General features: G+C 34.4%; 4 protein-coding genes and 1 long non-coding RNA gene across 7 annotated transcripts in view; 2 read left to right on the top strand and 3 right to left on the bottom strand.

Annotated features, from left to right (window-relative positions):
• Positions 1 to 12,006: 12,006 nt before the first annotated feature.
• Positions 12,007 to 14,947, bottom strand: LOC132066325 (protein trichome birefringence-like 33). Its single transcript, XM_059459655.1, has 5 exons — positions 14,658 to 14,947; positions 14,037 to 14,208; positions 13,330 to 13,529; positions 13,086 to 13,244; positions 12,007 to 12,346 (listed from the first exon to the last, which is right to left on the bottom strand). Exons 1-5 carry the CDS (start codon positions 14,945 to 14,947, stop codon positions 12,007 to 12,009), a joined length of 1,161 nt encoding a protein of 386 aa, XP_059315638.1.
• A 2,995-nt stretch (positions 14,948 to 17,942) lies between these two features.
• LOC132068390 (protein trichome birefringence-like 33) lies at positions 17,943 to 35,168 on the bottom strand. Of its 3 annotated transcripts, none has more exons than XM_059461961.1 (6): positions 34,627 to 35,168; positions 22,951 to 23,164; positions 22,340 to 22,511; positions 19,534 to 19,733; positions 19,003 to 19,161; positions 17,943 to 18,526 (listed from the first exon to the last, which is right to left on the bottom strand). In XM_059461961.1, exons 1-6 carry the CDS (start codon positions 34,799 to 34,801, stop codon positions 18,187 to 18,189), a joined length of 1,260 nt encoding a protein of 419 aa, XP_059317944.1. In that variant the 5' UTR covers positions 34,802 to 35,168; the 3' UTR covers positions 17,943 to 18,186. The 3 variants fall into 3 exon arrangements, with proteins under 3 accessions (XP_059317944.1, XP_059317945.1, XP_059317946.1); XM_059461962.1 differs by lacking the exon at positions 34,627 to 35,168 and adding an exon at positions 24,177 to 24,554; XM_059461963.1 differs by lacking the exons at positions 17,943 to 18,526; positions 19,003 to 19,161; positions 19,534 to 19,733; positions 22,340 to 22,511; positions 22,951 to 23,164 and adding exons at positions 25,696 to 26,091; positions 27,051 to 27,209; positions 27,600 to 27,799; positions 27,904 to 28,075; positions 28,473 to 28,683 and having other exon boundaries at positions 34,627 to 34,901.
• A 1,325-nt stretch (positions 35,169 to 36,493) lies between these two features.
• LOC132066324 (uncharacterized) lies at positions 36,494 to 53,759 on the bottom strand. Its single transcript, XM_059459654.1, has 11 exons — positions 53,578 to 53,759; positions 52,102 to 52,144; positions 51,689 to 51,742; positions 49,163 to 49,226; positions 41,291 to 41,347; positions 40,982 to 41,088; positions 40,847 to 40,885; positions 39,656 to 39,744; positions 39,492 to 39,570; positions 37,531 to 37,578; positions 36,494 to 37,043 (listed from the first exon to the last, which is right to left on the bottom strand). The coding sequence occupies exons 1-11, from the start codon at positions 53,757 to 53,759 to the stop codon at positions 36,963 to 36,965; spliced, it is 843 nt and encodes a 280-aa protein (XP_059315637.1). The 3' UTR covers positions 36,494 to 36,962.
• A 2,732-nt stretch (positions 53,760 to 56,491) lies between these two features.
• Positions 56,492 to 61,604, top strand: LOC132068389 (uncharacterized). The gene is made up of 6 exons (XR_009417390.1): positions 56,492 to 56,583; positions 57,411 to 57,493; positions 57,606 to 57,735; positions 59,610 to 59,879; positions 60,068 to 60,394; positions 61,284 to 61,604. It is a non-coding gene; the product is annotated as an uncharacterized LOC132068389 (long non-coding RNA).
• A 10,340-nt stretch (positions 61,605 to 71,944) lies between these two features.
• Positions 71,945 to 72,089, top strand: part of LOC132068388 (ferritin-2, chloroplastic-like) — a 2,846-nt gene continuing 2,701 nt past the window's right edge. Inside the window, exon 1 of the mRNA XM_059461960.1 lies at positions 71,945 to 72,089. This exon is cut by the window's right edge and continues 241 nt beyond it. Coding sequence (XP_059317943.1) covers positions 72,044 to 72,089 — 46 coding nt within the window. The 5' untranslated portion in view covers positions 71,945 to 72,043.

The following is a 72,089-nucleotide window of genomic DNA, read 5'->3' as shown; positions in this document are numbered from 1 at the left end:
TATTACCGGTTACAACTTTCCCTGAAACGACCCTTTATTTTTTATTAGTTTCCTTACTTACCACCAAATATGCCCAATAGTCTCTTTCCTCATTATTCCAATATATGTGCTTAAACATTCAAAAGCCGGTTAATTAAAGGTTCCCATTAATTACGACCGAAGAGCCGCATCAGTTACTAATCGGTGAGGCTAATATATGTGTAACTCTTTAATTTCCTTCTTATTTTGTTTAGACTTTATTCCCCTTCCTTCTTTTTTTTTCATATGCCATATTATAGACAAAGAATACACTTGGCCTTTTTCCGTTCATTTTCACTATTTATTGTGACAGTTAAAATCAGATCTTACAATTATAGCTTTTTAAATTGATGTCGATCTCTTCATTATTTTAAGAAATTCTTACATTTGTATAGGATAACATGATCATATTTTAAAGGTTCACTAGACAGAAATTTACAGCATGAATTTTGTGCAGATATTGGTCAGGTATAACTTTTTCTCCATTTGGTCAGGTTTAATAGAATTTCACTTTTGTTAAGACTTAGACATCTCCATATTTTTCCTCGGAACTCTCTAATTCACTAATTCTTACCTTGATGTTGATTTTTAGATGATCATTTGAATCATGCAAGATATTATTTTGAGAAAATTTATATCGTCATAGAAAGAGGAAAATTTTGTTAAGATCATTAACAATGAAGAGGATGAAAGTAGAGAAGAAGAAAGTACAATTGAGATGCACCAAGTATATATATACAATAAAAGTGTGTTTTTATATGGAATAGTGTTGTGTGCATATTTATTCATAATTTTGTTATATGAAGAAAGGAGAGTTTACCTTGGTGATGAGGAAGTAACAAGTTCGGGAAAAAGGAATAAAGCTTTTGGAATTTGCGGCTACTTCTTCTTTTTCCATTTTTAAAATTTCTTCCTTTTCCCTTATTCTTTTCTTTTGGCTTCAATTTTCATTCTCCATTTCTCACTTCGATATAAAAATACAGGATAATATTGATGTAGCTTATTTTTATGATCAAGAAACACATTTTTTCCCCTCACATTTTGCTAAAACAATGTCTAATTAATTATGTTCAATTTACTTCACCCAACCCCATCCCTCCTTAATTACTAGGATACTTGACCGCGCTTCGCGCGTTCACGAAAGAGCGTAATAATTTACGAAATGATCATTACTACTCTTTCCAGTTCAAAATAAGTGTACGCTTAGCCTTTTTATTTTGGTTCAAAATCAGTGTCCACCTACAAAATAAAAAAGGAGTTAACTTTGTTTTTTCGGATTTGCCCCTATTTATTCAAGACAATAAATGAGCAAGAGTCTTATTGATTAAGGGTAGTTTAGTCAAAATACCTATTTTTTTTCTTGGAGTTAGTGTTTTTCTTAAGGGGTGTGATAAAGGCTAAGTAGACACTTCTTTTGAATTAGAGGGAGTAACACCTAAATATTAATTAGATAACCAAAACATAGATTTTTGTAAAAACTAAAAGCTACTAAAAGAATTTCAGCCTTAATTAAATCAAATGATTATAACACCTCGACATGAAATTATGATTAAATGCGAGAACATAAGGTGATTAATATAGTTATATCTAAAATTAAACATTTGACTCACTACTTGTTGCAATATATCCACATAAAAGTTTTTCACAACAATTTGCAATAGAAAGAAATTACTCGTTACCTTTTTGAAGAATTAAAAGATAATAGTGTCTAACAAAGAAATAAAAACACAAATATTATACATATAAGAGAAATATTTCTATCTACCTTATTTCTTAATGAATCAATAGCATAAAAGTACATTTTTTGTGATTTCTAAACTGCCTATTTATCCTTGAAAGTAGAATTGTCTTCTCTTGCGAAAACCCACCGCATATTCGAGTAAATTTTTGCGTCCTTGTTACAAAAATGGACGTGAAAAAAGAAGAAGAATAATTAACCAAATGTAAGAAGAATAATTAACCAAATGTAAGATGTAAATCTTTGAATCAATTACTAATATTCTTTGCTTCTCTTCACCCCGTGGATGCAGATCTTTTGGGGCTTGAAGCCTTACAATTGTTTCTTGGTGTATTTTGCCGTTTAGATAAATGACATATGTGAACGAAAAGAATATGAAGAATTCGACAAACGAAGCACGAAAGAATGAAAGAAAATTTGAAGTTAGTCAAACAGTAAATGGTAAATGGGTACTGACTGAAGTGAGTATCCTTTCTTTTATAGCAAAACCAAGAGAGCTGCAAAATTACAAACGTAATACTCTAATGTCCCCTCAATTCTTCAAATTAAATACAAAGCTTAAAATTTATGGCCACATAACGGAGCAGTCGTTATCCTCTAGTAATGGAGTCACAATTATGCGGATAATTAATTAGGTGACATTTAGGTTTTTACAAAAAGATCATACAAATAAAATAAAATTAATAACAAAAGAGAAAGAAGAAATTTAAGCCACAGCAATGCAGAATTTTATGGATATGAGTTTTCTTCCAGATTTTCAACCAATCCAGTATTAGTAGGTAACATTAAAGTTTTAGTGTCCATGGTATTAATTATTATTTGTACAGGGAAGGAGAAGAGTTATAACGACAATGAGTTATATAGCTAATTAATTATTGTAAGACTTAAACACCGTTTCATATGTCTGATTCATCTTTGGAAGCAAAAAAAAAAAAAAAATATATATATATATATATATATATATATATATACACACTTAAGCACATCTAATATAATTAAGAGAATTAAATTATTGATTTTTGAGTTGTTTATTACTTAGCATTTAAATGAGAAAAATGGGGAAAATGTCAAAAAAAGGCAAAAAAAGATAATTGTATTTTTTGGCCAAAGAGAGGTGCCACATCACCTTTTCTATTCCTAGCTTTATTATATATATAGATTTCAAGACCCTTATTTAAGATCTTTAATATCTGACTATTAAGGATCTCGCCGAATGTGTTTGAAGATTTATTATTATGATTATGATGTAGTGGAAAGAAAATAAAGAAATAGCAAATTATTCCATAAATGAAAATTTGTGGCCGAAATTGGTTCTTACTTTCCTTCTTTGTGTTATTCCAAAATTTGAACTTTTAACTACCAAATGGAGTTAATACCGACTTTAAACAAAAAACAAGTCCAGGTAACCTATTAATATGTGAAATGAACTTTCTTGAAAAGTATTTTCTCTTCTTTAGTTTTTTAGAAAATCAAAGAAATTATAGAAATGTAATTTCATCCATACAGATTGTTAGATAAAAAACTGATAATTTTTTTAATTAAGTTTATTGTTTCTAATCGAGGAAAAGACAAAACATATCTAAACAAGAATACTAAGAAACTCGGCTTATAATATAACACATAAAAATAACAAGTGATTAAGATGAGCGACATGGTAAAAGAATATATGTGTCTAAAAGAAAAGTTTGGCTGAAAAAGCTAACTAACATAAAGTTCCTAGAAAAAATATTTAACGAAAATATTTTTCTACCCAATCATTACCTGAAATGTCGATACTTTGAGTGAAATGTGACAAACATTAAAATTGACTTCATATATACTCTCTTATGAGATTGTGCTTCAATGAGCAGTATAATAACAGGGATGGATAATAAAATTTTGATGCGATTCAGAGATTAACTGACTTATGATAGGCAAAAAGCTTCATAATTTTCTGACTATAATGAGAACACGATTTATTATGATGATTGGCAACAAAATTTTATTATATATATTTTTTATTTTTAATGTTTGTACTTTTACCCAAAAAATGTCTGTTACTAAATAGTTATATGTAAAGTTAGTAAGTATACTTCGTTGTAGTCTTAATATCGCTTTTGGTTTCCTTCAACTAATTCTTTGGTGAAACTGGTTGTACAAAGAGTGTTGGAGCTAACCAAATAATTAAAGTAACATTTATTACTATAATTTTTTAAAACTTTATAGAACTAAAATTATAAAGGATGTCTTCAAAAAATTCACTTATCTATTTTATAACCGCGCGAAGCGCGGCAAATTTACTAGTTTTACAATAAAAGTAGACAGTTTTTTTTTTATTGTTTACTTTTTTATATTTCTACAAACTACAATATTGTTTAAGCGAAGCTCAAATCATGAAATTGACAATTAATTAAAAAAATTGGAGCCTCAAATTTTTAGGGGCCTAAAGTGAAGGCTTCACTAGTCTCCCCCCTTGAGCCAGAAGCGAACAAATAAATAAGTCACTATAACGACAACGCAATTTAGAAAAATACAATTAAGGTGTTAAACTACAACTCTCCTTGATGAGCTTCTATTTTTTCAAACGTATCCGTGATAAAATCATTACAAATATTATTAAATACTTTTTTTTCACAAGTCACAAAATAACTACTCAGAAGCTCAACAAAGACAATAACTTATAAATCACTATAATTGATAACTCCATTAATGGAGATTTGAAGCTAACAAAATTGATAAGAATGAAGCTTGAAGAAGAAGGAAGAAAAGAGAGGGAAATGAGGAAGAAGAGAGAAACAGTTATAGAGAGAGAAATATTACATATTGTGTATTGACTAATGAATCAAGTGTGTGTATTATGTTTACCATACAAGTAAATATACATCACTCATTTAATCTACACATCACATGAAAAACTAACTCTAACAACTTGACTAACTAGAGTAGTTACACTTAACTAACTAACCATGGTAGCTTGTCTACTATGCTATTTATCAACACTCCTCCTCAAGCTCATGGTTGGTACAGGTTGATCACTCCTGGTTTGCTCAGCAGGTACTAATGTTGGGCTTTTCCTAGACCTTTTGTGAGCAAATATGCTAACAGATCTTTAGTGTTAACATACTCAGTTTTCAGCATTCCTTGACATATCCTTTCTCTAACAAAATGACAGTCAATATCTATGTGCTTAGTTCTTTCATGGAAGATTGGATTGGCTGCAATTTGGATAGCAGCCTTACTATCACATACCATGCTCACTGGTACATTTACTTGTGTTCCAAGTTCTTTGAACAGTCCCAGTAACCAAGTTATTTCAGCTACAAAAGTTGCCATGCTTCTAAACTCAGCTTCTGCTGAGCTTCTTGATCTTTGTCTCCTGTTTCTTAGACTTCCAAGACACTAAAGCTCCTCCAAATTTGACTAGGTAGCCTGTCACAGTTCTTCTAGTTTCTAAGCAGGCACCCCAGTCTGAGTCACAAAATGCTGAGAGTTGATCTGTACTTTCTGCTGGCATTAGCAACCCCAAACCTGGTGCTTCCTTGATGTACCTGACTACTCTTAGTGCTACTTCCATGTGTGACACTTTGGGACAATGCATGTATTGACTTAGTACTTGAACTGCAAACGACAAATCAGGTCTTGTCATGGTGACATACAATAGTCTTCCCACAAAACTCTGATAACTACTAGGATCAGGTAGAATCTGATCTTCCCTGATATTCTCTTGAGTGCTACTCTCTTTAGGAATGCACTGATCATACAAGGCTGAGGTTAACTTTTGATTTATCTCAAGTGGAGTACCAGTAGGCTTGGTTCATCCTAAACTAGATTCTGCTATTAACTCTAGAGCATACTTTTTTTGAGACAACACAATGCCTTTGCTTGACCTTGCACATTCAATTCCAAGAAAGAACTTGAGTTCCCTCAAGTCCTTCATTCTAAATTTCTTCTGCAAGTCCTTTCTAGTGTCACTTAACAACCTTGGATTATTTCCAGTTATCAGTAAATCATGAACATACACTAGTGTTATAACAATATCAGTGTTTGTCTTCTTGGTGAAGAGTGAGTAGTCATAATGACTTTGTTGGAACCCCATGCTTACCAAAGACTCAGTTAGTTTCAGGTTCCATTGTCTAGGTGCCTGTTTAAGGCCATATAATGACTTGTGGAGTTTGCAGACTTTACTTCTCTCCCCCTGTCTAGCAAATCCATCAGGAATCTGCATCTACACTTCTTCAAACAAGTCCCCATTAAGAAAGGCATTGTGGACATCCATTTGATAGTTGAAACAATGCTTGGCAGCAGCTAATGCCACAACTGATCTGGCAGTCCCCATTAAGAAAGGCTAAAGGTTTCACCATAATCAAGCCCCTCCTTCTGACTATACCCTTTGGCAACTAGTCTAGCTTTGAACCTCTCTACCTCACCACTAGATTTGTACTTTATCTTATAAATCCACCGACCAATAGGTTTCTTGCCAGGTGGTAGATCCACAATACTCCAAGTGCATAGCTTACCCCCATTGAGGGTCAAGTGAGGCATCTCTAAATAAAGTAGGTTCAGTATGAACAGAATAGGCAGAGTTGGCTTGGTTGTAAGATGGTGAAATGTGATTGACAGAGACAAAAGAGGACATGGGATATAGACATGGACCATCAACTACATAGTCATTCATCCATAGAGGTTGCTTGCTAGGTCTAGAGGATTTTTTGGAAGGAGCAGGATTTGATGAGGTTGTGGGAAGGTTAAGGTTAAGAGTATTAGAAATATGAGAAGTGGGGAAAGGAGGACTATCAGGACTAGAAGAACTAGGTGAAGTGTTAAGGATAGGTGCAGACTCATCAGGTAGTGTATCATGAAAGGAAGTTGGTGTAGGTATAGGTATAGGATCAGAGATGGAAGAATCGGGAGAACCATTGAGGTTTGACTGAGGCTCAGGATTAGGCTCAGATAGGTGCTCATGCACTGAAGGATTTAAAAAAGGAAAAATGGGGTAATTTGAGAGTTGCATATGTTGGAAGGGAAATATATCTTCATGAAATACAACATTTCTGTTGACAAACAGTGACTTAGAGTGAAGGTCATATAAAACATAGCCCTTCTGAGTGGAAGCATAGCCAAGTAAAACAGCAGGTATTGATCTAGAGGAAAACTTATCTAGGAGCTTAGGACAAGTGGCATAACACAGACACCCAAAGACTTTAAGATGGCTAAGAGATGGTTGATGAGAGTATAATATCTCAAATAGTGATTTGAACTTAAGTACCTTAGAGGGAAGTCTGTTGATAAGATAGACAGCAGTAACACATATTCACCCCAAAACTTCAAAGGAATAGAGGCCTGAAATCTTAGTGCCCTTCCCATCTCCAGGATAGTTCTATGTTTTCTTTCAGCAAGACTATTCTGCTGAGGTGTGTAGGCACAAGATGACTGATGAATTATACCATTTTCAACATTCAGAACTGAAGAATTCACCCCCATTATCTGTCCTAAGCACCTTGACAGAAGTGGAAAACACATTCTTAACCATTGCAATAAAATGTCTAAGTATCACAATAGTATCAAATTTCACAGTAACTAAGAAAATCCAGGTGTATCTGGAATAATCATCAACCAGAGTCACAAAGTATCTTTTATTGTTATGAGTAAGGACCCCAAACATCATAATGTACTAATTCAAACATATTCTGAGACATATGAGTGCTCATAGGAAAAGGCAGTTTAGTCTGCTTTGCTAAAGGACAGACAGTGCACTGTGAATGATCTGCAGATGAAAAATTTCTGAAGTACTCATGCTTCTTTATTATATCAATGGGAGCATGACCTAGTCTCTTATGCCATAATGAACTAGACTCAGACTCAGAAATACTAACTGAACTTGCAAATTTTGTGACTGATGTGTTAGAAACTTCTTGTACTGGCTGCACAAGTGATGATAGAGTTGATTTCTCTCTTAGTATGTATAGTCCACATTCGTCTCTACCAATCCCCCTGACCTGTCCAGTGAAGCGATCGTGGAAGATAAAGAAATCAGGGAAAAAATAGGCTGAGCATTTGAGTTCTTTGGTAATTAATTTGAGACACAGACAACATATTATATTTAAACTCTGGGAAAAACAACACATTAGTGATTGTTTGATCTTTAAAAATGCTTGATTCTCCAATATGTGATACTGGTACCACATTACTAGTTGGTAAATGCACTTTGTTTCTACTAGACTCTGGAACATATTTGTAATTATCTAATATACCAATTTTTGATGTCATGTGATTAGAAGCTCCAATATCAACTATCCACTCCTTATTCACATATTTTGACACCAAAGCAGATAGGATACTACTTGCTGCACCAACTTTGGCTGAATTTTCTGCTATTCCAGCTTCACATCCTTTAGACAGCATCTGCATAATTTGTTTGTACTGATCTTGTGTGAAGAGTGGAGTTGGAGCAGGAGCCAGTGCTTGAGGAGGCATTTGTGATATAGGCTGAGAAGCAACCTGATTAGCATAAGGTATATTTTTCTTCTTAGATTTCCAGTTAGGTGGATAACCAACCACCTTGAAGCATTGTTCCTTAATATGTCCCTTGTACCCACAAACTTCACAAATGATGTACTGCTTTTGAACTTTGTTGTAGTGACTACCATAGTGACCATGTCTCGATCCATTTCCACCTCATCCTGGTCCAGGACCACCAGTATGACCTCCACCAGCTCCATTTCCTTTGTGACTAAACATGGCTACATTTTCCATCAGACTAGAGCCTATGCTAGCATGAACAACACTAGCTAAATTCCTTTGACCTTCTTGATCAATCAGCAGAGAATAGGCTTTGTTTAAGTTGGGAGTTGGTGACATCATAAGAATTTGACCTCTGGCTTGTGAGTAGGACTCATTCAATCCCATGAGGAATTGCAGGAGCCTCTGATATTCAAAGTGTTCAGAAAATTTCCTTGACTCAGGACAAGGACAGCCAGGACAAGGCATAATTGCATCAAATTCATTCCATAGATCACTAAGTTTTGAAAAATAATCTGAGACAGACATAGTCCCTTGAGTACATGTATGAATCTCCTTGTGTAAGTGAAACACATGAGATCCATTGATCTTATCAAACCTTTCCTTCAATTCACACCAGACTTTGTGAGCATCACAAGCATATACTACACAACTAAGTAGACCAGGTCTAATAGCACTCATGATCCATGATAAGACTACAACATTCACTTTTTCCCACAAGTCATGCAAGTTTGATGAGAAGCTACTCTTCGGATACCTTCCATCAACAAAGCCTAATTTTCCTTTACCTAACAATCCAATCCTCATAGACCTACTCCATAAAGCATAATTCTCAGAGCCAGTTAACTGCAAAGAGATTAGTGAACTACTTGGAGTGTCTGTGGACTGAAGATACAGTGGATGTGTGTGATCTATGACTGAATTTGTTGCTCCAGTGTTCATTGTTCCATTGTTTCCAACTTGATTATTGTTGATTGGCAAATTTCCAGTGGCTGATGATTCAGATGTTTCTGCAGTTGTATTCATCTTATCAACTTGACTGTCTATGAATATCGAGTCCTAAACTTTGATTACACTTACTTGCGATTCACAGATTTTGTTGTGAACCTAAGTGTATTTTTTGAACTCGAAAGAACTACTCTAATCACTTGATATTTTGCCTACAATCGTGTGAGGCTCTGATACCATGATAACTCCATTAATGGAGATTTGAAGCTGACAGAATTGATAAGAATGAAGCTTGAAGAAGAAGGAAGAAAAGAGAGAGAACTGAGGAAGAAGAGAGAAACAATTATAGAGAGAGAAATATTACATATTGTGTATTGACTAATGAATCAAGTGTGTGTATTATGTTTATCATACAAGTAAACATACATCACTCATTTAATCTACACATCACATGAAAAACTAACTCTAACAACTTGACTAACTAGAGTAGTTACACTTGACTAACTAACCATGGTAGCTTGTCTACTATGCTATGTATCAACAATAATGACATCATAATTTAGAAAAACACAATTCAAGTATAAAATTACAACTCTCCTCGATGAGCTTCTATTTTTTAAACGTATCCATAATACACTTATTGAAGATATTACTAAATAATTTATTTTATAGACATAAAACAACAACTCGTAAGCTCATCAAAGACAATAACTTATTTTTGGCAGCAATATGAATTTGATGGATGTTGGTTTACTTGATTTAGAAACTTTATTTTTTGGATAGGCGTCAAATGATCAAGACCTGACTTCAGTAAATTTTCTGAACAATGCTAATTTTTTTTTTTTAAAAGTCATTAGGGCTGACCAGATTCGAATACTCGACCTCGATAGTAAAACTAAGGGCCTAAACCAGCGTGCGGACGAAAGCACTTTTATCGAGCAGCGTCACTTTATTTATATATAACCAATATATATTTTGATTCGCCAGATTATTTATGTATATATAAATAAAAAATAATTCCAGCCAAGCGATGTCGGGTGACACCGCTTGGCGTCATGAGCCTCCGCCCCTGTGTGGTATATAACTTATTAATTTGCTCAAGGATATGATTTTGTCATCATTGTTCTTAAGAATTGATACTTGATGCTGATCAACAGGTGATTTTTCTACTTTGTGATTGCAGGATTATCCTAAGAATCACTTATGATGTGATGCAAATTTACAGTATGGTCGGTTCACTTTTATTTTATTGCGTCAAAATCATAATACTATTATTTTTCGAATCACTGAAGTTTGACCTTTTTTTTTTTTTTTTTAATAAAGTTTCCCAAATTTTATAGGTAATGTTGAATTCATAAGCTGAAAATTCAGGAGTCAAGGACCTCAAAAGTTAAACTTACAATACAAGGATAAGTAGATTTTATCCTTCAAAAACAGGGGAAGGTGACCAAAAGCAGCCTAGCTAACCCCTGAATAAACAAAAAAATACTTTATTTTACAAACAAATTTGCATGACCATATCTTGTTCTAATGCTTGGCATTTACTGTCAATAAGTCTCCTCAACTTGTAGTTGTTTTATAGTGTCGTCTCTTAATATATTAGCAATCACCATTGAGTTCAACTCTAAAGTAAAAAAAGTCGGTCAATTTTTTCTAAGTATCATATAGAATGTTAAACCTTCCCGTCTCTGTGAGCTCTTGTAGAAAATCAACCTGTTATTCCTAGAGTACTTTTTATCTGTGGAGCAATGATCCTTTCACTTGGCACCGTCGTCATTTGTTCTCTCCTAATGACTTTCAGTGATACTTAGGTATAGTCGAATGAGTTTTTTGTTACCAGAAAAAGTTAGTTTAACGATTTATGTGATACTCGGCAAAATCGAGTAACTTTTCGTTACGAAAAATAATTTAATAAATTTTATATAAAAGAATAAAAATACCTTTGTTCCATAATCATCATGCTTGTTTTCTTTCTAGCATGCATGGGTGGAAAAATGATTTTCGTTAGAGGAAAACAATTTTAATAACCCTTTATAATTTGAAAAAAGAAATTGTCCCGCAATTTTTTTTTAATTTTTTTTTAAAAATCTTTATGTATGAAATAAAAATCTGGAAACTTAACATAGAACTAAAAAGAATCATAATGCGGAACAAAACTAAGTTTTTTTTTTCTTTTTCTTTTCAAAATCCATAACCAATTGACTCACAAGAAACTAGCTTGATGAACATCAACTGCCTAAAAGTAAATATGTTAGATCTGACGTTTATGTTCTGATTTTTGTAAATAATATGTAGAACAACAATATATTTTGTGCGTATGAGGCTTTTGATTATTAGAGAGGAAATGGTCTTCTATTACGATTTACAATTTGAATAAAAGAAAATAATGCTTCTAGCTAGATCTATTGTGTTTATTTTCAGATCTTTTATGTATAAAGTGAATAAAAGAAAATAATGCTTCTGGATTTCTTGTGTGTTATTTTCAGATCTTTTAGGTGTAAAATGATGATCTCTTGTAAAAAAAAACATAACACTAAAAATGATTTTGTAAAAGACTGCAAAACCAATACAATTGACCCTCAATTCGATTAAGAGATAAATAAATAATTGGGCATGGTTTCTTGCCTCAATTCTGGGCAAAAGCAGAACGACACAAAATATTTCCTGTTCGACAATTTTCAAAACTACCATCCAAAAGAATAAAAGGATACATACATATATATTTTCTATCCGACTATCGAAAAAGATAATTAACAAAATTATATAATATGATAAGACTTCAATTATATATCCATATAAAAATTTCAAGGATAAAAAAGCTTTGTGAATAAAAGCTCATTCCAAGTATCTTGAAGGCCAGGCAAGCACCAATGAACACAATCAGCATAGCTGAATGGATTAGCTAATTGTTGTGGGGTTAATTTATTCCATTGCTTCTTGTAAATTGTTGTATGTGCATCTTTTCTATAACTTGAGAGCTGTGTAATGTTGAGCAGTGAGATTGACACTTTTGATTTACTGAAAGTTACTCCAATCACTTGCATTATGCTTTTTCTACTATCTGATCCCCAGTAATTTGGATCCTCTATCATTTTTGTTTCATTGTAACAGTTCTGATTGGGTTCACCTCCCCACTCTTTGCTCCTAATAACAGGCAAAATAATAGTTTTGTCAGTAGTAATTACAAATCCAGAACTTAGATGACGTGATAGGTTCTTAACATGAGCGGCGGATCTACAATTGAAGTTATGAATTTGGCAGAAATAGGTAGCTTTGGCTTCATCTTGTATTTGTTAGAAATACATTTAGTATGTATAAATAATCAATCCAAAACCCAACAAGACTCCAGACTCCATATAACTCTGTTTGTTTATACTTTGGTTTCAAGAATTTGAAATATTTGAAAATTATATATTAAATAAGTGTTTGTTATCAAATTGATTCTTTATTTCAACTTCAACTATGAAATTTGAAAACAAACTTTAATGAGTTTTTCAATTTTTCACCCACATAATTTCAGTTGTGCTTTCATGTCCATACAAGTTCTAACTTCTGAATACTCTTTTGTCAACTTAATTTCAAATACTATTTTTTCAAATATCAAATGGCTCATATCCAAACACCTACTTATAAAAACCTAGATCTGCTTTTATGTTCGAGTAAATATCTAACTCTATCTATGTTCCTTTTTGCACATATATATGACGCGACCCAAAAGCACTAAATTATGTCGAACCAACGAACCTATGATTGGATCTACCGGCTAGTAGCAAGAGACAAATCAATTAAACTTCTCAATACTTAACTGGTCGGAGGTGACTTTATGAATTCCTTATAAATTTGGCTAATTTGGCATCAAAGTTTGTATACTAAGTTCACTTACCATGCATGAGAAGGTGACATGCTAGTAAAAAAGACCCTATGTCTTTTTGGATCCACATTCTGCTCTATCCATCTCAATAAATTCTCCATCCCCATACGATAAGCATTGTCAGTTGGCACATATGCTATGTCTTTTACACTATCATCAAATGTCCCATTCCTGAATAAAACATAAATTAAGTGTTAATTTAGAGGCCTATAAAAAAGAATGTTAATATGCGAAGAAATTGTTGTGTAAGATTTACAGAATCTTGAATGTACGGCCACTCATCCACCAAATATATGTATTGAACACCATAATATCGACTCCTTTCCAATGTTTTCCATGTGTATCTATCGAATCTTTTCGAACAATTCGATCAGATACCCTATGTTTACCAGGATGATCTGCGTTTGATTCTAGGAGGAATGGTGCCCAGTAGAATTCAATTGTTGCATTATAATCCTGGTATTGTGAATCCAATTAAATGTTAGTATAGTAGCTACAAGTTGAATCATGAATGCAATAGAATTGTAGTTTCCACATGATGACGGCGTAAAAAATATTTATACAATAATTTTTTATAACAAAACTAGTTGGTAACTTTGTAAATGTTTTATCAAATAAAAGTTCACTAATAGTATAAAAAGATTTCACACTTGTTATCGTGTACAACTTAATTAAATCCATATGAACTTATGTTTATGTACTGATGATGTAAAAAATTATTTACCCAATCAGGTCACTTAAAAGGTAGCTGCAGATAATTCTATGTATGACTAATTACAGTTTTGATCCCTCTGTAATCAATTAGTAAATTCTAATTTTCTCCTTATAATATTGAATTAACTACATGTAACCTTCAATTGTATTTTTGTCACTTTAGTATATTTATGATAATTAAGCTAATTTAACACGTTAAAATCCTTTAGTCGTGTAAACAAATTTATACCATCAATATATGTAACGTACCTTTGCTGTGAAGATGGTAAATGAATCTACTTTATGTAGGGATTTTGCCTCGTTTGGTATGACTTTATGGAGGAGACATACCATGGAATAGAATTGGCCTCTATTTAAGGAATCACCTACAAACATCATCCTCTTCCCTCGAAGACTTTCCAGCATCAGTGATGCATTGAATCTGCACAGCTATAATTCTCATATAAATTTAATTCATTAATTTTAAAGTAATTACATGTAAAATTATAATAACAGCCTGTTTTGCCAAGTTTCTCCAAGGTTAAAACGTTTTTTCTTTAAAGCTGAGCTGTTTGGCCTAGCTTTTAGGAGAAGAGAGAGTGTTTTTTAGTAGACGTAGAAGTTGTTTTTTAGAAGCTTAAAAATAGCTTCATCCCAAAAGTTTTTTTTTTTTTTTTTTTTTTAGAAAAATACACTTGAAGCACTTTTTAAAAATTTGTCCAAATGCTTATTGCTGTTCAAAAGTACTTTTCGGATTGATTAGCCAAGTTTGTCAGGCCAAGCATCAAATATCAGTTTATTTTTATAGTGTAGAGTTTAAATCTTGAATCCGTCTCTGATTAATACCATCGATAGGGAGTAAATTATTTGGTAAATCAAAGGGTTACAAACCTGGGAATAAGACAATTACTAGGTTGCCATCTCCAATAGAGATAGTCCTTGTCGGGCCTGCCTTGTTCTTGACAAGTCACCTGAGGAAGTAAATATGGACATTCTGATTCCTCATATAAAGGCCTACTTGACTCATCCCAAACCCATTTTCCACTGAATAAATTACAATCTTTTTCACCTTCTCCAATTGCAAATGGTGGCAACTTATCCTTGTTCTTCTCTAGCACAATAACAAAGTTAAACAACTCCGAATTAGATACAAGAAAGGGTTTGGTGATGGATAGGCTCATCCATTCTTAATCAGAGGTTTTAGCTTCAAGCACTAAGAATGGGGGAAAAAAAGTTAGCACTTCCAGCTCCTTCAATGGGCTTTAAGCGGCGTGAATTTAAATTAGTAGAGGGGCAAAAATAAGATACCGAACACCCAGGTGGGGAACCAACAAGAACTCAGGATTAAACATACATGATCAAGATCTTCAAGAAAATTAACATAATTTATGTACAATGATAAAGTAAGAATTACACTATCACTATAATTTAAAATGGTCGTAGCATGTCATTTGCCTTATTTTTCAGGATATAGATCTACTTATTGTTATAGGTTGTTACCTTATAGATAGTTATATTTAAAGTAACGAAATAGTGTAACCAAAAATTTACCCTAATTTTCAGAGCTGAACCGGAGAGCATGAAAGTCTCAATTGTAACATAGAATTAGATTGGAACCACATGAATATGCACGAAAAAACTCTTGTATAGCTTCTTCGGTTTGTCCGATAAAGAGTAATATGATCAGCAGTGATTCTAATGTGAAGAATATCATAGTACCAACAACAACAAAACAAAAAATGTGTTTGATCAAACTTACTTGCAACTTTTGGATTTGGCCAAATCAAAGTGGCCAAGGATGTGACTGATGGTGAAGAGGGAATAAGATAGGATGAGTAAGTTATCAAAAATACAACCAAACTTAGTAATAGGAAGAGATAATTATAAAAACGAGCTTTTCTGAAGAGGGGTAAGGAAGAAGGAGGCAATTCCATCTATTGAAATTCTTTTTGCACCATCCACAATATGTCTAAGTGACAAGAAATTGAAAGATTTGAAATGAAACATTAAGGATCATTTGCATTTATTTTTTTCTTGGCTTTATGTTTGAAGCCTCTATAGCACGATTAACACGTCGAAAGAATGAGAGTTGAATTAAATTCATTGTATTTAAGCTAGATCATCTACTTTCCAAAGTAGCCCATATTAATAATTGGTATATACCATGATATGCTAGCTTTATGTTCGTTGAATTTGGGACAAATATGCATTTACACTATTGTGCTATTACTGCTATTGATTTTAGGTAAGTAATTATCCTAGTTTCATGTATGTGGTATATACCTTATTAATTTGCTCAAGGATATGATCATGTCACACACTCACACAGAGAGAAAACCAGAATTTGAGCAAATAAAGAAAAAATAATATTTGTGAGTTATGATTCCTGAAGTGCGACTTGATATGAAAGATCAGATTGAAGAACCTGTTTCAGTGTGTAATGTTTTACAATCTTCAAGTATAGTATTGTGTATAAGGTTTGATTTATCAAGTAGTACCTTTCCAGCTTTCTTAGAAGCAAGTGTAATAGGTATAACAGTTTGTCAAATTCAGCTTCAAGTTGAGGACAACTTGAAGAGGGCTCAATAGTTTAGGGAGATCATTGAGATATGAATTAGAGTTAGTTCCTAGGTTGCTTAGCTGTAATCTGAATTCGCTGAGGCTCACAGTTGTAGTGGAGTTTTGAGACAAATTCTACAGAGGTGTAGGTCGTGGTTTTTTCACCCTTGTGAGCCGAGTGGTTTTCACATAAAAATACTTTGTCCTTACTATTAAGTTCTTTATTATTCGGCAATCGTAACTTGGAACAGATAAAGCAACTGGTCTATCCTCTAGGTGAAAATCAGGTGTAACGTATGATAGATATTTGGTCGTGCAAAATATCACATTATATTATTTTTCGAAATAAGAAAATCAATGAAATTTGAATTTTTTTTTTTGTTTTTTTTTTTTTTAAATAAAGTTTCCCAAATTCTATAGGTAGTGTTGTATTCATAAGTTGAAAATTCACGAGTGATGGACCTCAAAAGTTACAACACAAGGATAAGTAGATTTTATCCTTCAAAAACAGGGGAGATGACCAAAAGCAGCCTAACCCCTGAGTAAAGAAAAACCTACTTAATACTGACAAACAAATTTGCATTACCATATCTTGTTCTAATACTTGGTATTTACTGTCAATAAGTCTCCTCAACTTGTAGTTGTTTTATAGTATCGTCTCTTAATATATTAGCAACAACCATGGAGTTCAACTCTAAAGTAAAAAAAAGTCAAGTCAATTTTTTCTAAGTATCATACAGATGTTAAACCTTCCCGTCGATGTAACCTCTCGTGGAAGATAAGCCTATTATTCCTAGAATACTTTTTATCTGTTGAGCAACGATCCATTCACTTGGCACCGTCGTCGTTTGTTCTCTCCTAATGACTTTCAGTGATACTTAGGTAAAGTCGAATGAGTTTTTGATACAAAAGATAGTTTAACAATTTATGCGATACTCAGCAAAATTGAGTAACTTTTCGTTACGAAAAATAATTTAATAATTTTTCTATAAAAGAATAGAAATTAAATGATATTCCGTGAAATCAACCCTTTAAGTCTTTCCATCCTTCCGCTTCCTCCCTTTGTTCCGTTATCATCGTGCTTATTTTCTTTCTAGCGCGTATGGCTAGAAAGACAGTTTTGTAAAATGATTTTCGTTGGAGGAAAAACAGTTTTAATGGTGCTTTATAATTTGAAAAAAGAAAATGTCCTGCAATTTTTTTTTTAAATCTTTACGTGTAAAATAAAAGACCAGGACATTTAACATAGAACTAAAGAAATTATAACGAGCCACAAAACTAAGATTTTTTTTTTCAAAAGCCATAACCAATTGACTCACAAGAAACTAGCTTGATGAACATCAATTGCCTAAAAGTAAATATTTCTGGTCAGATGTGATGTTTATGTTCTGATTTTTGTAAATAATACGTAAAACAACAGTATACTTATATGCGTATGAAGCATTATATTATTAGAGAGGAAATGATCTTCTATGACGACTTACAATTTGATTAGAAGAAAATAATGCTTCTAAATCTCTTCTGTGTTATTTTCAGATCTTTTATATATAAAGTGATGATCTCTAGTAAAAAAAAAAAAAAGACATAACACTAAGAATGAATTTGTAAAAGACTGCAAAACCAATACAATTGACCCTCAATTCCATTAAGAGATAAATAAATAATTGGACACGGTTTCTTGTCTCATTTCTGGCCAAAAGCAGAACGACACAAAATATTTCCTGTTCGACAATTTTCAAAACTACTATCCAAAAGAATAAAAGGATACATACATTTATATTTTCTATCCAACTATCGAAAAAGATAATTAACAAAAATATATAATACGATAAGCCTTCAATTATATATCCATATAAAAATTTCAAGGATAAAAAAGCTTTGTGAATAAAAGCTCATTCCAAGTATCTTGAAGGCCAGGCAAGCACCAATGAACACAATCAGCATAGCTGAATGGATTTGCTAGTTGTTGTGGGGTTAATTTATGCCATTGCTTCTTGTAAATTGTTGTATGTGCATCTTTTCTATAACTTGAGAGCTGTGTAATGTTGAGCAATGAGATTGGCACTTTTGATTTGCCAAATTCTTCTCCAATCACTTGCATTATGCTTTTCCTACTACCTGATCCCCAGTAATTTGGATCCTCTATCACTTTTGTTTCATTGTAACAATTCTTGTCTGGTTCACCTCCCCATTCTAAGCTCCTGACAAACAAAGAGTGGATATGTTATTTCTCAATGGTAAAATGCAACCAAAATTTTCAAATGTTATTTGAAAATATTAATATCTGTAGGGGCTTTTGTTAACTCTCAAACTACGTGGGTGGAGGTGGGGTGGGCGAGGGTGGAGGGGGGGGGTGAGGGGTGGACAATCAGCAAATGCCACTTATGAAACTTATTTTTCTTACTTTCACAAGGGAAGCCATTTTTCTTGATTTTGAATGAACTTATTTTTCTAAAAAACCAACCAAATATGAGAAAATTGAAAAATATGTTTTGAAAATATTTTCTTCCATACCAAATACACTTCTAGTAGTTCAAGTGAAATAGATTATTTTCCTTTTGTTGGTATGATCTTTTTCCCTTTTTTGTTAAAAGCAAAAATCTATCATATAGCAAGGGAAGGAGATGGGAACATTTTTTAAGGTAAGGGAGGGATAAAAGGTTATAGTTTTACTCACTTTTCATGCGAAGGTGACATGCTAGTGAAGAAAACTCTGGTTTTCTTTGGATCCATATTCTTTTTAATCCATCCTAACATACTCTTCATTGCCATGCCATATGCTTCCTCTGTAGATACCTCCACTATATCTTTCACTTCATCATCAAATGACCCTTGCCTGCATTAATTAAGTAGCGGAAAATTCAGAATTTAGACGTTGTAGGTTCTAAAGTGAAAGAATGAGTTTTGAAATGTATAATATCTAAGCCTAGAAAGCTGGTATCCAATCCCTTGACCTTGTCCAAGGGCGGAGCTAAGGGGGCAACCGCACAAGGTGTTCATCCAAATCCCATTCACCAGAAAATTACCCTATACATTTAAGGTTAAACATTTTTATGTATATATAGTAGATGTTGAATCTCTTTAGTTTCTTTCTGCATTTACTTTTTATTTTTTCAATTCCCTCAGTGAAAAAATCACGACTACATCACTGACAAAAAGCAATAAATAAAGAAATAGATAAATAACACCAAAGAGGCAAGGAAATTACACGATATTAAAACGGGTGCCACTCCTCCACCAAAGGTAAGTATTGAAAACGATTATGTCAGCTCCTATCCAATTTTTTCCATGTGTGTTTATTGAACCTTTTCGAACAGCTCTTTCTTCGATCCTATGTTTGGCTGGATTATCAGAATTTGATTCCAGCAAAAATGGTGCCCAGTAGAACTCAATTGTTGCATTGTAATCCTGAAAAAAAATTACTCAACTATAAGAGAAGTTTATACATATTTGTATTAGGAAACCAATGTTACTAATAATAGAATTGTAATGTGGATATAATTAGCTTTAGTACGCATTTGACTACGTTCTATTTAGCCGAGGGTCTATCGGAAACAGCCTCTCTACCCTATGAAGGTAGAGGTAAGGTCTGCATACATCTTACCCTCCCCAGACCCCACTATGTGGGACTACACTGGGTATGTTGTTGTTGTTGTTGTTGTTGTATATAATTAGCTTTAGAAAAATCACTCTTAGTATCAAGTTCTATCAGAGCACGAAAGGGTGATAGCCTATCTTGCGCTTTCACTGGAGATGGCTATCAATTTCTATCAGAGCACGAAAGGGTGATAGACTATCTTGCGCTTTCACTGGAGATGGCTAGAGGACGGCCAAAGAAGGACGCACAACAAAGCTATAGATGTGGGGAAAAAGACTAATGTGACCAATAAAGGGCAAACAGAAGACATGCAAACCATTGTACAAGTCAATCAGTACTAAAAAACAGGAATTAGCCACGGATAGCTTACCCAAAAAGTCTGTAGCTACGAGCAAATTAGTCACGATGTTCGTGCCTAATTCCGTTTTTTTTTTTTTTTTTTTTTTTTTTTTGTTGTTGTAGTGAATGATGTTACTTAATCTCAGAAATCAGGAGCAATTGAATACAATGCAACAGTTGCAAAATTGGATTCAGCTGAAGTGACACAAGTGAAGGTTGAGCTCAAGAAGCTAGACAACAATGAATATATAGGGATATCTAATAAAGTTGAAGTAACAAAAGATATGCTCTCAGTACTACAAAGGCAAATAAGATATCTAGATAAGTGAGCACCAGAATCTATTTGAAAAAGAGAAGAGTTTAAGGAAGGATATTGAGAAATGAAAGTTGATTGAGGAGAGTGTGCCTCTAAAAAGAAGACAAAGATATAATAGTTGAAAGAAGGAGACTCAAATACTGCATTCTTCCATGCTTGTAAGAAGAATAGGATTGCCTAAAATCAAATTAGAAGTCGGACTACAGCAGAGGGTAAGATAGGTCATACTCCAGAAATAATAGAATCAGAAGTTACTGGTTTTGAGAAGCAGCTATTGGGATCAACTTCCTAGTATTAGAAGTAATGTTATGTTATTAGGCAAAGTACTAAACAGACAACAGCAGTTGAGTTTGATTGCACATGTTACTAGAATGGGGGTGGTAGAGGCATTGGAGGGGATTGATTATCAGAAGGCTCCGGGATGTGATGGATCAATGCTCTATTTTTCAAGAAAGCCTGGAGTATAGTGGCGGATCACATAATTGTTGCTATCTAAGATCATATAAAAAATTATCTATACAAGGTTAAGTGCAATCATAAGTGGACTAATTGATGGCACCCAAGCTATATTTGTATTTGGAAGACTCATATCTGATAACATTATCCTTAGCCATGAATTGATTAAACGCAACAGTAAGAGAGAAATCTCACCAATGTGTATGTGAAAGTTGATTTACAGAAGGCCTATTATTCATTAGAGTATATATATTTGGAACAAGTTCTAACTTGCTTGCACTTTCCAGACATATTTGTCAAATGGATATTGTGTTGCATTACCAATGTATCCTATTCCATTTCAATCAATGAGGTTCCAATTAAGCCATTTCCTGCTAAAAAAGGATTAAGATGGGGTGATCCAATATCACACCTACTTGTTTGTTATAGTAAGGAATACCTAAACAACAACAACAACATCCCCAGTATATTCCCACAAGTGGGGTCTAGGGAGGGTGGGGTGTACGCAGACCTTACCTCTACCTTTGTAGGGTAGAGAGGTTGTTTCCGAAGTGAATACCTAAATAGACTGGTGAAAATTAACTCTAAAGAATGAACCTGATTTCAAATATCACCCAAAGTATGATAAGTTGAAGATGGTCCAGTTGAGCCTTAAAAATGACCTGCTTTTATTTAGCAAAGGAGATATCAAATCTGTGCAGTTATTATTCAACAATTTCACACAGTTTTCTCAGGCTTTTTGGATTGGATGCAAATATCCAAAAAGCTTCATTTATTTTGGAGGGGTCAATCAGAGTATGGAACAAATTCAGTCTATGCTTTGGAATGCCTAAAGAAGAGTTGCCAATAAGGTATCTGTGTGTACCCTTACACTTTAAGAGACTAATTGATCCCATGCCAACCATTACTCAAGAAGATGCTAGGTAGAATTACATCCTGGACTTTAAGAATTTTATGTCCTATGCTGGAAGAGTACAACTACTGAAATCTGTATTACTCTCTATACAGATATACTGGTCACAACTTTTTCTATTATCTAAAAAGGATGTAATTTTGATTGAAAGGATATGCAGAACCTTCCTCTGGACAGGACGAATTGATCTTTCAAAAAAGGCATTACTTGCATGGGATAGACTCTGTCTATAGAAAGTTTGGTTGCTCTTACATACTGGGGCTGTCCAATATGCTTTCTTTCCCTTTGATTGTACTGTAAACTCTCATTTGATAATAAAGAAAATTTATTTACCAAAAAAAAAAAAAAAAGGATTGTAATGTGTAAGCTCAAAAATTGCTAGAGATGATCACCTTAATGGTGAAAGCGTCGAAACTACCAACAGTTTTCATGGATTTAGCTTCCTCAGGAATGATTCTATGGACAAGACAAACCATAGAAACAAATTGTCCTCTGTTCAAGGAATCACCCACGAATAACATCTTCTTCCCTCGAAGAGTTTCCAGCATTAGTGTCGCATTGAAACTGCCATATTATGAGAAAAAAGAAAGAAAGAATAGAGCTATAAAGTTTGGAGAAAAAACAAGCACAATAACAATATCTCTTATAACCAGTTATTAATTGATGCAGAGTACAGTGTAAACAGTCAAGCAAAATACTTTAAATACAAAGTATAATGCCTAACAACAGTAATCATTATAACGCGGGGTAATTGAATCTTTCTTATTGGTTCATTACTCAATAATTCTAACTCTAATAATATGCTCCTTCCGTCCCAGATTATGCGATACTGTTTGACTGGACACGAAATTTAAGAAAAACACTTATATTGAAAGAGAAGGAATAATAATTCTATTGGACCGTAGCTCAATAGTTACATCGTCCACTGGACTAATGGATTCCTAACACAATATGCATAGAATTTATTTAACTTATATTTACTGACAGTATAAAAGAATTTTACCTTGGAAGAGAACAACCATGAGGTTGCCATCTCCAATGTTGATAATCTTTATCTGGCCTTCCATGTTGTTGACAAGTCAATTGTGGTTGTATGTAAGGACACTCTGATTCTTCATACAAAGGCCTTTTCTCATCCCAAACCCATCTCCCATTGAACACATTGCATCCTTCTTTTGTCTCTCCTATGGCAAATGGTAAGTTCTCTTTGTTCTTCTCTACCAATAGAAATTCACAAGATACAGTTAATCAATGATGATGTTAGGAATTTTGCTAAAGGTGTTCAAGATTTATTGTAACATGTAACAATAAAAAAAATCCTTTTACTCATATGTAATTTTCTAACAAAAAATGTTCAACTGACCGCCCTTCGATCTGTGTAGATAAGCCACTACAGTCAATTTCACCCCCGCTTCATGCATACAAATCAAAAGGATGTGTGCACACAAAAAACAAAAAAAAAAACAAAAAATTGGATTAATTATTTTCGTTTTTTTCTTCTTTTTGTGAGTTTTTGGTTGATTAATCTTAAGAGAATTGGTTTTGGAATTTACACTAATTGTCCGCTAATAGTTGGCGGATTTAGGGTGGGTTCAGCTAAATGCTTTGCTTTCAACTCGAACTTTGTCAAAATATGAAAAAATGTATATTAAAAAAAAAAGACTCATGCATAATAAGACCATACTCATTTCTGACCTCATAGACTCTAGATCTTGGATTCAACTCTGACTTAGATAGTGGCGGAGCTATTCCGATCAAAGGGGTGTCATCATCGAAAATTGCACTATATAGATAGCCAATTTTGTATTTTAAAAAAAATGTATATATGTATTCCATATGTTGAATCTCTTCTTGAAAGGTTTAAATTATATTTTGACTTTCCTTAGTGAAAATTTTAGCTTTGCCACAGATCTCAGAAGGGATGAAATTAATAAGTTTATTGAAAGAACTGACTTTGTGTTTTTAAAATGTTACCTAAAGTCCAATCTCAAATCACTCTCCAACTTGGTTCATTGATATTTACTGGTAACTAAACCAAAGAGCCCGAAAGTCTCACTTGTATCATCAGAATTACATTTGGAACCATATGAATAGGTCCAAAAAAATGTCAGTATAGCTTCTTCAATTTCTCGATAAAAAAGCAATATGACTAAAAATATTTCGAATGTAAAGATAATATTTACATACCAAGAGAAAAAAAAAAAAAAAAAGGGTGTTGATCATACTTACTTGCAGATTTTGGATTTGGCCAAATAAAGTTGGCCAAGGATGTGACTGATGGAGAAGATGGAAGGAGATAGGATGAATAAGTGATCAAAAATACAACCAAACTTAGTAATATGAAGAGAAAATTATAAAAACGAGCTTTTCTAAAGATAGGTAAAGGAGGAGGCAATTCCATCTATTGAAGATTTTTTTTTTTTTAATGTTTCTGGCACCATGCAATATGCCTCGATACAAGATTACAAGTTTGATGTTAAAAAATCAAGTGTCATTTGTATTTATTTTTTTCTTAGCTTTATGTTGAAGCCTCTAAAGGAGAGTTGAATTAGATTCATTGTCTTTAAGCTAGATCATCTACTTTCCAAATTAGGCCATTAATTAACAATGGTGCGAACGATATCAATAATTCGTAATCCCATATGGGTAGTATGTTAGCTTTGTGTTCGTTGAATTTGGGACAAAATGCATTAACATTATTGTGCTTTTGATGAGATTAATTTTAGGTAAGTGGATGTCGCTAGTTTCATGTACTATGTCATCTTATAAGAAGTAATGAATTTGCTCGAGGATAATTTACTTTCCAAATTAGGCTAGCTTAATAATTAGTGTATGTATCCATAATTCCTCTTCCATATATGTGTAGTATGGTAGCTTTATGTTCGTTGCATTTGGGCCAAAATGCTTTTCCATTGTTGTGTTATTGCTGCTATTGATTTTAGGTAAATAATTGTCCCCTGTTTCATGTATGTGGTATAATATACCTTATAAATTTGCTCAAAGATATGATCTTGTCATTATTATTCGTCGAAATTGACAATGACTCTACTCCTTAACACTAGTGTACGTATATGGGCTCAGGGGCGGAGCTAGATTGCTAGAGTGGGTTTGGCAGAATCTAGTATTTTTGTCTAAATTTGTATGTCTTAAAAAATTAATTTAATATATACTTATTATTAATTTAGAACTCAATAATTTAAAAAACTAACATTCTGAACCCATAAACTTTAAATTCCGACTTCTCTCTTATTGGGTCTGGTCTTGTACTGTTCCAACTTCCAAGTAAATATTCACACGTTCACAAGAAAATTAGTTGAACTTAATAAAAATAAAATATAAAATAAAGAATCCAAAGATAAGTACATTTATGCATATGGGGCTTTGAATTGAATTAGATCAAGAGAGAAATAAATTGTATACAATTTCTGGTCCCAATTTTGGGTAAAAAAGATTAACACAAATTCTTTTCCTTGAATAGTCCTTCACCTATAGCAAGTACTTGTTACCGCCAAAGGATGTAGTGCCGTGGATGGAGCTGCTCCTCCCTTAACCATAGGTCTCGGGCTCGAACTCTTATGGAAAAATCCTTGGTTGGAGCGCTTTCCTCAAATGGGCCTACACGGCGCAAATTCGGATTTTAGTCGAGCTTCAATGCGCACAATCGGGTACGGACCTTTGGATGGGGAAAAAAAAATACTTGTCTCTCTTTAGTTATTTTCTTACACTATCCGACAATCGAAGATAACAATTGGAAAAAATATATAATATGATACTTAAATCTTCAATTATCCAAATACAAAAATATCAAGGATAAAACAGCTTTGTGAATAAAAGCTCATTCCAAGTATCTTGAAGACCAGGCAAGCACCAATGAACGCAATCAGCATAGCTGAATGGATTTGCTAGTTGTTGTGGGGTTAATTTATTCCATTGCTTCTTGTAAATTGTTGTGTGTGCATCTTTTCTATAACTTGAAAGTTGTGTGATGTTGAGAAATGAGATTGGCACTTTTGATTTGCTGAAAGTTTCTCCAATCACTTGCATTATGCTTTTTCTACTATCTGATCCCCAATAATTTGGATTTTCTATCACTTTTGTTTCATTGTAACAGTTCTGATTGGGTTCACTTCCCCACTCTATGCTCCTGCAAAAACAAAAAAATAAATTCTCCTATTACTAACCGGTAAAATGAAAAGCCTAAATTATCAAATGTTGTTCGAAAATATCAATTTGTTGCTACAAAATTATTAATCCTACTTGTGCATCACACATCATATAAATGGAACTTTGGAGGAGTTTTTTTTTCCATCAAGTCTATTTCAAAATACTTAAAAGACAAAATAGAGAGGGGAGTAAATAAGTAAAAGAAATATTTTCTTCTAAGTAATGGAACTTCTATTACAATTGTTGTTTGAACATATGACAACATATAGGATTTGGATTTTTCTTCCAAAGTTGAGTCACATAGACTTTTGAATCAGTAGTTTCTTTTTTAGATTTAAGTTATATGCACCGACGAAGTATTGAGTTCTGCACCATTAGTCACTTTTAACATGTTATAACAAGTTAATTACTTATCATTTATAAATACAGATTACTAATGGATATTATTAACTAGAGCTACTTGCAATTACCTTTAACTACCTTGATATTAAAAATATTTTTTACAAGATCAATGCGCTTAAACACTTCTTTTTAAAACAAGAAAAAATAGGTTAACTCTTCATGATCCAAATACAGTGCCCCAAAATTATGTATGTGGACCAAGTAAATCCTAACAGGTAAGTGCACTATCCCCATTTGGCCATAATAATATTTGAAGTATTTGAAATATTGAACCACTTATTTGAAGAATAGGTAATATGAAGTCTTCACTCATATATCTAGATCTTCAATCTTTCTTTTTGTTCCCAACATTGAAGTTGATGTTCATCCAAAGAAAAAAATTCAACTTCAGCTTCAAAATACTTTTATTTTATTTCAACCAAATATTGTCTAAACACCAATATTTTTTGCCTTTTGTTTGTCTAGTCTTTTTCCTTTAAAAAAAATAGCAAGGATAGGAGGGGAGAGAGAAAAGGATACTGTATAGTTTTTACTCACTTTTCATGAGTAGGTGACATGCTAGTGAAGAAGACTCTAGTTTTCTTTGGATCCATATTCTTTTTAATCCATCTCAACATACTCTTCATTGCCATGCGATATGCATCCTCTGTGGATACTTCCACTATATCTCTCACTTCATCATCAAAAGACCCTTGCCTGCATCATTCAAATCCCAAACAAACACAAGAATCAGTGGTTGATCCAAAATTTAAACTTATAAGTTCCGAGTTGAAAGAACGAATTTTGAAATATATCTAAAGACTCCAAAACATGGAACACTTCTGATCTTGTGACCCATGGTCGGATCCGTCAAGATAATTAGCCATCAAGGATTGTGATGGATGGATAGAATTTGTCCATCCTTAGTCAAAGGTGTTCGGTTCGAACTGGGAGAGCCCTGAAAATGTGGAAAAAATCCTTGTAGAGAGCATTTCCCCCTTTTAATGGGCTTTAAGCCGCGTGAATCCTGATTAGTGGATGCCCCAAAGTGGTAGCATTATTGGGTGGAAAACCAAAATAATATAAGCAAAGAGCTAAGGAAATTACATAATATTAAAATTGGGGCCCCTCATCCACCAAAGGTAAGTATTGAACACAACAATGTCAGCCCCTTTCCAATATTTCCCATGTACGTTTATTGAACCTTTTCGAACAACTCTTTTTTCGATCCTATGTTTGACTGCATCATCAGAATTTGATTCCAGCAGAAATGGTGCCCAGTAGAACTCAATTGTTGCATTGTAATCCTGAAAAAATTACTCAATATAAGCCAAAGTATCTTTGTACTATAAAATCAATGTGCTATTTAACTAATGCGTAGGCTCAAAAATTTGTTAGAAATGATGATCACCTTAATGGTGAAAATGTCGAAATTACCAACAGTTTTCATGGATTTAGCATTCTCGGGAATAAGTCTATGGACAAGACAAACCATGGAAACATATTGTCCTCTGTTCAAGGAATCGCCCACGAATAACATCCTCTTCCCTCGAAGTGTTTCCAGCATTAATGTTGCATTGAAGCTGCCATATTAAGTTATTGCAAACATTAGATGCCAATCTAATGTTTTGTTCATAAGGTTGAGCAATATATAAGTAAACATTAGACCCAGTCACAACTATTTAAAAAAGGACAAATCTAAATGATGACTTAAAAAATGGACATTAGCATAAGTCAGCCGTCAAAAAGCTCCAAAAAACTGACTAATGCAGAAGCGGATGAAGGATTTAAATTTGATGAGTTCGATTTTTCAATATTAGAGCAGAACTCACAGTAGCTTCAAATTTATGAATTCAGAATCGGTTGCACTAGTAGCTCAAAGGCTACATCTGCCACCGGACCAATGGATTCATAAGATAAATAATATGTCATGCGTAGAGTTCGTTAACTTATATTCACTGACAGTATCCAAAAACTTACCTAGGAAGCGAGCAACCATGAGGTTGCCATCTCCAATGCTGATAATCTTTATCTGGCCTGCCATGTTCTTGACAAGTCAATTGTGGCTGTATATAAGGACACTCTGATTCTTCATACAAAGGCCTTTTCTCATCCCAAACCCATCTCCCACTAAACAAATCACATCCTTCTTTTGTCTCTCCTATGGCAAATGGTAATTTCTTGTTCTTTTCTACAAACAAAATTCATAAGATACAGTCAATTAGTGGCAAAAATAAAAAATTTAATGTTCAAAGTAAATTTTGACTTATATATGCAATATTATTGTTTATAGTACAAGGTATTTTGCTGGCCCCATGGCTTTGTTCTAGTGGTAAGAACGGAGGGTGATGCGTAGATTATGCTTATGTCCGGTTCAAATTTTAGTGCAGACAAAAGTGTGATATTTAACTGGAGAAGTGTAAAGGGGCAGGCTCATTATCCAAAAGGAAAAACATTCTCAAAAAAAAAAATAAAAAAAAAAATCTTTCTCAAGATAATGATGAACTCCATCCCATTTGGTGGTAATTGGCATGTGCCAATTTAGTTGGCTACAAATTGAACTTGGAGCCAAAGGAAAATACTTGGAGCCAAAGAAAAATTCTTGGAGCCAAAGGCAAAAATTTGTGGATTACAAATTTTGGAGCTTTTTCTTTTTCTTCTTTTTGTGCTTGGAGGTCAAGTTTGGTCTCCTATAAATGGAGAGCCATTCTTCCATTTGTAAGACACACCAACAAAGAGAGAAAGAAGAGTGAGGCATTCACAGATAAGAAAATAGTTTGTGAGGAAAAATAGAGAGTGTGAGCGATATTGTAGTGAGGTGAAAAATCTTAAAAGAGGGTAATTTCTTTTGAGTGTGTAGTGGTCTTTGGAGTATTTTACTCAGACCTACAAAGTGTAAAATCCTTGCTATAGTGATATCAGTTGCTCCTCTCGGCCTGTGATTTTTCCCTTTTGGGTTTCCACGTAAAAATCTTGGTGTCATTATCGCTCTTTTTTATTCTTGTTGATTAACCATATCACGGTGCTACATTATTATTCCGCTGTAAATACCGTGAATATTATTTCTGTGGCGGGTTTATTCCCAACAACTGGTATCAGAGCACAGGTTCTGCTCATTTACAGAAATATTTTTTGCGGTGGGTAGTACTATACTCGGAGAAAAAAAAATTATGTTTGGAGTAAAGTACGAGGTAGCAAAATTCAACAGTGATAGCGGTTTCTCAACATGGCAGAGAAGGATGAGGGATCTGCTCATCCAACAAGGATTGCACAAGGCACTAGTGGAAAAATCCAAAAAGCCCGAATCCATGAAAGTTGAGGATTGGGAAGAAATGGATGAAAAGGCAGCTAGTGCAATCAGGTTGCACTTAACAGATGATGTGGTCAATAACATCATCGATGAAGAGAGCGCATGTGGTATTTGGACAAGGTTGGAAAACATATACATGTTCAAGACGTTGACAAAAAATTGTACCTAAAGAAACAGTTATACGCCCTGCATATGGGTGAAGGTACAAATTTTTTGTCACATTTAAATGTGCTTAATGGATTAATCACGCAGCTGGCCAACCTCGAAGTAAAGATCGAGGAGGAAGATAAAGCCATCGTGCTCCTGAACTCGTTGCCATCATCTTATGACAATTTGGCAACAACCATCTTGCATGGTAAGGACTCAATCGAGCTGAAGGATGTCACATCAGCTCTTCTACTCAATGAGAAGATGAGAAAGAAGCCTGAAAATCATGGTCAGGCTCTCATCACAGAAAGTAGAGGCAGGAGTTACCAAAGGGGTTCGAGCAACTATGGTAGATCTGGAGCTCGTGGGAAATCTAAGATTCGATCCAAGTCAAAAGCCAGAAATTGCTACAATTGCGATCAACCAGGTCACTACAAAAGAGATTGTCCAAATCTAAAAAGGGGCAAAGGTGAAAGCAGTGGCCAGAAGAATGACGACAACACAACTGCCACGGTGCAAAACAATGATAATGTTATTCTCTTCATAAATGAGGAAGAGGAATGCATGCACTTGGCAGGTTCAGAGTCGGAATGGGTGGTTGACACAGCAGCATCTTACCATGCCACACCGGTAAGAGATCTTTTTTACAGATATGTAGCAGGTGATTTCGGCACTGTGAAAATGGGTAACACAAGTTACTCAAAGATTGCGGGGATCGGAGACATTTGTATCAAGACAAATGTCGGATGCACATTGGTTCTGAAGGATGTGCGCCATGTACCTGATTTGCGGTTGAACTTGATCTCGGGAATTGCCTTGGACCGAGATGGATACGAGAACTATTTTGCAAATAAAAAATGGAGACTCACCAAGGGATCATTGGTGATTGCAAAAGGAGTTGCTCGTGGCACGTTGTACAGGACAAATGCAGAAATATGCCGAGGTGAATTGAACGCGGCTCAAGATGAGATTTCTGCAGATTTGTGGCATAGAAGAATGGGTCATATGAGCGAGAAAGGATTGCAAATTCTTGCCAAGAAATCACTCATTTCTTTTGCCAAAGGTACAACGATAAAACCATGTAACTACTATTTATTTGGTAAGCAACGTAGAGTCTCATTTCAGACATCGTCTGAAAGAACATTGAATATGCTTGATTTGGTATATTCTGATGTTTGTGGTCCAATGGAGATAGAATCGATGGGCGGTAACAAATACTTTGTTACTTTTATTGATGATGCTTCACGAAAATTGTGGGTTTATATCTTGAAAACCAAAGATCAGGTGTTTCAAGTTTTCCAGAAGTTTCATGCTCTGGTGGAGAGGCAGACAGGTCGAAAGCTAAAGCGTCTCCGCAGTGACAATGGAGGTGAGTACACTTCAAGGGAATTTGAAGGGTACTGTTCAAGCCATGGGATCAGACATGAAAAGACAGTTCCTAGAACCCCACAACACAATGGTGTAGCTGAGAGGATGAATCACACCATTGTTGAGAAGGTGAGAAGCATGCTCAGAATGGCTAAACTGCCTAAGTCATTCTGGGGTGAAGTAGTTCAGACGGCCTGTTACCTGATCAATAGGAGTCCATCAGTTCCATTGGATTTTGACATACTAGAAAGAGTTTGGACCAATAAAGAGGTGTCCTACTCGCATCTGAAGGTGTTCGGTTGCAGAGCTTTTGCACATGTACCGAAGGAGCAGAGAACAAAGCTGGATGATAAATCTGTTCCCTGCATATTCATCGGATATGGAGATGAAGAGTTCGGGTACAGACTGTGGGATCTTGTAAAGAAGAAGGTCATCAGAAGCAGAGACGTAGTCTTCCGAGAAAGTGAAGTTGGAACTGCAGATGATCTGTCAGAGAAGGCTAAGAATGGTATAGTCCCTAACATTGTTACCATTCCTTCTAACATTCCCAGAAGTGCAGAAAGTACGACCGATGAGGTTGCCGAGCAGGGGGAGCAAGCTGACGAGATTATTGAGCAGGGGGAGCAACTTGGTGAATATGCCGAGCAAGTGGAGTACCCTACTCAGGAAGAAGAAGAACAATCTCAACCTCTGAGGAGATCAGAAAGGCAAAGGGTAGAGTCATCCAAGTACCCTTCCTCAGAGTATGTCCTCATTAGTGATGAGGGGGAGCCAGAAAGTCTGAAGGAGGTGTTGTCCCATCCAGAAAAGAGCCAGTGGATGAAAGCCATGCAAGAAGAGATGGATTCTCTACAGAAAAATGGCACGTACAAGCTGGTTGAACTTCCAAAGGGTAAAAGACCACTCAAATGCAAGTGGGTCTTCAAACTCAAGAAAGATGGAAATGGCGAGCTGGTCAGATACAAAGCTCGATTGGTGGTAAAAGGCTTCGAACAGAAGAAAGGTATTGATTTTGACGAAATTTTCTCACTTGTTGTCAAAATGACTTCTATTCGAACCATTTTGAGCTTAGCAGCTAGCCTAGATCTTGAAGTGGAGTAGTTGGACGTGAAAACTGCATTTCTTCACGGAGATTTGGAAGAGAAGATTTATATGGAGCAGCCAGAAGGATTTGAAGTATCAGGAAAGAAACACATGGTGTGCAAATTGAATAAGAGTCTTTATGGGTTGAAGCAGGCACCAAGGCAGTGGTACAAGAAGTTTGACTCATTCATGAAAAGTCAAACTTACACAAAGACCTATTCTGATCCGTGTGTATACTTCAAAAGATTTTCTGACAACAACTTTATTATTTTGTTGTTGTATGTGGATGACATGTTAATTGTAGGACAAGACAAGGAGCTGATTGTCAAGTTGAAGGGAGATTTGTCCAAGTCATTTGACATGAAGGACTTGGGCCCAGCACAACAAATTCTGGGGATGAAGATTGTTCGAGAACGAACAAGCAGAAAGTTGTGGCTATCTCAGCAGAAGTACATTGAACGTGTATTAGAACTCTTCAACATGAAGAGTGCTAAACCCATTAGCACGCCTCTTCCTAGTCATCTGAAGTTGAGCAAGCAGATGTGTCCTACAACAAAGGAGGATAAAGAGGGGGTCAAAGTTCCTTATTCGTCAGCAGTCGGAAGCTTGATGTATGCAATGGTATGCACTAGACCTGATATTGCTCATGCAGTTGGTGTTGTTAGCAGATTTCTTGAAAATCCTGGAAAAGAACACTGGGAAGCAGTCAAGTGGATACTGAGGTATCTGAGAGGTACTACTGGAGACTATTTGTGTTTCGGAGGATCTGATCCAGTCTTGAAGGGTTACACAGATGCTGATATGGCAGGTGATCTTGATAATCGTAAATCTACTACTGGATACCTGTTCACATTTTCAGGGGGAGCTATATCATGGCAGTCGAAGTTGCAGAAGTGTGTCGCACTCTCTACAACTGAAGCAGAGTACATTGCCGCTACAGAAGCTGGCAAGGAGATGATATGGCTGAAACGGTTCCTTCAAGAGCTTGGATTGCATCAGGAGGAGTATGTCGTCTATTGTGACAGTCAAAGTGCAATAGACTTGAGCAAGAACTCCATGTACCATGCAAGGACGAAGCACATCGATGTGAGATATCACTGGATTCGGGAAAAGATAGAGGACGAATCTATGCAGGTCAAGAAGATCCCTACAAGTGAGAATCCTTCGGATATGCTGACCAAGGTGGTACCAAAAGACAAGTTCAAGCTATGCAAGGAACTTGTCGGCATGCACTCAAACTAGAAGCCAGGCGTTGCCTCCTTCAGGTGAATGGGACGGGAGGGAGATTGATGAAGTCCATCCCATTTGGTGGTAATTGGCATGTGCCAATTTAGTTGGCTACAAATTGAACTTGGAGCCAAAGGAAAATACTTGGAGCCAAAGAAAAATTCTTGGAGCCAAAGGCAAAAATTTGTGGATTACAAATTTTGGAGCTTTTTCTTTTTCTTCTTTTTGTGCTTGGAGGCCAAGTTTGGTCTCCTATAAATGGAGAGCCATTCTTCCATTTGTAAGACACACCAACAAAGAGAGAAAGAAGAGTGAGGCATTCACAGATAAGAAAATAGTCTGTGAGGAAAAATAGAGAGTGTGAGCGATATTGTAGTGAGGTGAAAAATCTTAAAAGAGGGTAATTTCTTTTGAGTGTGTAGTGGTCTTTGGAGTATTTTACTCAGACCTACAAAGTGTAAAATCCTTGCTATAGTGATATCAGTTGCTCCTCTCGGCTTGTGGTTTTTCCCTTTTGGGTTTCCACGTAAAAATCTTGGTGTCATTATCGCTCTTTTTTATTCTTGTTGATTAACCATATCATGGTGCTACATTATTATTCCGCTGTAAATACCGTGAATATTATTTTTGTGGCGGGTTTATTCCCAACAGATAACACAAAGTATAATTTTATGACAAAGAGTGTTCGACCGACCACCTTCAATCGATGTAGCTATACCACTGCAGTCATACTCATATTGAACTCGCTGATTCTAGATCCTGAATTCAACTCTTCCTCAGAATGGACATTAGTTTTAAAGTTTAGTGTGAGAGAAATTTATTTTGTGTTTTGATTTTGATTGGTTTGTTATGTTTTCATGTTTGGAGCAAACAGACAAAAATTGTACAAGAAAACAAAATTGTTAAGTCTTTTCTCTTGGACAAACATGCATGAAAATTCTTCCCAAAAATAAATAAACAAAGAGAAAGAAAAGGTGCAAATTAATTAGAATTACTCACTTATATTTCTTGAGATAGCATTTTGTTGTTGGCTAAAAATGCAGCTGAATTCTTCACTGTACAGAATAGTCACAAGAAAAATGAAGGATAATAATATCAAGATCAGAAAAGTAGAAAGACGAAGTTTTCTGAGAATTGAAGAGGAAAATGGAGAAGATGAGAGAGGTGGCTTCATTATTTTTCTTTGTTGAAGCCTTTGGTAGCTACTCTTCTTTTTCTGTTTTATTATTGTTTTTGGTTAGGTAGTGAAAGTCATCTACTCAGTGTTTAGTAGGCTAGAAAGAGTTGAAAGAAAATTAATTTATTTCCAGCTAATTGAATTATTAGCTGTTTTGGAATTATTTGCTTGCTATTCTAGTTATCACTGTCTTATAATTGTTGTTACACTAGGATTGAAGAAAACTAATTGATAATAGAAATGTTATTAATGGATAGCGGGACTTAGGCCCCATTTATTTCTTATTAGGATTAAGATGTTTGAATCTAAATATATAATTGAATTTTAAGATGTGTACTAAGATTACATCGTTTGAGAATTGAGATATGACAATAAGTTATGCCAAGAGTTTCATTTTACACGGAGGCGCCCGATGTATATGTTTTTCTCTAATAATATTTTGAAAAAGAAGTAAAATAACTAGTATAATATGTAAGCTTGTCATTGCCTCAAAGTAGTCGTTGTAGTACTATTTCTTATATGCAAGAAAACTAGTGGTCGTGAGTAAATTTATAGGTGGAATTTAACAGTTTGATTATATATGTGTGTTTCTTCAAAACAAAATAGTTTTCCTGATTTGATTATCTAAAATGATGGTCAAAAGTTTGTCAAGTTCGATTTACAGCTCATTGTTTGACGTAAAGTAGTTGTGATGATAGGACTCATAGGATGTCCAAGCACCAATGATTTCCCTTGGCTTCCAAGTCAAGGGTGGTCATGAAGGATCGATATAATTATTTTCACACTTTCTATCGATATAATTATTTTCACATTTTCTATTGTCAAGGATATACTTATATTCACGTTTAGGTGAGGATTATCGAAGACCATAAAACGAGACAATTAGTCATTCCACAATTAATGTGGGGCTTCTAACACCCCTCGCAGCGTGCAGGACCGCATCTAGACAGAGATAATATAACATTGGGACTCAACATCGGGTAAATAAAGATTTAGAATAGGTCCGACTTTAATACCATAATAATAAATGAATCTTGAGTTTAACTCAACTCAAAAGTTACAAAAAAAAATTCTACTATTAGATATAAGTGCATAAACTCTATTGTTTTTCTTTTTGTTTCTCACCCAAATGCGACTTCATTTTCGGGGCTTGACCCAAGACCTCTAATTAAAAGTGAAAAAATACTTACCATCTCGTACACTCTAATTGTTTACTGAAAGTTGTTGTGTCAAGATGTTAGGTAGATCCAGTACCAACTGTGACTTGTTTAAAGGGTTGATGAGTTGGAGTGTGATCTGAGATTCAGGTAACATTTCAACTTCATTTTTAGTTTACTCACTTGATACCAAACCCCCACCTGCCCCAATATGTAGCAGGTGATCTCCGTTGACACACCAAGATTTAGAATCTTCAAATATAAATGGACTAGAAAAAACATACATAATAATTTCAGTTTCGCTACTTAGTTATCGTAATTGTTCCCCCCCCCCCCCCCCCCCCCCCCCCCCCCCCCCAAAAAAAAAAAAAAAAAATTGAACTTTTTCCATCACAAACTGTCTTTCCCATCTGTTTTTTTTTTTTTTTTTGGCACAGAAATTTCATGGCTGTAAATATTTGTCACTCCCTGGAATACTTTGAGATATAGAATTGATGTTTTTGTCTTGACATCCATACGAGAGACGTTCGACTTTAAAGAATTCAATAACAAGAATCATCGTATTAGCACCATAGTATTTCAATGAAATCGCGACAAATTGTGAGACCTCTTGTGTCCAAAAAAAAAAAAAAACTAGTGGCACAATGAAGTACAGATCCAAATCCTGTTCATGGTAGAAGCACAATAGCCTAAAAAAATGTTGTTAACTAGAACACAATGATACTGGAAAAGAAAAAAGAGAAAAAGAAAGAAAAAGGAACTAGCACAAAATGACAGCCTAGAAAAAGGAACTAGCACAAAATGACAGCCTATTCAAAGAAATTACAAACAATTGAAAGGATGTCCATGAGAAAGAGAGAAGTTGTATGTCCAGTTTTAGTCTTACTGGAGAGGAACACGGGGATCTAATTTTCTTAAAGCAACAACTTGAAAGATTCAATTGTCGATCCACGTCCAAAAATTGATTCATCATATCATATGAGTAGTTAACATGTGATTGCTCAAAAATTGACAGGAGAATACGAGCTCCTGTGACCATGAGAAGGTCCTCTAAATCTCCGCACCAATGATATAAACGAACTCTGCAAAAAGAGAACATGAATGCGATAATAGTTTCAGATTCAATCAGCAACAAACACATCCTTCAATTAAAACAATATGTGCACGCCATTAAAAAAAGACTATCCTCAACCTTTTCTTTTCCTTTAGTGTGTTTAGGGCAAGGCAGACGACTATGGCTAGGTGCTATAATTGATTTCATGGCTAACACACCCATGTTGGGTGTTCTTTCAAGACACCACATTTGCGGTTACACCACTAGATGCTATAAGGAAAAATCAAACCAAAGCTCCCTCACTGCGTCCTTTTTCTCTTGTTAAAGAACCACAATTGTTATTGTTCCTAGCCTACCACCAATCTCTCCTGGAAGAGGTTCGTTACTAGAGACATCTGGACAAGAGTCGATTCTGTCAAAACATTTCACCCATAATCCTAGCCAATACGGAATTTTGCACCAGATCAACTATCTCACTTCGTCATAACTTATAAGACCTCAGCATTATTCAATACCTGTAATGTATGTGGCAAGCTCGCCCAAAACTCCAAGTTTGGAATTATCTGCATAAGTTTAGGAGAAGGAAAATATCAGATTACAGCATTACATAAATTCAATGTCAAACACAAGCAACGTCAGCATGATTTCTAAATAACCCCGCTGCACTTGGTGGAATAAAACAATTCTTTTGGTCAGGAATAATATTTAAGCCAGCAATGCATCTTCAAACATTGGATTAAACTTAGAGTATGGTTACTAACAACTGGGCAGCTAATATTTTCCAAACAAACCTCTATCATTTTCTAAGTAAATTTTTACCACTTTACATTAAAAGAACTAATATTTTCTTCCAATTTGCCTAAAAGTCATTCAGTTGGGCTCAGCTTATAAACTTGTTGAGACTGAGTATGATCTAGTTCATGGCTTATCGTAGAAGATGCTTTGACGCAATCTTCACGGTCAGAAAGTCTTTTTCTGCCAGTTTGATAGTGTCCAGGTGGCACTGCTCCTTCGGCCTGAACCGAGGAACCCCTTAGATGTGATGCTATTATTTTAAAAGATTCTTTCTCAATCCCTGAATAATTTGGAGAGAGTTCAAGAATCTTGCTAGACTTGCAACTTTCACCAACGACATGCGCTCTGGCGCAGCAAACTACAGCTCGAGCAAAACTACAAGCAAACACACAGAAGTGACAAATACCTACCACTCCCTCTTCTGGCAACAACATGATTCCTTAGTGTGGTGAACTTTCTATATGCAGATATTGAGTGGAATCCTGAATGCATTTTTCGCATTTATGTATAGCATCCAGTGTCGACTGCAATCTGCATTCGTTCTTAAATAGCAAATACAATACTAAAGTTTGAAAATTCTAACTAGTATAAATTAAGAAGAGACAATCCAGAGCACACACATCCCAATTTGATTAGTTTGCCTCCAACACAAACTTAAGATCAGGTGATCATTTCTCAGCAACATGTTTTCATCTCAAAGTTTTCAATTATCCTCCTTGACATCATCACCATTATTACCTGTCAACCATCACCATCTACAACCACAATATATCAATATCTGCACCACCCTGAGGACCAAATCTCTAACTATATTATGAAGTCTTGTCTTGCTTATAAAAAAGATATATTATTCGTAAAGCACTCCAACAGGACTCACTACTCTCATCCCTTTGTTGCTCATTTGTTGAAGTTTATATATGGGCAATTCACTGCCCCCCAACCACACCCCAACCCTGCCCGAAAACATCACCTGTAGTCAGAATTTGACATTTAAAATTAGAGGACAAATATCCATCCTAATACACAGTTTTTTCTCATCTCTGCATAACCACCTTGCTATCAGATTGTTAATCCTTTTATGTTGTTACATCTGATTTTTTTTCTTAGGTAAAATTTTTACTCTATTGCTTGTTTTAGGCTTTTCTGCCTAATTTGTGTATCACAAATGTGTACTTATCTTGTGCCGATTTAGTTATCTTGAGCCAATCACTTACAAAACAGAGTAGAGTTATGCTTTTGCAGCAAAGGGGAAAAGGAAAAGAGGCCACCGACAATCAAATAAAGACATTGTAGCCAAAGCAGTCTGGATAGGAACTCTCATGCACTTATTCCCCGCTTCTAGACCCCCTAATATAAGACCCAATCCTAGAAAGACTAAAAGAAAATCATGCATTGGTTCAGATAAATCCATTTCTTATAAAAGATCAGAAAACAAAGAATTTTATGACTTTATTGACCTGATCAGGAAAAAAGAAGTTTTTCTATTTTTATGATACTTCTTAATTGTTAATAAAATGAAATTGCAATGGGTATGAATTGACGTATATGCTTTTATTTATTGGACCACTATCAATTCTTTATTCGTCGAAAGAGTAGTTTAAACCTGTCTATTTTTTATATCATAAAATAAACAGAAAATGAAGACATAAGACAGAGAGAAGAGAGGAGAGAAGCAACATACATCTATCCCACGAATGCCCAAAGAGTAGTACCGATAGACTGCACCACCCAGCAAGTAAACTCCAAAGAAGAATAGGATTCTGTGCAGTGAGTATCAACCAATCAATCAATCAGTTAGAAGGAAACTCCATTACGTGGTTTATGTTTTTAACCATTAAACCTTACGTGATCAACATGGTACCAAACCAGCCCATCCCTTTTCCGTGAGAGGATCTAATCGCTGCACAGCCAGAAGGATGATGTATTTGTGTAGCCTACCAACAAAAAATAAAGCATGAACTCCACGTCGAAAACTCAACTATCCATAAGACCAAGGTTCCTGACAAAGTTAAGAGGATGAGTAATAAAGAAGAGATTGAAGAATACACCAGACTCTTTGTCCCCATTGTATGCAAACTAGGAAAGGATTCTGAGCATGCAATGCATATTGCAACAAGGACTGCTGAGCTCTAATCCTCGAAACTGACCTTGCACCAAAGAACTACTTACAAGACAAGCACTCTGACTAAGATTCCAGCCTAACACCGAGCCTAGAACAGCAGACAGAAGCACGCCCAAAGCTGACACTTAGGGTTTGTTCAGTATGAAGGAAAATGTTTTCCATGAAAATATTTTCTTGGAAAAAGTTCTCTAGGAAAATAAGTGGGTTTCTTACGTATTTTCTTGTGTTCGGTACGTAACCAAAAAATATTAACCTAAAAGCATTTGTATATATATTCTAGACAGGCCGGGTGTTACAGTGGTGGGGGTGAAGATGAGGCGTGTTGGAGGGTGGGGAGGCACAATCAATGTGGAATGCCACTTTCGGCAGTCGTTTTCCCTACTTCCACTAGGGAAGTCATTTTCCTCATTATCAAGGATTTTGTTTTCCTAGAAAAAATGTTTTTTCAAAAATTTTGACCAACCAAATATCGGAAAATTGGCTCAATACCGAACACACCCTTGCAGACCAAATAAACAAGCACCCTAGGACTAGTATTCACTCCAAAGGCAAGTCCTCCCAAATAATATGCTGTTATGATGAATGCCTTGCCAAGGGGTTCTTTCTTTTCATCTAGCACGTCATTATGAAACTATTCACCCCACACCAACTTATCAATGTCATTTCAAGGTTCCCATCAAAGCGCCTCCCATCTCCAAGACTACTTGCATCACTATTCACATTAACAATTTTGATTTGCAGGTTCATCTTATACCATGCTATAAGAAATTATCATAATGTGGCTGTCCATACTAAGTCATGTTACCTTATTGACAGTCGGGGGGGTGTATTTTATTAACCAAGATCCTTTTCATGATATAATGACATCAAGTACTACATGATGAGATTGAAACATGGACATTCAAAGTACTTACGTAATGACAAGTCCCAACTAATTCAAGTGTCCGAGGAGCCTGGCAAAGGAATGGAAAAGAAAATCACTGCCTGAATTCTGATGAAATGTCACAGGAGAAAAGCAGAGCAGATATACAAAGCAAACAAGCCCTTACTTGAAATCCATTTGTATCACACACAATAGACACAACAAGTGAACAGTTGTCCTTTGACCCTCTGTTAGACAGTTCAGCCGTGATGCCTTTGAGTGGATCCTTTTTGTCTGCCATATTAATAAAAACAAGAAAAAACATTAAAATTTCCAATTTAATCTAGTAAAGTTGACTCCAACAGTGATTGCAGACTATATCTGCATGAGAAAATGCTACAAATTCATAATTACTGCCCAAAAATAACAAGAAGAACAAGTAATTGATAATAACTTCTCTCCTCTAATCTAAACTAAACGATTGAAGGATTCTTACCAATGAGTTCAAAGGACGTGCTTGATGAATATCCAAGAGTAGTACACACGGGATAACCTGCACTAACCATACTAAAACCATTAAAGGAAATAGAATAAAGAATCAACTAGTGTACAGTTAGTTAGATTTTTAGAAGAGTTGCAAAGGAAGACATATCCTCTGTTTGTCTGTTGCATATGCGATTTGTTCCATGTTCAACTTAATACCTTATAAGAGGAATGGTGATGTACCAGCTGATGTTCATACACTATAAAGACAAAGTACATGCAATGATGTTCAACTCGTTTCTTTCAAAGTTGGAGATGGTAGTCGAGTCAGTTTTTGGACACACAAGTGGTGTGGGGAGAATGAGTTGAGGTTAGTTTTCCCTAACTTATATAGAGTGTCCTGTCAAAGAGAGATGACAGTCCAACAAATTGTGAGGCCTCACGAGGGGGAAGTTCATTGGGATCTGAGGTTCAGGAGGAATTTCCAGGACTAGGAGCTGGAAGAATTTTATAGTTTGATTGAGTTACTGTATGGACAGAATATTCTTACCGATAGATCGGATATTTGTAGTTGGCGAGAGAGTAGAGTTGGCTTATTCACTGTTAAATAGTTTTATGAAAGGTTATTAAGGAGAGATGAATGTATTTCCCTCATCGTGCTATTTGGGTTCCCAGGGTTCCGAGGAAGGTGTGTTTCTTTGTGTGGTTGGCAGCCAGAGGAAGATCAACCATGTAAGTTGGTGTTTCATGTGCAAGAGTACGGGTGAAGATGTGGATCATCTCTTGTTGCATTGTCAGGTGACTAACCGACTGTGCAGGGTGGTTCTTGATTGGTTTGGGGTGCGATGGGTGATGCTGAGAACGGTGAAGGAGGCATTGTATAGTTGGGGTTACAGAAAGGGGAAGAGAAGCCCTAGGGCTTGGAAGGTTGCCCCGCTAGCACTGATGTGGGTTATTTGGAAAGAGCGAAATAGAAGAGCATTCGAAGGGGTGGAACTAGATATTGTAAAGTTGCAAAATAGTCTCTTGTTTCTAGTTTGCTTTTGGTGTTCCCATGAGATCCCTGTTTGTATATATGGCTTGTATACGGGGTCTTTTCCCCCAGCTGTTAATAAAATTATTACCTTATCCAAAAAAAAAAAAAAAAAAAAGGAGAGACAAAGTACATGCATGAATTAAATAGAGACATGCATGAATTAAATAGAGGATGAATAAAATCACAAATGTTCATGCCATTTAGCTGTGTCACTATTTTTTTTTATTTTTTTTTTTTAAACTGGTAAATTTAAAGCTGTGTCACTACGTTTGCCAATCAATATAGTAGAACTTTAATAGACAAGTGAGAATAGTTGATTTGGAGAACAAGAGAATATATACAGCTAGAATTCATTAAAAGGTGACCAAAAAGATTGAGTCACAAAAGATAAAGCTAATACTAAGGAGCTAACAAAATCCAAAGAATGTTCAATGCTAGTTATAGGGGTCAGATTGCACCAGGTAAAGAGAGGAAGTAAGCACTTTGCCTTCAGGGAGTGATTAGGAGTTGAGATTCTATCAAAACATCTACGATTTCTTTACGTCCAAATGCACCATTAACCAGATTTTCTTGATGGATTTATTGACTTTCTAGGAATTCCACCTCGCATAGGCCTCTTTGGTGCTGAATGGCATGACCCAACTTTATTTAAAAAGTAGAGTAAAATATGCTCCAGAAATTTCTCAAAAAAACAAAAAAAAAAAAAAAAAAAACAAAAAAGGAGCAAGACATAGTAGATATCAACAGCTACTGTACAGTGGAGGAGCAGATGGTTAACACTTCTGCATTCAACTGACACAAGTGGCTTCACTACGAAGAATTTTTAGGCCACATATTAGTATTATACTCATTACGTTTTGTGAAATGTCCCATCTAAAAGTTAAATTGCCAGCTAATTGATGATATATTTATTTTTTGTCATCAAGACGCTCTACAAGACAAGTTTTATTAATTGCGTTTTCAATGTGCCCCTCATGTGCGGGCTAGATTTTGTTCCTAGGTGAATATTAGTTTGAATCTCCTAATTGATTCCAATTGATGTATATTGAACTCCCAACCGGAGTATTTATTCCTTATTTACACAATATTCGGAAGAGTGCTCATGCTTCTTGGAGCTTGCATATCGTGTGTTCCTACCTTGTTGCAAGTGTCTTTGACACTAGAACTTTGAACTAATTTTTTAGCATATCTGCTCTCATTTTCATCAATAAACCTTTTACAGATTCAACTCTTACAAATCCTCTCAACAATAATTGAGTAATTAAATGTTCACTAGTGCTTTCATGAGAACAAGCAAATGAAAGTCCATTGTTGTTTATCTTGTAAAGAATGGATCTTGGGCCTCACTCAACCCCAAAAGCTGGCTCCTCTCAATAATAATTGAGTAATTGATCGTCACTTGTGCTTTCATGAGAACAAGCAACTGGAAATCCATTGTTGTTTATCTTGTAAAGAATGGATCTTGGGCCTAACTCAACCCAAAAGCTAGCTCATAGGGTGAGGGTTGTCCAAGTCCATATTAGGAACCAATTACCCATCCCATATCCGATGTGGGACACTTAACACTCCCCTACACCCACCCCGAAAGCTAGTTAACGGGAGTGTAGACAATATAATATGGGGCCCAACATCGGTGAACAAAGAATTGGGTGGGCCTGGCTCTGATACGATGTTAAGAATGAATCTTGGGCCTAACGCAACTCCAAAAGATAGCTCATAAGGTGAGGGTTGTCTAAGTCCATATAAGGAGACCAATTACCCATCCCATATTCGATGTGGGACTCTTAAAACTACTCCCCTCCCCCCCCCCCCCCCCCCCAAAAAAAAAAAAAAAGCCGAGAACTCGTTAACGGGAACGTAGACAATATAATATGGGGCCCAACATCGATGAACAAAGAATTGTGTAGGCCTGGCACTAATACCATGTTAACAATGGATTTTGGGCCTAACTCAACCTCAAAAGCTAGCTCATAGGGTAAAGATTGTCCAAGTCCATATTATTACACCTCGTACTTTTTGTACGTTATGTTTGTCGTAAGTTAATCGACGTAAGCTCGGAGAACAAGATTATCTTTGAGGTTATAAGTGTTTAAACTATTACACCCCGTATTTTCGCGCTACTGTGCGTCGTAAGTAAAGTAACGTAAACCTGAAAAGGTTGAGAACCCTTATATGGATAGTAATGGTTTTAAAACAAGTGTTAAGTAAGTCTCGTAAGAACTCGGGGCTAAACGAATCGAGGAAATTGTTCATCGAAACTCGAGGAAAGGTAGGAAGAATTCTGGACAAGATTTTGGCCCAACTTTTCGGGGATAGATCTCCTAATATATAAGTAGTTATGTTGTGCATAACCTATCTAAATTCAAGTTTAGCGAGTCTACTTTCCAACGCAACAAACAGTTCATCAATCGGAGCTCTGTACAAAAAGTTAAATACATTTTAAGAAAACGCTGCAAAGCAGCTCCTTCTGGGACACACTAAGGCCGTGGAACACCCCATAAAATGAATGAATAGGTGGGAGCTCGACCCTTATGTCATTTTACACCATTTTTAGACCCTACAATCTCACAAACTCTCTCCAAAGAGTTCTCCCACAACCCTAGACCAAAATCAAAGATAGAAACATGAATCCAACGCTAGAAATCCCATGGTGCTTGCTAGATCGTAGTTCTTCATCTTGTGGCTGTTTTTCGAGGGTTCTTCCAAGTGAAGCAATTTCAGATTTGAAGTGATTCTTGTTGTTTAAGGTAAGATTAGCTCTCACATGGTTCTAGAGCAAAACCAAAGTGAAACAACACAAAACAAGCATCGGAAATCTTGCAGAACTAGTGGAACCAAGTCCTTCCTTGTTGTTGATGATTTAAAGGTTTCTTTGTTGTGAAGTAAGCTCAAGTTTAAGTTTGGTTCAAGTTTAAGTTTGGTCTGTGTTATAAGGTAAGTTTTATCCTCTTCTACTTAGTCTTGGACTAATTTAAGCCCTCAATAGCTTGTATGATGAAGAAACTTGCGAAATAATGGTTGGAAGTTGTTGTTGAGGTGCTCGTGCATATTGAACGGTTTTGGAGGTTATTCTTGTGATCTTTTGAGCTGGAAATTGAGGGAGTAACATGAATATATTGTTGTTATTGTTATTAACATGTTCATGAAGAAAGAGAAAGGGTTTAAACTATAATAGTTCGTTAGTCATAAATCGAACTTGCCGCTCGTGTTTGTTGAACTGTTTGAGAAGCTTATCATGAGTATTAGTGCTTCTGTTTGGGCTTTTGGTGGCTGTTGCAACTTGTGGGAAGTCATATAAACAGGGTTAGTGTTGTCTGTTTTATCCTAGAATAGTTACGACACTTCAATCGTAACAATAGTGCCATTTTCATTATTGCAGACAAAGGGGCATGGGGATAAGCTCGGTTGGTTGTTGAGCAGGAGGTTGACTCAGGTACGTAAAGGCTATTCATTCTTTCTTTTGGCATGACTCTAGTCCCAAAACGACTTTTCAGAAAGAAGCGTTTATAGAAGAGTTTCAGCAGAAAGTGTTATATTCTATTCGAGTCCTTTCTATAGAGTTGTATTGTGTTTGTCCCTCGTCGGGAGCACTTTTCAGTCTATACTTATTCTTGTTCAGTGAGAAAGGAAAGAGCACAGTTACAAGCTTACAGTTATACAGTGCAACCGCACACCGAGTCCTATATACGGCCGAGTAGCTATATGTATTATATCGCATTGTTGTGTGAGATGAGACGGAAACAGATAAGGACTTATTCAGTTTAACCTTGACTCTTAGTACTTTCAGTTATTACAGATTTCAGTTCAGTTTCAGCTTTCAATTATTTCATTTGCCTTATATACTCGGTACACTATTTCGTACTGACGTCCTTTTTGCCGGGGCGTTGCATTTCATGCCTGCAGGTTCAGATAAACAGGCAGAGAGGCCTCCCCAGTAGAGTATGGTTAGTCACCAGTGGCACAACCTACGGGCTAAGTAGCGCCTCAATGGGAGTCTTTTTTCCCTCCGCGATAGTGTAGACAAGACAGTAAGAGAGAATGGTCGGACAAAACAGTGTATCACGAATCAATTGATTTAATGTGGCAAGCTCTTTCCTTTGTCCATCTCTCCAGAGTTACTCCCAGGTCATTCAGAGATTGGAAATCTTCTCTCCATTCTTTCTCCCACACACCTTTTTTGCCCTCTTTCACCGAGGAGGAAAGAATAATCTTCCAAGCGGACAGAGACATAAATTTCCATTAGATTCATTCCTAAGCTTGCTTTGTTAGATGATAGGTAGGCCAGTAAGCTCCCCTGTCCCGACCACAGAACAACTTGATCTTCCTAGAGGCTTGTAGACGTGTCCTGTAGTACATCAGTATGGCAGCCTTGTGGGCCTAGATTGGTATTATTTGCTTTATAGATTGGCCTTGCCAGCCTAGATCTTTTGATTGTATTCAGGTTTCACAACTTACAAAGTGGTACGCTCGGGGTCAAGTAAGGTACCGGATGCCGGCCATGCCTCTCCGGGTTTGGGGCGTGACACATATAAGGAGACCAATTACTCATCCCATATCCGATGTGGAACTTTTAACATTTCTGATATTTTATATCCTCATTTCCTGGAAGAGTTCATCAATCAAAGCAAACTAACTATTTTTTAGGCGAGGGAGTCCATCAATCATTCAGAAAGCAATTTGGGAACCAATGCTCAAACAGTCATTTGAATTGACAAAACTGGTATGTTAACATCTTAATCGATCATTTGCATAACCAAGTCGCAATTTTCGTTGTGCTTCTTTTTTTGTGCAACACAGGACTTGAAGAGATATGTAGTGCGGTTAGATTGTTTGTCACAAAATCAGTTTTATCAAAGGACCCTTTTTATAACCGTGGTGTTTGGGTCAACTTGCTCACACCTCGACTAATTCCATGGGTACTTGCCACCTCCGACCAACAGAAGTACTGAGGTTCTTGGTCCTCTACCATATATTTTGTCCGGGTAAATGAACACCATGAGTAAATCTTTTTCCACTTAAAATAAATTTTCATCAATCTTAATATAGCCTCCATTGTAGAATTACCGGGCATAAATCCAAAATGATTCTCCGTCACTCTTGTAGTGCCCCTAAGTCTACGCTCTATCGCTCTTTCCCAGAGTTTCATCGTATAACTTATAAGCTATGTTACTCGAACTCGAGTGCGGGTGTCGGATACAGGTACGGATCTAGAGGTCAGATTCAGCATGATCTCAATTTTAAGATTCATGGGTATGAATCCTAGTACGGATACGGGAAAGGGATTCGGCAAAAAATAATTTAAAATTCTAAAAATATAAATATAAAAATGTAAATTAGGTGTTCTCAATTCTTTCTATTCTTGATTTTATCTTTTCAAAAAATCTCTATTTGGCTCCTTAAAGTAATATTTTTTTCACGCTGTTTTAGAGAATTAGTTTGTTCCCTAATCATGCGAATTAGGGTTAAGGAAAATACATACCTATCTATCATAGGTTCTACAGAAGTTTCTTGAGGAGTTTATAACGGTCTTGGGCCACTCCGCCTAAACATACCATTTCATAAACTCTACCCACCAACTTCGATAACATACCCTTCATACCAGCCCCTTTCATAAACCCTAACACACCACGAGATAGATCGACTCCCGATGACCTGATCTCTGAAAATCCCAGCCGCAATCGACCTTGCACGCACCATCACGCGCCAACTGTCGGTCAGCGTCGGCGAGCATGTCAGTGTCACACGCCGGCAGGTGAACTTTTCCGGCAGTTTTCAACCTCGTTTCTTCTTCTGTGGAGGTCGCCCACACTTTCGAACTCTACCCATGCTACTTTTTCTAGCTGATTTAGTCTTCTCATATCCGACTGATTTGGTCAAAGCATCCAATCTCTATTGACCGGATCTGACACGAATCCTGCACCTTAACCTGTGTCAGTGTCGTGTCGACACGGGTACGATGGCGAAAGTGCCGGGTCTGAGCAACATAGCTTATAAGTCTAATACCTTATCTTACTTTGAATATCTCCTTTGTTCTTATAAATTGGAATCAAAGTACTCTTTCTCTACTTGACAGGCATCCTACTTCTTAGTATAACACTAAATAGCTTGACAAGACATTGTGGGGTCCATCCACAACATCAATTATGGCTAAATTCATAATTCAAAGGAGGAAGACTTTCCTTCTCTATTGTTTACATTTCGGCCACTTATGGGGATGGACCCCACATATCCAATTTAATCTCTCTTAGGCACTTCCAAACCTCTATAAGGATACCATCTGGACCATAGGCTTTTCTAATCCTCATAATTTTCATGCCATTATTTACCTCTGCCAACTTAATTCTATGAGTGTGGCTAAAGTTTCTATTGCATACAGAGATATGGAGATCCAAAATGTGTATATCTCATCCCATCTTATTTCTTCAAAATTTATTGAGTGTTTTTGCTATCAAACGTTCAACTACAACAGACAGCCCCAATAATTTTTAGTTCCTAAAATAGTTGGCACGAGATTGACATATGGACAAGACAATTTGTCACATACTTTCTTTTTTACATACTCATCTTGCTTAATCTAATGGGTATAGAATACAGTACATAAAATCTCAACTTTTTCTCTTGTCCTTTTTTTATAAGGAAAAAGTGTTATTGTCCTTGTCATATCCAATTATTGAAACCATTTAAGTTATAATGAAATTTGACATCTCTTGACCTACCAGTCCTCTACCATAACTAGAAAGGACACTTTCAACAGAGGAGGTAAAAGGAAGAAAACACATGTAATGATGTAAATGTTGTTAATAAAGAAAAAAAAAGAATCTTAGATATCCATAACTTCAGGAGTATTACCTCCGACAGTATTAGCAACGAGGGCACTACAGCCCATACCACAACGAGAAATACCACCACATTCCTGCAATTGCAAGCACGTTCAAGTTAGAGTGTGATTAAAGAAAACTAACGTATACTAAAAATAATTATCAGAGTCAACAAGTATAAATTTCACATCTAAAAGACAGAATATTTCAATACATGGGCGTAACAAGTCCTCCTTTGTACAAGAATAAGGGGGACATTCAAAGCTGCAACAACTATAGAGGTATCAAGCTGCTAAGCCACACTATGAAAGTGTGGGAAAGGATGGTAGAGATGAGGGTGAGGCGAGGCGTATCTTTTTCAGAGAACCAGTTCGGATTCATGTCAGGGCGCTCTACTACAGAAGCCATTCATATTGTTAGGAGATTGGTAGCAGCGATAGGGAGCGGAAGAGGGACTTGCACATGGTATTCATCGACACAGAGAGCTTACGCCGCAGTGCAAGAGAGGTTTTATGGAGATGCTTCGAGGCTAAAGGTGTGTACCCGTGGCGTACATTGTAGCGATCAAGGACATGTATGATGGAGCCAAGACCGGGGTAAGGACAAGAGAGGAGACTCGGATTACTTCCTGGCCCGATGGGTTTGCGTCGGGGATCGGCCTCTAGCCCGCTTTTCTATTTGCTTCGGAAGTCACGGATCGACGCGACAAATCCAAAGTGAGGTGCTATGGTGTATGTTGTTCGCGGATGACATAGTCTTGAATGACGAGACTCATAGCGGAGTTAACGCTAAGCTAGAGGTTTGGCGGCAGACGTTGGAATCTAAAGGATTCAAGTTTAGTAGGACCAAGACAGAGTACATGGAGTGCAGCTTCAGTGGCATACCAAATGAGACTGACGTGGAAGTGAGGCTTGGTACCCTGTGTCGTCCGAAAAGTTTCAAGTACCTTGGGTCTACTATACAAGGAAATGGGGATATCGACGATGATGTCACTCATCGTATTGGTGCAGGGTGGATAAAATGGAGACTCGTTTCCGGTGTGCTGTGTGACAAGAAAGTGCCACCAAAACTTAAGGGCAAGTTCTACAAAGTAGTGATTAGACCGACTTTGTTGTACGGGCGAGTGTTGGCGGCGAACTCTCGTGTAGAAGATGAAAGTCGCGAAATGAGAATGTTGCGGTGGATGTGTGGGCACACTAGGAGAGATAGGATTAGGAATGGAGACATCTGGGACAAGGTGGAAGTGGCATCGGTAGAGGACAAGATGCGGGAAGCGAGGCTACGATAGTTTGGGCATGTGAAGAGGAGAGGCAGGGACGCCCCCGGTGCGGAGGCGTGAAAGGTTGGCTATGGACGGTTTCGGGAGAGGTAGAGGTAGGCAGCCAAAGAAGTATTGGGGGAAAGGTGATTAGAAAGGATACGGCGTTAGTTTCACTATCAAGGATACGACCTTAGATAGAGGTTGTGGAGACTAAATTAGGATAGAAAGTTAGTAAGGCTAAGCAGTAGTCTCACTTATTCTTTCACACTAGTGGTTGTAGTTTTGCTCATCATTTATCGCTCTTTGATTTCTCGCTATATTTGTTGGGGTCTTGTTTTTCCGCATTGTTTTATCATGACTTCTTCGCTCTTGTTATTTCTTATTTTTGCATTACTCGATATGCTTGTCCGTATCCGACTCTTTTGTCTTGTTTTCTCGAGCTTGCGGTCTTTCGTAAACAAGCTCACTACCTCCCAAGGGGGTAAGGTTTGCGTACACTTTACTCTCTCTTCGGACCCCACATTGCGAGATTGACCGGTTTGTTGTTGTTGTTGTTGGGCGTAACAAGTCTGAGCTGTATGTGATAAATAAAATCACTTGAAGATGCTTTATCAAAGACGATAAATAAATAAACTTCATTTGTGTAATTTTGGTTACTTTCTAATGTTCAATAAGTTTGAGCAGAACATAAATTTATTGTAGCAGAGTTGATAGTACTCTAAAATTCACCCCCTAGATACCCACATGAATTTATATATTTCCATTGGCAAATCAAAAATATTTGTCAGATAGCGAGTATTCAGTCTATGATATTATAATAATCAATAGTCTCTTAGTCTCCCAAAAAAAAAAAAAAAAAAGATGATGAACTTATAAGGCATTATGCCTAGCAAAACTCTAATAATCGGTAGAATTTTTCGAAAGAGAATCAACAACTTGTTTCATAGTCATTGAGAGATTTCTGAGGGCCATCAGGGTCCGCCAGGCCTCTCTCTCCTAGTATGTGTTTCATAGTCATTGACAGATTTCTGAGGGACATCACGGACCTTCTGGCCTCTCTCTCCTAGTATGTTAATATATTGTTTATTCTGTCGTATTCCCAAGTTTGTAGAAACTGGCCTAGTTTAATCCGCAGCCCCACATTAGTTACTAGAGTAGTATTGTTACAAAAAGGATAGCTAATTTTCTGTTACACGTGATAATTTACATTTCATAGGGTTAAGTAGAGAACAACTTTGTCTCCTCTTGCAATAATAATTGGCAAAGAAACACAGATGTAACTTGACAAGCACTTACCCCACACTCAATACAGGTAGGAGGATCATGGTTGAAAATCATTGAATCACAGAGCTGTTACATATACAGAGAGGAACAAAAGTGAGATGAAGTAAAATATTAGCAGTTTAACCAGTAATAACATCCAAACAAACTCATCTTTTTTTTTTTTTCCTCATCATTAAGATGTAACTGCCACGTGTACTAACCATATCACAGCTCAACTACATTATGCTTCCTAAGTGAAACGTCATACTTCTTGTCCATAGACCTCAGACATTCAGGACATAATAAAATGCTTTTTTTTGTCTTTCTGATAAGGGGTGGCTTATAAAATACTTACGAACATAATTTAGTCAACGAGCAAGTATCGAAAAGCCATTGTAAATTGGAAAATCAAACTAAGCATGACAGTGTAACCTGATGCAGCCAACCTGAAACCATAGCACAGTCCCATTAACAGCCACCTTGTAGAACCTGAAATTATGTAACAGTACAGTCCTTTAGTAAAATTGCCACCCCACAACAAACTAATAAAAGAAGAACTTTCTTTGAGCTTTGTGTCTATTCTGCTCTATATAATTTCATTTTATAACAATACTAATGGATTTTGCTAACCTACTACATGAAGGTAATAGGTTAGCATCCTCCCCATCTTTTGATTTCCTTAAATGTCCCTAAAAATATATAGCCAGCTTATTAGTAAAAGGATATTTTGTCTTTTCATCTCAACGGCTAAAGTCAAGTCATCTTTCCCTCTCTTTTTGTGGGTGCCTCCAGCAATCCCAGCCCCATTTTCACAGAAAAAAAAAATAATTATTCACCAGGTTTCTTCATATGTCTGGTGCAACCTAGAGCTTTGAAGTTTAAGTTTTATTTTGTTCTTTAGAACTACCTCCCTTTGGAGCACAGTAAGAAAACTATGGACTATAACTGCAGAAATTAAGGATCTCTAATGCAAAGCTTTCCAATCGAAAACAAATAGTGAGGACTAATTGACTTTCAGGCTAAGCCAATGGAAGTATCAATAGCAATGATGTGAAAAATTTAGAAATGAAATCTTAAGAAACCGCCTTAGAAATAAAAGTGAGTACATTGCTAATGTAGTAGGTTAGCAGTTAGCACGACCAACAACAACAAGAATTATACCCAGTATAATCCGACAAGTGGGGTCAGGGGAGGGTACGCAGACGTTACCCTACCTTCCGGAGGTAGAGAGATTGTTTCCAATAGACCCTCGCCTCAAGGTTAGCAAGACCTAATACTAATAATGTCTTCTAGGCAAATTAGAAGTTCTTTGGACAACATTACCAGTTTCAAAAAAAAAAGTAGAAGTTCTTTGGAATTGGAGTTCACCAAATCACACTCTTATCATTACACAGACCTATGAGTCTCTAACCAAAATAAAATCCAAACAGACCAGGACCTAATCCAAGTATAACAATAAGTAAGCCTCAATATCAACTAGTTGGTATATCCTGGCTATATGAATCTTTCATTTCAATTTTCTGTTCTGTTCTTAGCTAAGAACAATCCCATATACCTGTATTATTATTTTTCCCTAACATATGGCATGACAATATGTCCTTCTACATCATTATATTCAGGGTTTGTTAGCCAGCCGAAATTATGTGGTTATTATCCTGCTCAAAACTTTGTCCAAACCATATATTTGTATTAAAAATTTTGTCAAATATGTACAAATTATTAATTAAGAACACAATAACTTTAAAGAATTAGAACCTCTAACCCACAATAATATTTTTCATATGTCATCAAATTACTTCACTATCAATCTGGGATGCAACAATTATTATTTCACCCATATGAAGCTTGCCAACTAAAATTGATGGAAATGGGCTACATGAAACAGAAAAGTGTAAGCAAGTAGAAAAGGAAAAAGAGAGTACCCATCTTCACTAAGGATGCCATGTGGGAAATTAAGAATTGGGTTTGTTAAACCGAAATTATAAAGCTTATTATCCTGCTCAAAACTTAGCTGACACGTTGCATATACTGAACTAACGATGGTAGCGAAGATGATTAATGGAATGAGTGGATTGGGATTTGGGAAATTGCCGCCAATTGTCATTTCGATTCTGGAAACTACATAAGCAATTTAGTGCAGTAATTGAAGCTGCGTTTTGTTGATCTTTAGAGAAATCTTGATGTTGGGACTTGGCTTGGGGAAATGAACTCGCGGGGGTCTTTTGGATGTGTCCTTTAAGGCTTTAGGTTCATTGACCAACTATTTCACTAATTTTTCTTCTTTCCTTAAAAGTTTCTAATTTTATTATTATTTACAATCCCTCCGAAAACCAATAATAACAATATAAATTTACTAAATTATTCTTATATAATAAAAATAAATTATTATTTCCTTTTTATTAATAGTAATACTTTTCACATTAGGAATATAACAATATCAAATTTTTATATGATTTTTTTAATCATTATTTAAATATTATTTTTAACTTATCAATCTTTATTTAAAATTAAAATTAAAAAAAGTCAATTTATCTCTTAATTTTTTGAATGTTCCTTATTATGGAACAAATTTTTTTTTTTTTTTTTTTTAAATGAGCGATCTCTAATTATTTTATTTTATTTATTATAGAAATGGGAGTTTGCGGTCCGAACAATAATTTGGGGAATTTCGAAAAATTTTAAGGGCAAATTGGGAGCCTAATTTCAATAGATTTCACAAATTTGATCTCATTTACTCTTCATCGTGATAGCCTATTTTGCAAAAATTTGGGGTTTGTTTTTCCATTTCTCGATTTTTCAATTCCATATCGCTTAGCTTCTCTGACCGTCTTCTCTATATCTTTTCTTTCTTAATTTTTTCTCAGTTCTTTCTTATGGCCATGGAAGATTGGTTCATAAAATTGGACTCTGTGATTGAATTTATTTACCCTTTATTTTATAAGACACGTGTATAAAATACATCAATTTTCGAACCTTTGGGAAGGCACCATTTGTCTACCTTCTGATTTTTTGTGGTCTTCAATATTTCTTTTAAAGCTTTTCCATTTTGTGGATTTATTTCATAGATTCTCCTTTTGGTTCTAATTTTTTTTTGTGGGGGGGACTAAATCGCTCCTCCAGAAGATTTTTTTTCCATATCCATGTTCGAACCCCCAAAATCTGACTTCAAGACACCCCCAAAGGCAAAAATGGCGTTTTAATTCATCCCCGAGCTACAAGACTTAAATTATGTATTTGTCTTAAAAGTTCATTAACTATGTCCCTTATTTAAAAAAAAAAGAAAAATCAATTTTGGAAAATTCATAAAAAAAGTATAAATTTTTAAAATCAGAAAAAACTAATTTTTTTTTAAAATGTGGAAAACCCATTTTTTAAAAAAAATGGAATTTTTTAAAATATTAAACTTCTAAATGGAATGAGAAAATTTTTTTTTAATTTAAAACTACCTTTTTAAGGACTAAAACTAAATAAACTCATTTTTCTAAAAAATAATCTGAAAAATTGAATTTTTGGTTAAAAACCTGGACTTTTTTAAAATCTGGGATACTGATTTTTTTAAGAATAAAGTGGAAAACTGATAATTTTTTTCTAGATTTAAAAACTAATCTAATTTTCAGGGATTATTTTTTTTAAAAAAATGGGTTTTCTACAAAAAAAATCAGTTTTTCCAGTTCTTTTTTAAAGACAGAAAAAAGAATATGAAAATCTGGATTTTTTAGGTTCACTTTTAAAAAATATCAAGTTTTGCTTTTTTATAAAAAAAAAATCCATTTTTTACAGATATTTTAATTAAAACTGTAGTTTTTCAGTTTTTTTTTTTAAATCAAATATTCCAGATTTAAAATAAATATTTCATTGTTCCAGATTTTTTATAAAAAAAAAAATCAGTTTTACATTTTTTTTCAAAACAATTTATCTATGTGGGAACATATGATGAAAAAAGAAATTAATAAAATGGAGGCCACAGAAGCCTTATTTTACAAAGGGACCCGCGAGTGACTACACACACCTCCGGTCATGGACGTAATAAAACCCATTTAGGAAAAAGTTTAGGAAAAAGTCAATCAAGAGTTTATGATAATGTTAGAAAATATGTCTCAACACAAACTTCAAGTGCTGTTTAGTTACTTAAGCTTTTTTTTATGGTCTCTGCTCAAAGTTCTGTTAAGTTTTTTGTCTGATTAATCTTTTGTTAATTGCAATTCTTTGTTGGTAACTTTTTGCTGGATGGATTTATGTGCATGTCAGTAATTTTTATCTATTTTGAACAAATGTTTTCTTAAAGTTTATTCGCTTCCTGAACTGCACTTCTTTTTCTTCTTCACTGCTCTGAACATACTTTCGATGGTCTTTTATATCTAAATCTAAATGCTATAAGAGTGGTTTATAGTTAGTGATAGTTTGTTTCCTAATGGCTCTATTTCTACTTTTTTCCCAGTTATTTAATCATTTTAGTTCTTACTTTACTTGACATGATACAGATAAATCTAAGGTGCTTGATGATATGCCTGAAAGAAAATTGATGGTAATTGAAACGTTTTAGGTTTCAACTGGACATCACATCATACAAGATATATAGATGATAAACTTCAACAAGAATAGATTTTTCATGGTTTAAGCTAATGAAATTAATCTCTACCAATGGTTTCCCAGTCTATACTAATAAAATTACAACTACAAAAGAAATGGTATCTTATGTTTTGGTTAGCGTTCAACAGATGTTTAATAGGATTTGAAATGCATTGCCATTATGTATCAGCTAATGAGGATGAATGGGGTGTTTATGGTAATCTAATGCAGGTTGATGCTATTTCTGAAGATTTTTCAGGTTGCACGTGGCTGGTCTATGAGGTACAAAACTAAAGATGAAGTGGCTGTCAAATCTGCTGCTGAAGAGCACACCAAAACTGGTTTAAGAAGCATCCCAAGTAAGTTGATCTCATTGTCATCATACTGCTTTGCTTTGAATGTAATATTACTTAGTCTTTCTCCTTAGAGCAGCACAAAGAATTGGAAATGCTCGGAACTTGCATTGCTTATTGTGCTCAATGGTTAAGTTTTTCATTCAAATATTTTAATTACGTAAATGATAAGTAGAAAAGCAGCAGGAACTAGAGTAAATACTGGAAGAGCTCATAAAGGTCTAATAAAAACTTGATTCTTCGTGAATATAGAATTGAATGATATGCTTGTAGATTGCTTTCTGTCATTCTTAATATCTAGCCCTAATGGCTGTATTTTAGGAGCTTCTCTATTTCGCACAAGAGGCTGTTCTACAAAGTGCTTCGATTTTAAAAATCATTAGCATCAATGTATTTACTATAATGTCTTCTTGAACGTGGCTAATATAGGTGAAGTCAATTTAGTGATAGAACTGTAAGTCCGACTTAAACGCATGCTTCAAAGTAGAACTATGAAGAGAAAGTGAATAAACAGGTAGTAATGTTTATAATTCCATAGAGAAAGGAGATGAAAGTGTAGGTTAAAGAGACCACATACCACAGAAATATGGTCACCAGTCATCTTTTCCTATCCATGATATGATATGTTAGTTCAACATTTTGCTCAATTCTTTGTACACGCCTTAGTTGGGGATCTACCGTCAAATTTAACTTTGTGTGTGTCATATCTAGAACTTAGCAAGTGAAATTTAATTTTTCTGTTTTGTTTTTCCCGGCGGTATGTGCTTCTATAATTAGGTTATTATACGTTAATGAATAAGATGGACCCATGACTCGCCCCATGATTTATGCAGCACCGAGGTGATAGTATATGTTTTGTTCTTGTCCAGACACATGTTCTGCTTGATAGTGAACTGCAGACAGCTCATATTAAGAGGTAAGAGAATGTCATCATTTGCTTCCCCATTGAATGTAAAAGTGTTTTAGTTGCAGCAATTTTAATATTAATGGTCTCGATATTTCATTTATTGAAATTTTGATATTTATAGCATATGAAAGGAGTGGAACATTCCTACTGGTCCGGGGCACATTGGCATGTTATTTACGAGGAAATGGTTGCAAGATGGCAACAGCATAACTTGACAAAACTGTCAACAAAGTAACTCTTTTTATGTTGAGGTAAAATAATATGCTCTCCTCTTTTCTATTTTTTAATGTAATGATTTCTTGTATGTTAATTGTGTATTACATATACTTCATTCTTGAATTTTTCTATCAAAGAGTTCTATAAATAAATAAAAATTCGTTAATCATCGACAAATTTGACTGACTTATAGCGAGAGAAGTCGATCCCTTCATTTATTAGTTCAAAATAGTCCCTTACTATGTATTTAACGGTTTTGAAGGTGGCAAATATAGGTGAAGTCAATTTAGTGATAGAAAATAGTCCCTTAAGTATGCAAAAGTTTTGGCTTCAAAGTTAACAATTTTAGTCTCGACAAAATAATAAACAGGTTGTTAGATTTGACAGATAATTCTATAAAAAGGAAAAAATTAGCGAGAACTCTAGATCGGTCAATAAGGGACAAAACCACGGACGTTAGTCGGTTATAGGAAAAAAATTGAGGAAAAACCTATCCATGATTGATAATGTTCGTTCAAAATAGTGTCTCGGAACACAAAGTACGACGGACTCCGTAGATTAAAATCGAGGAGTCCATTCGTCAAATAAAATACACTAGATTGTGTGTGAAAACTCGAGAAAATAAATACTTAGCAAGTGATTCTTTTTTTAAAATAGTTTCCGCGCATTTTTCCTCAAAAATAACCGATGGACTTCCGTTGGTTTTCGTAAAAAACAATAAAAATTAAAAAAGATTAAAAAATAGTGTTCCTCGATTTTATCCATGCGGTTTTCCGTCCATCGTTTTTTTCGCTTGTTTTTTGTAGTGACAATTTTTTAGTTTAGTACTTCAGAATTTATTTCTAAAGTCTAGTGTATTTTATTTAGCCGATGGATTCTCTCATTAAGTTAATCGATAAGAGTCCGTCGGTCTTTGTGTTTCGAGACACCATTTTTCGACATTATCAATTTTGATATTTTTCCTATAACCGACCGACGTGGTCAATTTTGTCCCGAGGTATTTGGACCGTTTCTTTAATTGTGTATCTCTAGATGTGAGTTCTCGCTAATTTTTTTTTTTTTTTGCAAGATGTTAGTCAAATCTAACAAACGTGACGATGAATAGTTTGTCAACAAAGTAACTTTTGGTGAACTTAAGGAACAAAAATATGTGCATCTTAAGGGACTATTTTTAACTAACCCTTATAGTTAAGGGACCATTTTTGTTTACTTATGACAAACTTAAAGGACCAAAACAGTTAAGTGTATAGTTAAGGGACTATTTTGAACCTCCTCTCATAGTTAAGGGACCATTTATGTCGTTTTCTCGACTTATAGCTTCCCAAAGGCAAAAGTTGATTAGGTAAGGGGTACGTAAATGTATTAGTCTATTATTAGGTATTCATCATTTGTAAGGTTCTCAAGATTCAAAAATGAAAGACGGCAGTAAATTCTATTTCGAGTCTTGGTAATTGCTTCATCCCAATGAAAAGCACATGAAGAAATCTACCTCGACTTATCAGACAGCTTGAAATTAGTGAAGTAATATTTTCTGAGGGAAGGAACCATTACAGCTGCAAATGAATTCTGTGATGCTAGCAAACTTTTCATAGTCATGACTATGCCACTATTGGCAACAGAGACACCAATTGGCATTTTCAAGAAAATGAATATTGAAAAACTTGAAACTAACAGATACCTGGGTAATTCTGCTATTATTCATTTATTTGCACTTCTTAACTTTTGAAATTCTATTCAGTTAGTATCTTTCTGTACCTCATTATTTTTGGTCTTTGCCATCAGTTGGAGTTACCTTTTCTATATTAGCTATATTTACATCTTGCAAGTAATAACATGTTTTCCCTATAGCCTGCCAGGAATAGGATAGCAGACACTTTACTTGATCTAACTTATCCTTTACCTAATGTAGGCATGTAATTTATGTGCTAGCTTTTATCTGCTAACTGCTCATTGGAGGACGTTAAATAGTCTTATGAGGTGAGTATATAACAACTATGGACAGATAATGAAGAAATATTCTGAGATAAAACCTTCGAGTGATATGGTAATTGAATTTTTCAATTTTTTTTTAGCTTTTTATCTTTTCCGAGTAATATTTATCTTGCGTAGTAAGTTGTCTGCCTACCTAATATGATTCAAATAGATGTGTACTTATGAATATACTTTATGATAGCCATCTGTAGATACTTAGAACTTTACACAAAAGGCGACTTTTTCTTATTAAACCATGTATGAGTTAAATCTGCTGGATAGCCATACGATATATATCTGTAGATACTTAGAATTTTACACAAAATGCGACTTTTTCAATGAAACCATGTAAGAATATTATCCATTTATTTTTCATCTTTCTTCTCCATATCAAAGTGTTCTACCAGTAAGAGCTGGTGCTTTTTAGTGCCACTTTCTAATTATGTCCTCCACTCAAATATCATTGAATAATGTCTTTCTTGATTTCTTCCTAACTGGTTTTGCAACTCAAAAGAAGACAAAGATGCCTCCTCTTCCTTACATACTTCTTGGAGAATACCTTAGTTTTCCTCTTGAAATTAACTTGCACTACGACGCTTTCCATTATTTGCAAGCTAAATGTTCATAAATGCAGGAGTATATTTCTTTAACAAGGAGATCCACTAAGGCTGTTGGTACTGTTTTTCCAGATTCAGTATATCTCCAAATATGAGGATATCTCCTGTACACGAGAATCTGACGTGCCTTTCTTTTTGAACTTCATAGTAGTACTTAATTCAGTTTTGTTTCTAACTGAACCATTGTTGCGACAATTTATGTATTATTACTTGCGGAGAAGTTGTACGACATCCACAACAACATACCCAGTGAAATCTCACAACTGGGGTTTAGGGAGGGTATTGTGTACGCAGACCTTACCCGTACCTTTGGGAGGTAGAGAGGCTGTTTCCGTGTAGAATTTGTTATTAGGATTAAATAATAAGATATAACAACTTAATATAACTAATTATGAGGGTAACGAAAACAAGATATAACTGGTAAGAATTTCAGAAGTAGGATCTTTTGGTCAGCTGTGAATAGAAGGCTGGGAAGGGAGGTACGCAAAAGCCTTGCCTGAGAAGACTAAAGTATGAAAAATGATGGAAGTGGAAGTAAGAAATGACTATGAAACTTTTAGTTTCTAGATATACATCTCTAGATGCTACTATATATCCTAAAAAGTTCAGAAGGAGGGCCTAAAATTTGTTTCTACTGGTGCTTGTAATTTTTCTACTTTATTTAAATGATACATTGATTTAGGCAGAAAACTTAAACATTGTATGACAGAGAACATTTAAAGTCCTGTAGCATGATTCAAATTTCTTTCACTTATATGGTCTCTTGGCACATGATTTAAGAAGTTAATTATGGAGCCTAAAGTCTATCTGCAGCTGATAGAATCGGGCTTCTTTCAGTTTTTGCTTCTGAGATCTTTGCCACTAATTCATTAATTTGTTTTTGAGTTTGTTCAGTTTTATTTTCCGTCTCTTAACTTAGTTTATTGATTAAGCTATCCAAGCTGTCCGATCTAAACATGGTAGCTTATTGTTTGAACCATTTCAGACTGCTGGAGAAGGTTGGGTTGTGGAGATGTTGGAAGTGGCTACTTGGCTGAACTGAGTCGAACCAAATGTTACTTTGCTATGGAAGTCACAGATAAAGTATCTTTTGCCAGCCGCCACAAAGCTCTTCATGCTCAGACCAAAAGAGAAATTTTACAGTCCCTTGATCATCTTTTTCTTCCATCACGCTACAGACACTTCGAGACTGATAAGTTCTCATGTTTGGTCATGGATTCTACCCTGGAGGGGATCTTCACACTCTTACGCAGAGACAGCCAAGGAAACATTTTTCTGAACAAGCGGTGAAGTATAACCTCCTTTCAGTCTTTGGAGTATGATTTTCCTATTGATACTTTCTGAGTTCCACGTCCAAAATCCAAATGCTCAGTAAGACCAAAAACTTCAAACTCAAGTGTTGTTGTCTCTTGTGGATAGACTTGATAACACAACTAGAACTCTCTGGTGGTTGGGCAAGTGATTGCATTAGCGGTGGTGGGTTAGCGTTATCTTGTGTCTCGCAAGAAATTTAACAGTTGACATGGACTTGATATAATCAATTCGAAACATGTGTTGCATTTATTTGCTTGGTATAAAAATTAATACGAAGAGTTTTTTTTTTTTTTTTCCTTTTTTATTTGATGACCCCTCTAATAAATTTCTTTGTTCATGATATTTCCTGAACAAGCATGACGATCTACAAATTGCCTATTGTACATAGTGATGTTGGATCCAAATCCAATGATTCATATATACAGCTCTTATTTGTATCAACATTAGTACTTTCGGCTCTTTTTTCTTTTTCTTTTTCTATTGTATAAAGTCTAGAACGAGTTTCCTATTATACATCAATTCTGGAGTTAACAAGGCGTATTTACTAACAATGGAGCAATGTGGCAGACCAAAGTGCAATCCCTCTTATAGTTAGAAGAGGTTGAATTATAGCAAGTATACAATGACTTCTTTGTAATGTTCAAATTCTTATGTAAATGACATTTAATTTTGCAGTGCCTCGACTTATTGTTGTTCAACGACTAACCCTGGAGGATGATGTCCGAGGAGTAGTCACATGGAGTTTAGAATGGCGAATTGACTATGAAATGAAGAACCACAAACATTGACACGGAAGCGAAGCTGTGTGCTGGTGCCATTTCTATAATAGTAGAGAAGTAGACTTTTTTTTTACTTTTTCTAAATCTATACAAAACAAACTCAGACACTTCAATATGAAAGTTGTGGAAAAGATTTGTCCTTTTTGTTGTTTGTCTGATAGAGTTGATGGTATACCTTTAGGGGTGTTCATGGTTCGGTTTGGGTCGGTTATTGATTAAAATCATAACCGAATCAATTTAGTCGGTTTTGAAATGTCTAAAACCATAACCAAACTAAATAAAATAATAACCACCAGTTTGGTTATTGTCGGTTTGGTTAGATTTTTCGGTTTATGACTAGCAGTCATGAGACTTATCAGTAAAATATTAAAAAGTTGAAAAAGACATGTCTTTTCTTTGGTTCAAACGATAACTTTTATTTATCGTCACTACAACATAAGGCATATATAGCTATGAAAGTTTTGCCATGAATTCAAAAATCGTGGCTAATACCTAGTAATAGCCATAAAAATAAATTCCATGGCTATCTACAAATTTGTAAAATTTCTTAGTCACGAAAATCAAATTGACAAAGCTAATCCCTCTTTTTTGCTATAATTGCTAACAATCGTGGCAATAATTACGTAAATTGCTACAACATTATTGCTACAATAAAGTTTTGTAGCTGAATCATAAGTTTTTGCCACGCAATAGAAGTTAGTGTAGCAATAGTAACCTTTTAGCCACAATAAATTATTTGAAACTATATGTCGTAGCTAAATAAATATCTTTGCTTCAAGTTATAAACGAGTGTGACAATAGTTAAATTTTATAGCTTCAAAGTTTTTGCTATAATAAAATTTCGTAGCTAATCATTGATTTTTGCCACAAGTTGAAATTTATTGTAGCAATAGTAACCTTTTAGCCACAAAAAGTTATTTTAAACAAACTTTTGTAGCTAAATAAATATTTTTGCTTCGAGTACTAACATCCGTGGCAATAGTCTACTAATAGCTACAATAGTTTGTCATCAAGAAATTATATAACCACAGGGTCATTGTTGTGCTAAAATTTCCGTAGCTAATCCTTAGTTTTTACTACGAGTTAAAATTTACTGTAACAATAATAATCTTTTAGCCGCATTAAAATATCTAAAACAAAATCTTGTGGCTAAAAATATTTTTTCTTCAAATTATATTTGAGAATAAAAGTGAAAAATAGTCTGCTTAATAATTACAATTAATTATCATGACAAAATGAATAACTACAAATTTAGAGTGTCGACAATAATAAAATATCATAGTTAACCATAAATTTTAAAATAAGGGAGTATATAACAAAATCAACAATATCATAGAGGACGAAAAAAAGCTACAAAGAAATTCATATTTTAGAATAATATTTTAAAATAATACGGTTGATATCCAAGTAATAGTAAAACAAATTATATTATAAGTCTTATTAAATAAATAGTAGTTGTTAGTCCAATTATAATTTTGAAAATCAATAAATTATATCTAATTGTAACAATAATGGTTTACCAATTACACTATAATGGTCATGCACTATCTTATTAATTATCATAAATTAAATTATACGGTGAATCTAACAAATGAAAATTTAATATGATTTATGTGATGAATAATCTTGTATTTCTTGTGACTATTAGTTGATAGTTTATAACACTTTTTTAATATTATTAAGATTTATTTACAAAAAAAGTAAATAATTTAATATGGTTAATATATGAGTGTATAAAAAAAACTAACTAGTATATCATAATTCATATAAAATAAAATAATGATTGTAAGTTTCAAATACAATTTAGATAAACTTGTAGTTATATTTAATTAAATTTGAATCTCTAACTATAAAACAGACTAAACTATTTGCATGTATTTATCTACATTGATCGGTAATATATTCATTTTAAATTAGTATAAAAGTTATTCATGCTATGATCTAATGCTATTTCAATAATTATCATAAATATAACTAAACACTATAAATTAAGAATTTAATAGAATTAAAATAGGGAGTATATAACAAAATCAACTATTTCATAGAGGGTGAAAAAAGCTATAAAGGAATTCAAATTTTAGAATAATATTTATGTCATATGTATAGTTGAGTTTTCCATTTACTTAGAGTAAAGTCTATAATATTTATCATTATTTTCTCTAGGTAATTTTCTTTGTCATATATGATAGTTTCATTACAGAATTTGTATATAAAGAAGTAAAAGAAAGCTAAAAAAATATACATATAATAATATGTAAAGGAAACACAAATTAATAATTTAATATGGTTGATGTCAAAGTCCGTAGGAAAACTAATTGTATTATAATTCTTATTAAATAAGTATTAGATGTAAGTTCCAATTAAATTTTTATAACGGAAAAGGCTCAAATATGCCATCGAACTATCAGAAATGGCTTATTTATGCCACTCGTTGAAAGTTTGGCTCAAATATGCCAACGCGTTACCTTTTTGACTCATCCATGCCATTATTCACTAATAGTAGTTTTTAAATACAGTATATGCCACGGCAAAAAATTTATTGGTCCACGTTACTTAAATGAAAACGACCAAAATAAATCCTAATTAAACCAACCCGACCGTTGACCCGACCCACCTATCTTATACCTATTTCTTTGCCCCCTCTTTCATTATGTTATAACGATTAAGCCCTAATCAAAATCTCCTCTCCTCTTTCTTCTAACATCCATTTCAAGCAAACAAATGTGACTTCAATTTTTTTGAAGGATTAAAGGAATAGCTCATCAAGGTTAGTTCTTATTTAAACTCAAAAATGGCTATTTAATGTGGTGGGCGGGGTTTAATGTGGTGGGTAAAGAATCTTTCTATGTGGGGTTCATAGCCATGTGGTTTTCACGTTTTTTGTCGGTTTAAAGGGATAAAACTATTGTTTAACATGTAAAGTTTCATTCTTTTTATGATTTTGTTCCTCTCTTTTGTGATCCTGAAATGTGTTGTCATTTTAGGGTATTTTATTCACGTTTTTGTCTCTGTTAATGGTGTAAAAGTGATTTTTACACATTAAAATTTACTTTTAAAAAATTACTTTTACACCATTAACATAGACAAAAACGTGAATAAAAATACCCTAAAATGACAACACATTTCAGATCACAAAAGAGAGGAACAAAATCATAAAAAGAATGAAACTTTACATGTCAAACAATAGTTTTATCCCTTTAAACCGACAAAAACGTGAAAACCACATGGCTATGAACCCCACATAGACAAATTCTTTTTACTCCTACATTAAACCCCACCCACCACATTAAATAGCCATTTTTGAGTTTAAATAAGAACTAACCTTGATGAGCTATTCCTTTAATCCTTCAAAAAAAAGTTGGAAAGTCAGATTTGTTTGCTTGAAATAGATGTTGGAAGAAGAGAAGAGGAGATGGGTTTGATTAGGGCTTAATCGTTATAACATAATGAAAGAGGGGCAAAGAAATAGGTATAAGATGGGTGGGTCGGGTCAATCGGGTTGGTTTAATTAGAATTTATTTTGGCGCTTTTCATTTAAGTGACGTGGACTAATAAATTTTTTGCCACGTGGCATATCTCTGGTATTTTAAAACCATTCGTTAGTGAATAATGGCATGGATAGCCAAAAAGGTAGCAGCGATTAATATTTGAGCCAAACTTTCAACGAGTGGCATAAATGAGCATTTCTGATAGTTCGATGGCATATTTGAGCCTTTTCCGTTTTTATAATGTTAAGAAAATTATACAGTCAAATCTTTATATAATTGTCATTCGTTATAATAATATTTCACTATAATGGCCTGATTTTCTCTGGAATCGATTTTTCATGTTATATTTTACTTCTCTATAACAACATTCTACCTATAATAGTAGTGACATTCATTATAGCGGTACACTCTTTGTAACATCATCTCTCTATAATTGTCATACTCAAATATTGCGTAATAATATTTTGTAAGAAATATATTATGTGTAAAATAACATATTAAAATATTCATGATAATCATCATTGATGTCATGCACATAGTAAATTTCAAGTATGAATATCTAAAAGGAAAAAAATTATATTTCTCACAGTAATCTGGTTTAGTCTTACAAAATCTTAAAATCACTTCAAGTGTTAGATTATCACTAAGAGACTGAAATTTAAGAAACAACCTACAATTATAGAATTCTTACATCAAACTTGAAATGTTTAAATTTTCAACTAATTTTAAATGCACATGTTTCTTAGGTTTTATTTTTTTATTGGTATAGTACAACTAGTTATGGATTTATTAGTAATCTATTAGTCTTTTCAATTTTCAATTAATGAAATATGAAAATCAATTGAGATTTTAAATTTAACAAGTGTTTTGTTTACGTTTATAACGTAAAAAAATATAGAAAAATAATTTTTTGTGTGCTTTTGGTTATAACAGCTAAATGAGATCTAAATATCAGATACAGGTATACATACATAACAACACCTCATTATATAGCAAACTATGAAATTTCGACAAACAACCGCCATTATAGAGAGGTTTGAATGTATCTAATTAATAACAACTATAGTTTTTTTACCAATTACATTGTAATGGTCATGTACTATCTTATTAATTTTCATACATTAAATTATACACTGAATCTAACAAATGAAAATTTGATATTTTATAACACTTTTTTGATATTATTAGGATTTATTTCAAAACAGTAAAAAAATTAATATGATTAATTTATGAGTTTATAAGAAAACTAACTAGTATATCATAATTCATATTAAATAATTCTTTTTAAGTTTCAAATACAATTTAGATACACTTGTAATTATATTTAATTAAATTTGAATATCGGACTATAAACAATTTTAAAGGAATACATATATTAGAATAATATTTATTCCATATGAATAGTTGACTCTTTCCGTTTACCTAAAGTAAAGTATATATTCATAATTAGGAGTACTTTGCATTAGGTAATTTTCTTTATTACCTACTTCCGTTACTTTGCAATAAGAAAGGTAAAGGAAACACAAATTAAAGCTCAATTTCTCAAACCTAAATCCCCCAGTCGCATACCCTTCCCCACTTTCTCATACCCTTCTTCAACAATTGGTTTCTCTTTTCACTTGACAAAAAGCAAATCAATTGAAGCCCTAGATCGCCCAACGGCCACTAGTTCGTGAGAATTTATGGGTTTAAGTCCCGAAAAGTGAACAATGAAAAAGATAAAAAGAAAGCAAGAGAGAATCCATCGCTTTTATATTCAAAGTATGCTCATATCTTTATATTTTAAGATTTTTGAATCTTGGCTCACACCTATTTGACTCAAGTTTTTGAGTTCAGTCTTATTCCAATAATTTTATTAATATCGTGCCTTATTTTTTATTAGTAATGAGTGAGATTTTGAAGATTTTAAAGTTATAATAATGCTGGCAGAGCCATAGTTTGTCGATTGTAACAACAAAGCGACTATACAATATTGGGAGAAGATCTTTTTAAGAAGTTAAAAAGTCTACAGGTTTGTATACATTTTTTTTTTTGCTTTGCATTTTTTTTTTTTTTACTCTGTTAAATTTTTTGGTAATAGAATTGTCTAAGACTTTCTTTTTCGCTTGAATTTCTATGTACACACACATATACTTAATTTTTTCTGCTTCTGAGTGCTAAAATAATTTATCATTATTAACTGACAGATTTGTGGAATGAGAGCATATAAGTGACAAATTAAGACAAGATGTTGATCAAGCTAAGGTGTGGTTGAAGGCCGTGGAAGGAGAGAAAGAGGAAGACTATGCAGCTTTGGACTCAAACAAGATGGTGTTACAAAAATTGTGTATTATGACTATGTTGAAATAGAAAAATACAATTATTAGTTAACTTTTTTTTTTTTGGATCAAGTACAATTATCTGTAACTTGAAAGTGTTTTGGAATAAAAAAAAATGAATTCTTTTATAAAATTCTTGTTACTAACAATGATTGTGGAAAATTCTTTAATTTGTAGTAATAATGGAATTATTGAGTGTGTAGCTAAATTTATAATTGCCCCATAAAATTTCACCTTCCGCAGCAAATGAAGAAACATTTTAGCTATAATTTTATATATATTTCATGGCTAAAGGTATATATTTTTAGCTACAATATAAAAATGTTTGTGGCAAATACTTCAAATCATAGCTAGGAATTTTTTGATTCGCAACTAAATATGGATACTATTGCCACGAGACTAGAATGTAAAATAGCCACAAATTTTGAGTTTGCGTGGCAAATAAATTAAATATTTTGCCACAACACAATACCTTGTGGCTACAATATGAAGATAGCTACAAATTTTATTTGTCGTGGAAAAAGAATAAAATCACTTGCTATAAGTATATTTTTTGTGGCAAAAGTTTTTTACCATTACAGCTACAACACAAAAAAATCTGTAGCAACAAGTATTAGTCCTTAGCCACGGACCATGTAAAGTTTGTAGCTAACTTTTAGCTACGCTACATTTTGCTACATATGCTACGGAACAAAAAGTTGTGGCTAAAGTGTTTAGCCACGAAAATTTTCATAATTAGCTACAACGTACTTCGTAGCTATAGATACGCAATGTTATAGTGCGTTTAAGGTGGAACATACATCATAGAAACATTTTCACTATTAATGATAGTGTCGTACTCAAGTTACCCAAAGTTGCTAAACTATTACATATAGAGCTAAAAACTAACTAAGTAGTGGCTGCACCATTTTTGTCATCTTAATACACATACCTGGAAATAAAGTAGAGCATGGGAGTTTTTAGTTGTTGTTACAAACATACATATTAATTAAACATAAAGACTACGTAAAATTAAAATGAAAATATATGAAATAAAAAAAACTTTGTGTAATGATCCCAAACTTTGGCGTTAAAGACTTGCATTTTGCCCTCAATTCTCCCATTTTATTAAAAATAATAATTTGTGTAATGATCCAAAACTTCAAATGTTTTCTATCATTATCCCAAAGCTATGTGGTCTCGACTAAGGAGTTATTCTTTCTCGTTTTTTAGGAGAATTACCCACGGAAGAAGTATTAGGGCATTAACATGTGCTTGAGTTGCAAAAATCTTCGATGTTGCGAAGTATCTTTACGTAGAACCTCCAAATCTACAATCTCCGTCCTTTTTATATGAAAAATATTAGAAGTTTAGGACCCATTCGGTACAAGAAAAAAAGAAAGGTATAAATTCGAAAAAAGAAGAAGAAAGCGACCTAAAATCAAATAGACCGACAAAGAAAGGCTAAAAATTTAAGTTAAAGACATTAAACTCTAACGTGAGTCGTTAGTAGGTTTACACTTAACACTTAAAGAAAGTTAAAAGACTTAAAGACATGGGCTTGGACATATTTCTAAAAACAGGGGCCTTAAACAATCATGTGAAATAAGTAGACCAAAAATCAAATTAATGATTAAAAGGTATAAAATATTTATAATTATTTATGAAAAACTAATATTATACATATAAATAATTATAAAATTTATGTATATAATTTATCGATTTGGTTCGGTTATTTATTCGGTTATTTTTTAATATAATCATAACCAAACCAAATATTATTGGTTTTTAAAATTTAAAACCAAATCAAACAAAATCAAACCAAATATCAATTTTTTTATTCAGTTTGATTAAATTTTCGATTTGATTTTGGTTTTAATCAAAATCGTGAACAGCCATTCCTACCTTTAGACTCAAAGTCTTCATCTATGTTATTGGGCCCGTTCACAGCACGGCCTAGTGCCATCTAGTATTGTGAGACGGGGGAGTAGTACTGTGTGCCTTTTGCGCATAAAGCACCATTAGCAAATTAATGCGTACTGCCACCTTTTGAGTGGAGCATATTTTAAACGGTCAAAAGTATCCCTAAAAGTATATGAAATTCATAATACTTGGCCTCCGTTAATAATATGGCTATAAATGGAGGCATTTGGTGCTTTGATGGAGTGTATTTCGTGTCTGAAGCAACCTAATGAATTTTGTTATCTTATGACATTATAATAGCTGTATCTTTATTTAGAACTTTTAATTTAAATTTTACAAAATGACATGTTAAGTTGTTTAAAATAGCTCAGAGTGTACTTGTGTGACGCCTTAAGTTGATGAGAAATTCACTAAAATTTAACCAACTTGCTTCATATATGCAACTTCACACGTTATTGCACTACTACGATTAGGAACTAAATTAGATCAAATATGCCCTTAATGTATGCGTGTAGGTCCAAACTAGAACCTTGCTCTCTCCACAAAAGAGTGAAATCTCTCATGAAACTGCCCCTACATAACTCTTCTACCCTAACCCCCAGATAACTCTTATCTAGAGATCATGTCTCGGTGAGGTCGCGAAATTGTTTGGTTAATAACATCAAAAATATTTGTCGCACAATTAATGTAATACTCTCCCATTTCAATTTATTTGTCTGATTTTGAACTGACACGAAGTTTAAGAAAATAAAGAAAACGTTTGAATCTTGTGATTTTAAACTAAAGATATGTAGAATGTACCAACATACTCTTTAATCTTGTGATATTAAATATGGCATGTAAAAAAGCTGAAATTAAAGAATAATCAAAAAGAGAAAGAGACTTTTTTTTAAAACAAACTAAAAAAAAAAAAAGCTAAGACAAATAAATTGAAATATGCATTAAAGATGAAATTTATGTATTGCTGCACGTGGGATAGAATATAAAATGAGAACACGTGTAATAGCAATATGGGAATTAAATTTTTTAAGACAAAGACGTGCTTTTAAAGTAAGTAATTCATTCATAATAATCTTCTCATTATCAATTACTCCCTCCGGATAAAAAAAGAGTCCACTTAACTTCTTTTTTTATTAAAAAAAAGTTCATTTAACAAATCAAAAAAAATTAACCTTATTTTTTCATATTTATCCCTATTAAGTGTTATATGATTAAATCACAATGCTTATTTAATTAGGGGTAGTGTACTTAAATTATCTATTTTTATTTAAGAGTTAGTATTTTTTTAAGGGGCGTGTAAATGGCTAAGTAAACTCTTTAATTTTTATCAGGGAGTATTACATAAGCAACTATGACGTGCTTTTGGATTGGCTTATATTCATAATTTTTCATTTTTTTGAGTGTTGGTTGGCGATAAAAAAGTACGTTTGCCACTTAACTTTTTTTAAGTAAAAATTAATTCAAAATTAATTAACCTTATTTTTTGCATTACTTCATTTATCTAAAAAAATTATAAATCAAAAAAAAAAAAAAAAAATAAGTTAAATTACCCCAACTTATTTTTTTCAGCTTTTTAAAATGTTTTGGAAACAGCTTGTAAGCTGTTTTTTTAAAGCTCATCCAAACAGGCTCTATATGTCATTATTAATTCCAACATAAATAGTACTAGTAATTTTTTCTGACTAGTAAGGAGCAAGGCAGCAAGCATATATCCTGATAATATGCCACGAGTCTACCACGCGCTCCTATGCACCAGTCAATCATCTCCATCCACGTGTCATCCATCCAACGGCTATCATCCCTCTCCTGTCCGGTCCTTCATCTTCTACTATAAAAAAATCAGTAACCCTTTTTCTCTACCTACTTCAGTCATCACCTCAACAAAATTGGTTCTCCTCTTTCATTTCTTTCTAGAAATTGCTCAAATTCTCTAGAAAGTTCCATATAATTCATCATGCTTCTAAAAGTATCACCTTCCTTTGCGTTATTGAACACCCATG

This window comes from Lycium ferocissimum, chromosome 8, assembly GCF_029784015.1.
Source record: "Lycium ferocissimum isolate CSIRO_LF1 chromosome 8, AGI_CSIRO_Lferr_CH_V1, whole genome shotgun sequence".
NCBI lineage: Eukaryota > Viridiplantae > Streptophyta > Magnoliopsida > Solanales > Solanaceae > Lycium > Lycium ferocissimum.
This window is presented reverse-complemented; position numbering and strand designations above follow the sequence as displayed.

Excerpts from the sequence above, each read along its gene's own strand:
- LOC132066325 (XM_059459655.1), bottom strand. The coding sequence starts at position 14,947 with ATGAGCCTATCCATCACCAAACCCTTTCTTGTATCTAATTCGGAGTTG. Across the intron at positions 13,245-13,329 it reads GGCCGTACATTCAAGATTCT|GAATGGGACATTTGATGATA; the intron begins GTAAATCTTACA and ends TGTTTTATTCAG. Across the intron at positions 12,347-13,085 it reads ATGTCACCTTCTCATGCATG|GAGCAAAGAGTGGGGAGGTG; the intron begins GTAAGTGAACTT and ends GCCTGTTATTAG.
- LOC132068390 (XM_059461961.1), bottom strand. The coding sequence starts at position 34,801 with ATGAAGCCACCTCTCTCATCTTCTCCATTTTCCTCTTCAATTCTCAGA. Across the intron at positions 19,734-22,339 it reads TCGACGCTTTCACCATTAAG|GATTACAATGCAACAATTGA; the intron begins GTGATCATCTCT and ends ATTTTTTTTCAG. Across the intron at positions 19,162-19,533 it reads GGCACCCGTTTTAATATCGT|GCAAGGGTCATTTGATGATG; the intron begins GTAATTTCCTTG and ends TAATTAATGCAG.
- LOC132066324 (XM_059459654.1), bottom strand. The coding sequence starts at position 53,759 with ATGACAATTGGCGGCAATTTCCCAAATCCCAATCCACTCATTCCATTA. Across the intron at positions 51,743-52,101 it reads GGACTGTGCTATGGTTTCAG|CTCTGTGATTCAATGATTTT; the intron begins GTTGGCTGCATC and ends TATATGTAACAG. Across the intron at positions 39,571-39,655 it reads TTTGGTACCATGTTGATCAC|AATCCTATTCTTCTTTGGAG; the intron begins GTAAGGTTTAAT and ends CTCACTGCACAG.